The 72,089-nt window shown below is 37.9% G+C and overlaps 1 protein-coding gene across 5 annotated transcripts; it reads left to right on the top strand.

Annotated features, from left to right (window-relative positions):
- The first annotated feature begins 57,098 nt into the window (after positions 1-57,098).
- Positions 57,099-70,809, top strand: LOC147635515 (inactive TPR repeat-containing thioredoxin TTL3-like). 5 transcript variants are annotated; one of them, XR_015266663.1, is made up of 8 exons: positions 57,099-60,140; positions 60,372-60,567; positions 60,707-60,876; positions 62,671-63,004; positions 68,850-69,054; positions 69,157-69,263; positions 69,803-70,377; positions 70,485-70,809. XR_015266663.1 is itself a non-coding variant. In XM_086802822.1 (7 exons), the coding sequence occupies exons 1-7, from the start codon at positions 58,300-58,302 to the stop codon at positions 69,953-69,955; spliced, it is 3,006 nt and encodes a 1,001-aa protein (XP_086658948.1). In that variant the 5' UTR covers positions 57,105-58,299; the 3' UTR covers positions 69,956-70,439. The 5 variants fall into 5 exon arrangements, 3 of the variants coding, with proteins under 3 accessions (XP_086658948.1, XP_086658947.1, XP_086658949.1); XR_015266662.1 differs by having other exon boundaries at positions 57,105-60,140; positions 68,835-69,054; XM_086802822.1 differs by lacking the exon at positions 70,485-70,809 and having other exon boundaries at positions 57,105-60,140; positions 69,803-70,439.
- The last annotated feature ends 1,280 nt before the right edge of the window (positions 70,810-72,089 follow it).

Genomic DNA, 72,089 nt, shown 5'->3' with positions numbered 1-72,089 from the left:
CAGCAGCAAGACAAGGAACTCCCCTCCCCCAATTCTAGAGCTATGCATGGAAGCAAGGGGCTCTTATGTCTCATGAATCCGCATGAGGAGACAAGAGCTCACTCGAAGAGAGATACTACTAGTGCCACTCGCCAATGGAGTTACCTAGCCAAAAGAGGAAGGGCAGTACCAAAGTTAGGAGCAACAGGTATACTACCCTATGGGTGGAAATGGATTTAGGGTGAGAGAAGAAGGCCAAGAGTGCCAGAGAAAATAGGTTTTAAAGACAATTCCATCATCCTAGAGTAAACAAAGCCCCATGACTTTGTAGAGGTAATACAATGAAGAGGGCTAGGGCAAGGTATCCGGAGGTGCGTCCCATACACATGCAATTCCAAAGGGCAGACAAAAGAATTGGAGTGGGCCATGCTTTTGTGAGCAGCAAGAAAAGGTGTATGAGCCAAGATATGCCCAAGACCTCCCAATCCAATTTGTTTCTAGGGGCCATCATAATAGAAGCAAAAGCAAAATGTGGATGGGATAGGTCATAAGAGTCTGATTGCAGGATCCAGAGTTGGGAACATCTCAATGCAAAATTTTTCTAGAACAACAACTATGGGCTTCGCTGGTGCAGCATCCACCGTGATTGTGAGGTGTTGGCAGCCAACCAATCCATTTATCCGCCTCCTAGATCACTGCATCGACGATGGATCGTTGTGCAACAAACTGAGCCTTCTTGTTTTGTAACAAACTTGTAATAGTTTCTTGAAGAACAGGTAGTACCTATATGGATGTAAGCAACAAAGGCTGTTACTTTGGAGTAGGTAGAGCATTTTGAGGAGCATATTGTTTGCGAATGCATATGTGTGTCATGCATATGTGTGCCATATGTAGAATGATGCATGGTCTTCAATCTCCATTGGTGGCTCCATCAACATACCAAACCAATTGATTGGTTGGGGGCCTCTACCGTGATTAAAGAATCAAGCAATTTGCAAGGTAAAGGAGTTATGGCAAAATTTTCAAAAATTTAGAAATAAGTATTATCTTTTATTATTCTAAAAGAGTAATCCTTATGGTTTCTATCTTCTAAAGTGTCATTTTCATGCATAGAAGATGCATTTTGATTATTTGCATAAAAGAATTTTATTTTTATTATGAAAGTGTTACTTTCTTCATTAAAGATTTTTATGCATAAAATAATGCATAAAAGAATATTTTTTTTATTATAAAAGTGTTACTTTTATCATTATTGATTTCTATGCATAAAAGCATGCATAAAAGAATATTTTTTTAAATTATAAAATTGTTACTCTTATCATTATCGATTTCTATGCATAAAAGTATGCATAAAAGAGTATTTTTTAATTATAAAAGTGTTACTTTTATCATTATTGATTTCTATGCATAAAAGTTTTTTGGGTGGTTTTCTTTATTTCTTCTATTTATCTTCTCCACACATTTGGATGAATTTTATTGGCCCCTCAAAACCTTAATTTGAAATTTTTCGAAAATCTGGACCCCTAGGATAAGGCCTCTTGAACAGATTATACTTGATTTCTAATGCACCTTCTGAAAATCTTTTTGAACTTCTATTTTGGGGAAACTTATTTTAATAAGAAGAGATATTTTTCCATCCAAAAATATTCAAAATTTGAATATTCTCTCTCTAGGTCAAAATAGGTAGAAACAAGATCTTTTATATTTCTGAAGAGGGATTTGATTATAGGGGAAAGATAATGGACATCTTGAGAGGCTAGGGAGGAATCTTACATTCTCTCCCACTTGAAAAACGCGAGATGTCCTCATCTCACAAATTGGGGGTAATCTCACAACAGATCGGCTTCTTTCTCTCAGGTGGCATCTTCAAAAGGATAGAACTTCCATTTGACCACCAATAATTCTCTCAGAATTCTGTTCCTGAGAATCTTTTCTTGAACATCAAGCATTTCTTCAGGTTGGAGTTCCATCTATCCTTGGGTTGAAGAAGTTAAGATTTCATCATCAAGCACATGATTCGGGCTGTACATACTTTTTAAGAAGGTTGACATGAAATACATTATGTACTTTAAGATGAGGAGGCAGAAGAAGCTCGTAGGCTAATTCACCTACTTTCTTTGTAATGAGATATGGTCCACAATATATGGGGGATAACTTCTTGTACTTCCCAAGAGATAGAGAACTTGTTTTGGGGCGTACTCGAATAAAGACCATATTTGCTTCTTTGAGTTCTCTGTCAATCCTCTTCTTATCTGCATACTGCTTCTGTCTATCCTGGGCAGCTTTTATATCATTGCGAATTGCCTGCATCTGCTGCTCCATGTCATCAACATCTGTCTGGACATCTCGACCCTAATCAATGGGTCAGACCAAGTTAACGGAGCTAAGCAATCCAGTAGCACTTCTTGCGCGGGGCAAGGTCCCACACTCGGGGCCTCGCCCACCACGGATATCCAGACAAGAGACTAATCCATCGGTTTTTCCAAAACCGAACGCGGAAAAACTTTCTTTGCCCGGAAAGCACGAGCGATTCCACCAGGATAACTTTTCCCTAACGTAGTCAAAAGCCTTAACTAACTGAGCTCATCTGACTGAACCTGTAAGTCCCATAGTCAGATCAGGGAAAAAGATTGTACTTGGATCATAGAGACCAACGCTTTTTTCCTCATTGAGAGGCACAGCCGTCGATTCTTTTCCATAGAACAATTTTTGTTTGGGATTTACTTCATCTATCAAACTAAACAGAAATTGAGTCTCGATTTACGGATCCATCAGTCCAGCCAACCGCCCAACCATTGTAGTAATGGTGTCCAATTAGGAATTTGGTTAGGTTTTGTCCCGGGTACCAGGGAAAAGAGTTCCCAGGCTCCCTAGCCGGATTTTCAAGTAAATTTAACTCCAGTCACACCACTTACACACCCAATATGAAATTGCCTTTTTTTTCTTAGCATCAGCTATCTTTAAAACAATCCTTTAATGAAACCATTGAGTCACTGATCACAATCCTCAAAATCTCTGGTTGAATCCTTATTTCCAATCATTCCTTCATCGGAGTATCTATGGCATCATTGGCAACCAGAACGCTCACTGCCTGTTCACTCATCAGGGGCCTTTTCGATAGTTCCTAGCTCATAGTACCCGGCAGATAATCACTTATAAAACTCAAGATGCAATCCTCGTTTGAAGATTAGCAAGATCAACTAACAGATCCATATAAGAGAGCTATGGACTCATCAGTTGTTGAGGACCAGCAAGGTTAATCAACCAGATCCATACTCGGTTTCAGAAAACAACTCTTACTCCTTGTTCTAATATCTTCCATGACACACGTGTGGGTATCTTCGGTGACCCAGAGCCCAATCACCGTATGGTCATCACCCTCTAGGATTCTTATCAGGTCACCTAGCGCTTCATTTATAGGCCACTTCCTTGGTCCCTCATCCACCGTACCGGAAGCTCACCATTTAAATCGAACCGAGGCCGGTAGGCCGACCTTGCTATGCAAGACGTCCTCCATTGACTCTCCATCACCAGTTGCAACTTTATCAGTTAGGTCTCCATGACCTTAATCACAAGACGGTCAAAATGCTTCCCCAGCATTCTTGACATAAAACAGTCATTTACAAACAGGTCACAAATACACTTTCTATATTGAACTCTCGTCGTTCCACATTATCCCTCATCAATCCACATTACTTATTCCACATTCCATTCATATGTGTACTCATTCTCATCCAATCACATCATTTTCCATCTCATCACCTCAGACTCATTCAATCACATATCATATATTCACATCCCAATTCACATGTCATCACATCTCATCCATTCACTCATATCGACGACACATCATTTCACATACACATTCGCATTCATTATTCTACATACACATCCACATTCGTACATCCACAGCATACATCCAATTCCACATCCGCATTCATACATACACATCCATATCCACATCCATACATCCACATCCACATTCATACATCCATATCTATATCCACATCCATACATCCATTTCCACATCCACATCCACATGCATACATCCATTTTCACATCCACATTCATATATCCACATCCACATTCCATATCTACATCTATACATCCAGATCCATATCCACATCCATACACATTCACATTCACATCCATACATCCATATCCACATTCCACATTCATATATCCATATCCACATTCCACATTCATACATCCACATACACATTCACATTCATACATCCATTTTCACATCCTCATTCATACATCCACATCCACATACATACATCCATACATCCACATCCACATCCATACATCCACATCTGCATCCACATCCATACATCCACATCTACATCCATACATCCATTTTCACATCCACATCCACATCCGCATCTACATCCATACATCCACATCCACATCCACATTCACATCCATACATCTATATCCACATTCCACATTCATACATCCATATCCACATCTACATTCATACATCCACATCCACATTCACATCCATACATCCATATCCACATTCCACATCTACATCCATACCCACATCCATTCATCCACATTCACATTCACATCCATACATCCATTTACATCTATCTGATTCCTATCACATCTATTTATAGAATGTAAGACTAATTTTTTGATATAAAGATTCTTTACGCACCTAATTAGGCATAAAGACAACTTTAGTAGGAATAACACTTTTATAAAACTCCTTTTATGCATCTAATTAGGCATAAGTTCAATTTTAAGTAAAATAACACTTTCGAATTAAAAATAAACCTTTTATGCATTTTACTATGCATAAATTTTATTTTAATGAGAATAACACTTTCAAAATAAAAATAAATCTTTTATGCAATTTACTGTGCATAAATTCCATTTTAATGAGAATAACACTTTCAAATTAAAAATAAATCTTTTATGCATCTAACTATGCATAAATTTAATTTCAATGAAAATAATACTTTCAAAATAAAAATAAATCTTTTATGCATAAATTCAATATTGAATAAGAATAACTCTTTTGAATTAAAAATAAAATTCTTTATGCATCTTTCTATGCATAAAATCAAACTTGATGAAAATAACTCTTTTGAATTAAAAATAAAATTCTTTATGCATCTTTCTATGTATAAAATCAAAATTGATAAGAATAACACTTTTGGATTAAAATAAATTCTTCATGCATCTTTCCATGCATAAATCCAATTTAGTAGGAATTACACTTTTAGAATAAAAGAATTTCTCTTATTCATCTAATTTATGCATAAAATCCATTTATGATGAAAATCACACTTTTAATATAAAAAAATATCTTTCATGCATATGTTTATGCATACAAAGCATTTATGATGAAAATCACTCTTTTAATATAAAAGAATTTCTTTTATGCATCTATTTATGCATAAAAATCATTTTTGATGAAAATCGTAAAAAATATCTTTTATGCATACAAATCATTTATGATGAAAATCTCTCTTTTAATATAAAAGAATTTCTTTTATGCATCTATTTATGCATAAAAATCATCTATGATGAAAATCACACTTTCACTATATATAAAAAATATCTTTTATGTATATGTTTATGCATACAAATCATTTATGATGAAAATCACTCTTTTAATATAAAAGAATTTCTTTTATGCATCTATTTATGCATAAAAATCATTTATGATGAAAATCACACTTTTAACATAGAAAAATATCTTTTATGCATATGTTTATGCATACAAATCATTTATAATGAAAATCACTCTTTTAATATAAAAGAATTTCTTTTTTGCATCTATTTATGCATAAAAATTATTTATGATGAAAATCACACTTTTAATATTTAAAAAAATATCTTTTATGCATATGTTTATGCATACAAATCATTTATGATGAAAATCACTCTTTTAATATAAAAAAAATCTTTTATGCATCTATTTATGCATAAAAATCACTTATGATGAAAAAACACTTTTATAATCAAAATAACAATTTCAATATACTTCCTTCTATGCATGGGATTTAATTCTAAAGAAAGTAACATTTTTTCAATAAAATATTTTTAGTATGCATTTTCTTATACCTAGGATGAAAATTAACACTTTAAGAATACATATACGATGGGAATTACTCTTTTTGAGTAAAAAAGATAAAACTTATTTTTCACAATTTTAGAAAATTTCGCCATAACCTCCTTTGTATGGCTGACCATTTTTCTTTAATTCTCTAAAATTAATTGGAAGTTCACCAAGAGTATATAAATCATTCTAATGTAAACATTTTCTACTTATCAAAGCGAAACATTATGAAAAACTTGATTTTATCATTCATCTAGGATAAAGAATGGTTGGATTTACTGAAGAAGAGAGGGGAATGCCTTTTTTCAATGAGGCATAACATCATAATCATTTTAGAGAAGACAAAAACCATAAAAACCATAAAATGAAATAGAAAAGAGAAGAATCTCTAACTTACAAGGAGAATTTGAGAGTTTTCCTTTGGCTTGATGGTTTGAAGGATCTACTCTTGTTTGAAACAAGAGTGGCCACCAATCTTTAGAAGAGGGAAGGTCAAAAACTAATGAATTATGAGTAAATTCACAGTTTTTGGCTCTTGGGAGAAGTAGGATAACAGTGCAAAAAACACTATTAAGCTTCAACAAAGGGAGAGACTTCTGTTTATAGGAAAAAGTGAGCCTCTAACCAAGCAAGAATTTTCCAGATCAGTTTGGTCAATTTTTGACCATTTTTAGGTCAGTTTAGCTCACTTTTTGGATCTAGTTGAAACAAGAGAGAGGAGAGATAAAAATATCTCATTATTTGGGAGTTTAAAACTCTCCCCCACATGTAAAATAGGTGCCTCCTTCATGAGGGGAATTCCCCATACTGAGGTGTCAAAAATGCATCATTTCTTCTAAATATCTCTCTTTTTAAACTAATAACCTTGTCCTTAGTCAACTCTTCATCTTATGTGAGTATTTACTCATTTTTGGGGGGGGATTTTCTTTATTTCTTCAATTTATGTCCTCCACACATTTGGATGAATCTTATTGGCCCCCCATAGGAACCTTAATTTAAAATTTCAAAAAAATCTTGACCCTCAAAGGATAAGGCCTCTTGAACAGATTATACTTGATTTCTAATGCACCTTCTGAAAATCTTTTTGAACTTCTGTTTCGGGGGAACTTGTTTTAATAAGAAGAGATATTTTTTCATCCAAAAATATTTAAAAACTGAATTACCACTCTCTAGAAGATTTTCTCTCTCTAGGCCAAAACTGGTAGAAACAAGATCTTTTATATTTCTGAAGAGGGATTTGACTACAGGGGAAGATATTGGACATCCTGAGAGGCTGGGGAGGAATCTTACATTCTACCCCAATTAAAAACGCGAGATGTCCTCATCTCGTAGTAGGTGGAGTATGATCTCTTTCATCTTCTTCTTCTTCTTCAATCACTTCCAGCGTTACTACCTTGGAAGTGGACGACCGATTTGGGAACAACTCTCTTTGACTTCCTCTATTCTGAGGTGGAGGTCTTGCATTACCTTGGATTGAAACTGCATGTTGGATAGAGGGTCTACCTCTGGGATTTCCCTGATTTTGGCAGATAGAACCTTGATTACTCCGGAAGGGGCTGGAGTCTGGAATCTTGATCCCTGGTTTTTTGCCCTGAAAACCTTGATCCAAAAGGAGTTGGGCAATCCATGCTGCGGTGTCCAAACCCTTGACAGTTATAGCATTTCACTTTCTTATTCAAGGGTGGAACTTCTGAAGTTGAAATCCAGGGGATTGAGTTTCGGGAAAAGGACATTTCTTCCATTCTGGAACTTCCCATATCTTGGGTTTGACCCTGATATCTCTTAGGTGGAGGAAGGTTGGAATCACCTTCTGGGAATAAAAACCTTTTGAAAGGTGATGGTGCTGGATTTGGTGGGACTTTGACATCAAAGGCCTTGGCGAAATCCTTCGCCATCCGAATTGCTTCAGCCATGGAAACTGGCTTGGCATTCATTAGGAACTCAATGGAGTCTTTTTGGGCCCTTTAATTTGCCATGAGGTTATGGAAACGTTTAACTTTTTGACAAATAGGAGCCCACCATATAAGCAAAAACCATTGGTGATTAAGAGAGGTGTAAGAGTGGTCAAAGGATGCACTTTTCCCCCCAAAAAGGGAGAGGGGCAATTTTACAATTTTCGGACCTCCATAACTTCTACATACAAGCTCCGATTTGAGCGGAGATTACAGATCCGTGATCTAGACATCAAGAGCTTTCCATAGATATGTTACATGATATGGTTTTATTCGCTAGATTTTAAATTCCATTTTCCCTCCAAAATTCAAATTCGAATAAAGTAGCCGTTTTGAAGCTTCTAATTAGAAAACGTTTCTCGTCGGACCTCGCCCATCGTACCAAAAGCGCACCATTTTTCAACCATACCAAGGTTGGTCAAGACCTGGGCAGGCTTTGCCGCGTGAGCCATCCTTTGAACACTCCCCATCAGCTGATTGCAACTAAACTTCCCTTAGAAAAACATATACCAAATGCTCCCTCCAGCATCCTGGCATAGGATAGTCCTTTAGGAAAACACGGTTTCTATGCAAGTTTGTAGTTTGATTTTCTTTTGAATACAAGGAGTATTTCTTGAATCAGTATCCCCAAAACTTCTTGATCGAAATTCAGAATTTCATACCAGAATTCCTCGAATTCTATAACCTTGATCCACAGATCAATTCAAAGGGTCTCAAACTAAGTTTCAAATTTGGCGGGTGTTTTGAATGTATTTTTCTAAACTGGTCACACCTTCTTTCCTCGACACTGGCGAAAAAGTTGGTCTTGGTCATAGCTTGATTCAAGGTTCGAGTCGGATAAGATTTTTCCTAACTTATCTTTCTCGAAAAGGTTTGATAATTCAATTACTATTTTGCTAAACTTTTGTCTTTCAATATTCACTTAACTGATTTCTAATTTAGTTACGAATTCGAATGAGGAACAAATTAATCATTTATCTGAATATTTCAATCTCGATAGATTTCTTGAATTTTCTTTTACAATCTGTGTGAATGTAAAACGATAGAAATTTCTCTCTTAAAGTATTTAATTATTCATTTATCAAATACTCATAGAATTTAGACATAGAATTTAAGAGAATTCTAATTCTGATATAAAAATTCTTTATGCGTCTATTTATGCATAAAAATCAACTTCAATGCAAATAACACTTTTATAAAAAAATCCTTTTATGCATCTATTTTTTATGCATAAAATCAAATTTAATAGGAATAACACTTTTAAAATAAAAAGAATTTCTTTATGCATAAAAATCAATTTTTATAAGAATAACGCTTTTATAATTAAAAATTTTCCTTATGCATCTTTCTATGCATAGAAATCAAATTTAATAAGAATAACACTTTTGTAATAAAAAAATTCCTTTATGCATCTTTCTATGCATAGAAATCAAATTTAATAAGAATAACACTTTTGTAATTAAAAAAATTCCTTTATGCATCTTTCTATGTACGAAAATGAAATTTAATAAGAATAACATTTTTATAACAAAAGAATTGTATGTTGTCCATGTGTGGCTGAATGATCATGGGACATCTTGTGTAGACTTGGCACCATGCAAAGTCTACCATATGTACACTTATGTAAAATTGGCACCATGCTAAGTCTACTTATGTAGACTTGGCATGGTGCCAAGTTATGTAGACTTATGTAAAATTATGTAGACTTGGAACCATGCCAAGGAGGGTGTGTGAGTTAATTGGTGGAACTTTTGGATTGAAGGATATAATGTAGCTCAATGGATGCATGAATAACCTTGAATGGGTTTGGAAGCTACACTAAGATCATAGGTCTTTTTGTATAATCCAATATCGATGGGTGATGTTGTCGATTTGGTCCATATGAATTGGTTATAAGGTGGTTGATATAGGTTGATGATACTATCTATAGACTAGTTTGGATATGTTTTTAGCCATATAGATATTAACATCTTAGATCTATCTTCACTGCATTACTACATTCTTCACTATATATTAAGATTAACATCTTAAATCTATCTTCACTACATTAATGCATTCTTCATTGCATTTTTATGCACCCTATTAATAGAAGTGGATTTGAAGAGAGTGTGAGTGCATAACCAAAGAAAGTGAGACATATGGTGGGTGAAAGATGGAGGAAGACATACTTAGAGCATAGTGTTAACACTAATAAAGATAATCAAGATATGAACTAAGGCTAATCATATGCTCAAATTTTTGCATTAAGAACGTGAGTTTGTTACATCCATTTGTAGCTCTCATAGAGCTCTCGTTCACATGCTCCATGCACACTTGTGCCATCTATGTGTTCATAAATGTCCACATGCCTTGTGCACCCTTGCACTTTCCATGTGCCTATTTTTTGACCATTGAATACCTTTTATATGCATCCATTCACATCCTTTAATAATCTTAGCCTTCATCCATTCTTATTTCATATTATCATAGGCTCCATATACCTTATTCCCACATACATGTTCTCCATACATGACATAATGGGCACCATATTTCAACACCCCCCCTTGGTGCCCAAATGGGTCTCATCCCAAGAAGGTAATATGACATACATAGACAAGACATTTTCCCCCCTTAATGAAGACACATACATACATCACTTAGCCTAAATCATCGATGGGCTACAGGTGATTACATCAACATGACATGACATCATGGACATGAGCATATATAGCATCACGTCCACATACGTATATGGGCACATCTTCATCAAGGGTTGCCCAATCCCAAGGTTGACATCAACATAAGACATGATATAAAACACCATCAAATTGCTTTATTGCTTCTCCTTTAACCAAAAATTCTTCTCAAGATGGCCTACCTTGCCACATGCATCACATATAAGTTTGGGCTTGTTTTGATGATGACATTGGGCCATTATATACCCCATCCTTTCACAATGGTTATATTTCATATTGGATTTGTTAAAGAATGCACTCTCCCTACTACTGTTTGTTGAGCTTTGTTGTGTACCTTATCTTCTTCAAACAAAAAGGATTCAACACCTTCAAGAGTAAGATTTGGAAGATTAGTAAAAGTTGTTACCACCGAAGAAAACTCTTTAGTCATGCTTTTGATTAAGAACATAATTGCATCTTTCTCATCCAGCCCACAGGTCCCTTGATACCTACAAGCTGCATCTCATAATGCTCTTCATCTTACCTATATGCTTCACAAATGAGTCTTTCAACTCTGTATCAAGGCCATAAAACTATATTTTTAGATTTATTTTTGAATTCTTTGCCCTAGCTCCAAATACTTTCTCTAGCTCATCCCAGGCTTCTTTGGCATTCTCTTTGTTGCTGATGTAATGAATGATATTGTCCCCAAGACTTAACCCAATGATGGCCATGGCTTTTCTATCTTTATTTACCCATGCTTTGACCTTTGACTCACTCCCTTGATTGAGTTTATCTCTAGTTACTACCCCCCAAATCTCCTTCTGTGTTAGTAGATACATGACTTTTGTTTGCCATGTATGGAATCCTTCAACACTAAATTTATCCATCAGGATTTGGGTAGCCATGGCTCAATGAGGAAGGTCTTACTAAGATTTTAACTATATCTCAATAGTTTCTAATACTCTTACAATCACTTGAACAAATTTAGCTCAGATTTGGGTGCTAAACAAGATTGAGATTACTAATCACTCACTAATCTCAAGGAAAAAATATAAATAACTTTGAGTGATCAATTGAGATAGTTATACTCCCATTTAAGCTAAATTCTTTGAGAGAGTGAAATAGCAATGTGAATGAAGGTAATGTTAGGCTACTGAAACCTGGGATTAATCAAGGATTAATGAACTTAACAAAACCTTAATGAAATGGAAGGTGCATGCCTAGATCTCTATATACACAACTCAATTGCAAATTATTATGCCTCGAGCGGATTTGCACCATGCAAAAACCCCCGGTATGACTCCTTTTTCAAGCAGATTGCAAAGAGCTAGAATCTATATTTTCCCCAAATTTAAGTGGCATCTTCAAGTCAACAAATTCACACGACTATTAGGTGAATCTCCTCGAATCCTTCGAGTTATGATTGCATCCTAGAGTGATGAGGATTCTCGTAGAAGATCTTGGGCAATGGCATGGTGTGTTGACAATGCCAAGCCTTCAAAGCCTTCATAACGATATTGTCTTCTTGTAAGTGTTCTGCTGGTGTCATTGGTACTACACCGCCATTGTGCAGGTTGCTGGTTTCTTTGCCATTTCCTTTCATGGTGACTATCTTTGTCATATGACCTATGACTAGCGAGGTATCCAGAAGTGAGTTTTTCATGCCTTGATGTCGTGTGGTGAGAAAAAAAAATGTCTTCCTGCTGTGGCGGCTTGTCCCTTTGTTGTAAGGATACTCCCTCGCATCGTTTGATGGTTGGCCTTCATTGCCGAAGCTTGTTTAAGATCTTGGATGGCCTCCATATGTGGTGGGCTTCTTTTTAGAGTGATGGTAACTTTGTCTTGGGTGAAAAATAGAAGAAGGAGCTATAGGCTCTGGGATGATGGAAGTCTGGGGTACTTCATGGAAGCTGGGTGTAGATACAAGTGGTACTTTAGTTATAGGTTTTGGGGTGGGGTTTTCTAGGGTTGGGAGGTGGCTCTTGGGGACATAGATGGTATTCCTCATGAATGTGTGCAAAATAGGTGGAAGGGAAGAGAATGTAGAGAATGGTTGGAGGCGAGGGATTATGGCTTACGAGATGGAAAGGGTTATTGTATGCAAGTAAAAAAGGATAGTTGTATTAGTTGTATCCTATGGAGGTTTAAAAAATTTTACCTTGTAGCATTGGCGCAGAGTGTGTCGATTCTTAATGGGATTGCATCCTATCGGTAAGCACTTGAGGTGAATCTTTCATGATTCTTCTGTGATGAGGAGTGATGTGATTGAAGTCATGGATGCCTAGGTAGTGGATTAGTGGGGTTGTTGCATTGGCATTGGTGCATGGTAGGGACACAGTCGATAGCCATTAACTTGTTTTTGAAACTGCTCACTGCCGTTGAGTGTGCCAAGAAGGAAAGTGCCATCATAGAATTTTTCGACAATCTAGAATGATCCTCTCCACCGAAGCTTTAATTTTTTGAGATGGGGGCCCATTCGAGACTAGAATAAGAGAACTGGATCTTCTTCTTTGAATACCTGGAACTTGGAGTGACAGTCAACCCATTTCTTCCTTCTTTGTGGATGACCTTGGTGACAAAAAAACTTTTGAGGCATGCTTCATCTAGTGCCAAGATTAGGATTCTTCTGGGCTTAATTTTTTAGCAATGGCAATGTCAAGACTTGGTACTAGGAATTCCACTAGGACAACTGCTTCTGTGCCATATACTAATTTGAATGGAGTCATTCCAATAGAGATTTTGTGTGCTGTGTGGAAAGCCCATAAAGCTAAATATAGTTTTTCATCTCAATCATTGTGATTTTCATTGACCACTTTTGTGAGAATCTTCTTGAGAATTTTGTTGGTCGATTCAGCTTGACCATTGTCTTGGGGATAGTAGACTATGGAACACTTATTGGATGATGAGGTGTTAGGTGACCAGCTGCTTGATGACATCATTAACAAAGTGTTTGACCTGGTCACTAATCAACTCAATCGAACGAGTGATGATCATCTCATAGAGGAATTTGGTAGTTGATTATGTTGTGTTATCCTGGAGAGCACGAGTTTCCACCCACTTGGTGCTGTAATCATGGCTACTAGGATATACTTGTGGACCGATAAAACGGGATAGAGGCTTAAATAGCCCAAGAAAGTCAAGGCCCCATTTTTGGAATGGTTTGAATGGAAGTACCGAATTATGTGGCATCCTATCCTTATCTATTGGCTGGCCGAGACGTTGATAGACATCACATTGCTTGGCCCATCTGTGGGAATCACCAAGTACTGTGGGCCACCAAAGTCCTACTTGGAGGATTTTCCTTTTGGTGACTTCTTTGGTGAAGTGTACTCCGCTAATCCCTTTGTAAGATTCCTCCCTCTAGCTTTTGAGGTGTACAGGTGTAAGAACCCCCCTTCTGATCTTGTAATTATTCCCCTCTTTGAAATAAAAGAAAGATTCTGTTTTGCCCTAAAGAGAGAAAATGTCTAGAGAGAGGTAATCCAAAATTAAGATATTTTTGGATATAAAAATCCTCCTAGTGTCTAAAATGGATCTACCTCTAGGATTTCTCTGATTTTGGTGGAAAGAGACCTGATAACTCTAGAAGAAAGGAGCTAGAGTCTGGAATCTTGATCCCTGATTTTCTCGTCCTGAAAACCTTGTTCCAAAAGGAGTTGGGCAATCCATACTGCGATGTCCAGATCCTTGACAATTATAGCATTTCACTCCCTTGTTCAAGGGTGGAACTTTTGAAGTTGAATTCCAAGGGATTGAGTTATGGGAAAAGGACATTTCTTCCATTCTGGAACTTTCCATATCCTGGGCTTGACCCTTATATCTCTTAGACGGTGGAAGGCAGGAATCAACTTCTGGAGCTAAAAACCTTTTGAAAGGTGATGGTGCTAGCTTTGGCGCGGGACCTTGACATCAAAGGCCTTGGCAAAATCCTTCGTCATCTGCACTGCTTCGGCCATGGAAACTGGCTTGACGTTCTTCACTAGGATATTCAAAGATTCGTTCAGTCCCCAAATAAACCTCGCCATCAGCTGTTCTTCATCCAGTGGTGGCGATTATTTGAGGAGGAGAGCAAACGCTTGGTGATATACTTTAATAGTTCTGCTCCCCTGGGTTACCTCTAAGAATTTGTTCATCTTTGTTTCCAAAAAGCCGGGAGGACAGAATCTCTTCCTTAGGTAAATTTTGAGATCATTCCAAGTTTGAGTGTTTCGTTGTCTTGCAGTGGTTTCTCCATGCTACTCTCGCTGTTTCTACTATCTTCAGAGCCTTGCAAGAGCCATTTTTCTCTTCTCATTGTACTCGATGACATCGAAGTACTCTTCCACTGCTTTGATCCACTTCTCCATAGTCTCGCCCATGTTTTCTCCTTCACCCTTGAAAGATCCAGGCTGCGATCTATGATGAAGAGTTTTACGAACATCCAAGTCGAGCTCTTCCTCATCGAGCTGGGGGTTATCATTCCTACCACGACGACCTCGATCCATGATCCTATCAATACGAAAATTCTTGTTAAGTCCTTTTATTTAAAATTCAAATCAAACTTTAGATCCAACTGATTCTGGGGCTCTTTAGATTGGTCAGCTCTCCACAAAATCATTGGATAAATATTCCTTATATAGAACTCATTATCAGATAACAATTCATTCAGAACATATCATTCATATTTTTAACACAATAATGGTCCATCATATCAAAATTTCCATCTGAACATTCCTCCATGGAAGTTTTAGTTATGCAAGTTTTTAATTTGTCATCCCTTAACTGGATCCACTAGGTCAAGTGTTAACAGTAGCAATCTGTCAGCACAATCCACTAATCTCATAGTAATTTGTTGAAGTCATTATTGTCATTCTAGTTACAAACATCATCATAGGGATTCGTCCCATTCATCCTCATTGTGGCTTTGTTCAACTGATCGCTTTTCAACCAAAATTTAAGAATCATCTTTTTTCAATCACAATCCAAATCAACTCATCAATTCTCAACCATAATTTTAAAATCATATCAACCACATTCGAATTCATCATCTGGATAGCATTTTTACTCTTAATTTCAAGGTCTTAGATTTACTCGTATATACTGCTAGTAAAGAGCTGCAGTTATACCCTCGGTATATACGGGTAGTCACAGTCCTTGGAATTATAAGGTAAATACCATCATGACTAGGCCTCAAGCAAGTCAGGGATTTCCATACAATTCTGGTACTTCTTCTGAAGATCCACTTTCAATTTTATGAATCTTCATTCTGAATATCAATTTGTATGAATTTTATCACACAATTACAACCTTTTACTGTTACTTCACAAATTTTTGACATTTTTAGCTTTTCATTTGATCCACTTTAGTCAATTCTCTCTGATACTAGCTGAAAGATCATTGCCCACTCCGTGCAACAGGATTCGGGGGTGTTAGTAGTGGAAGTAGCACTTCTTGCACGGGACAGGATCCCTCACTCAGGGCCTCACCCACGGATATCCGAACAAGAGACTAATCCCTTGGTTCTTCAAAAACCGAACCCGGAAAAGCTTCCCCCTACCGGAAAGCACAGGCGATTCCTCCAGGATATTTGTACTCTAACATAGTCAGGGTCTGATAGCCTCCAATTTTGACATCAAATAGGCTAAGAAGATGCAACTTTTCTCAAATAAGAATGATGTTATCCCATGTTTATTTTGTATCCAAGCCTAGACATACACTTGTTACCGTATGATTTGTAAGCATGTCCAACTTTGTAAATGCTTGGCAATTTAGCGGGTCCGCACTTGTAAAGCCAAAGCATGGAAACTCTCTCTAGCTATTTCGTAAGGTTAAAAGCCATGGTCTATCTATGCACAAAAATGAAAGCTGAGCCTAAGGTTTCAAAAAGCTTATGTAAAAAACTTTTCAAATTCAATAAAGAAAGAAAGAGAAAGGAGTCGTGTGATTTGGGAGGTTTGGGAAGTTGGAAGTTGGTTACAACCTCTCTCTACCTTTATCTACCAATCACACGTTTCTTTTCAAACTCTCTCAATTGGCACAAACTCTTACTTTCTTGTTTCTTGTTTTCTTCCATCTCTCTTGTGCTTCAACGCCCTATCCATGGAGGAAGAGAGTGAAGAAGAAGAAGATGGTGAGGATGATTTCATGCTTATCCTTTGTGTGCCATAACCTAGGTCTAGTTTCTTTTTGTGTGTGCATGGCTGTAGCTTCATAGAGAGAGAGAGTGTGTGTGTTATTGAGAACCTTCTTGCAGTTTTTATGGCTATGGAGCACTCCAATGCATATATTTTGCATGCTCGAGCAAGGCTTATTCATTTGGTGCGTTCGCCGGGAGGGGCTAGCCATGAAATTTGCCAGATATGTGAGCTGATTTTCTATGGCAAAAGAAGAAGGAGTAGAAGCGAGGGGAGAGCAACAAGAAAGCCTGCAGAAGGGAGAGAAGAAGAAGCGCATTCAGACTGCATATTGGCACGCCAGCAACATGTCTATAGTGGAAGCCAATATATAAAGAAGGTAGAGGCTCAGACAAGATATGGGGGCTGCAAGGACTACCGCAATGTAAGAGAAGAAGCGGGAGGGACAAAAGGCCTGGCTCGTGCATTTTACGGATCCATCAGTCCAACCTAACCCCATCTAGTCCCATGGGTTAGCCAACCGCCCAACCACTGTAGTGATGGATCCAATTAGGAATTTGGTTAGGTTTTTGTCCCGGGTACTAGGGAAAAGAGTAAATTCCCACTTAAGATGAAGAGTTGACTAAGTACAAGGTTTATTGGTAAAAAAACTATGAATATTACTAAAAAAATGAAATATTTTAGGTATAATGATTCAATTTTGACACCTTGGTAAGGAGAAGGGGGCCCTTCAAGGAGGCGCCTATTTCACATGTGTGGTGGATTTTTAAACTCAAAAATATTGTGATATTTTTATCTCTCCTCTTTTCTAGATCTAACCAAATCAAAAGGGAGCCAAACTAGGTCCAAATCTTGTCCAAATTCAGCCAAACTGAACCTGGAAAATTCTAGAAACTAGTTGGACTTGCTAAGAGGCCTCCCTCACCTACAAATAGATCCTTAGCCCTTTGTAAAAATATATGAGAACTATACCATGTCAGTATTATACTGAAATAATGATATTTTCTATTATCCTCTTAAAAAAATCCTCTACAAATTAGAGAGATTGGAGTTTCTCTCTCTCTTCAATCTTCCTTGGAGTCTTCATCAACATACCAAACCAAGAATAATGAACATATGTCTATGTGATGTATAATACATTCTTTACTTGGAATTACCAAAAAGTACTTTTTCTTCTCCAAAAATTTAACTAACTTCATCCCAATCATTGCACCTCATCCAATCATTAAATTAGAGCATATATTTGATGTTAAGATAAGTAAGTATATGGAGTCCATGGCCATACAAGAGGATTATTCAAATAAACGATTTCTCTAGATTTAAATAGAAAACCAACGATCAAAACAGTCAAATTTTAGATGGTAGTGAGTGCTATAGTTTATAACTTTACTATATTTTGATCTAACAGTTCGATTTAAAGTTATCGTCTTTGCAAAAACACAATTTTTAGTTCATGATAGATTTTGAGCCATGAAAATGACAATAGCTATCGTTTTGAAAAATTGATGAAAATTTGGATTCTAGAATTCACTTTGTTCATAGTTGGTCCATAATGAATGATAATTTCACTTTTATTGGACAAAAATTTTATTTTGTTGAGATTAAAAAAAAATTCATCGAAAAATCTCGTCTCGATGGAAAAATTCGGTCAAAAATTTTTGTTGACCAACAAAAAATTCGTCAAAAAAGAATTTTGTCAATAGAAAAAATTTCGTCCGAAATTTCCGTCATCGAAAAAAAAAAATCCATCGACGAAAAAAGTTCGGTCCGATGAAAATTTAGATACTAGAATCCAATTTGGATACTAGAATCCAAGTGGATTCTTGTATCCAAATTTTTTCGACAACGGAATTTTTTGACATGATTGTTTTTCGGACGACGAAATTTTTTGACAGAAAGTTTTACCGTCGACATAATTTTTTGATGGACTAGAAATTTCATCTAATAAAAGTGAAATTTTCATTCATTATGGTCCAAAATTTCTCTTTTTTGGACAAAAAATTCAATGTCACGATAGAAACGTTAGTCTTTGTCAACAAAGTGGATTCTGGAATCCAAATTTCCATCAATTTTTTAAAACCACAACTGTTGTCATTTTCATGTGCCTAAAAATCTAACTGCTATAAATTGAGAACTGTGTTTTTACAAAGATTATAACTCTAAATCAAACTATTAGATCAAAATAAAGTAAATTGATAAACTATAGCACTCACTACCGTCTAAAATTTGACCGTTTGCATCATTGGATTTTTATCTAAATCTATAGATATTTTTGCTTTCAATAAACCTCTTCTATGGCCATGTACTCTATATAGCTACCTGTCTTAAAATAAAAATATGCTTAAATTCAACCATTGGATCAACTTTGTATACAAAGAAAATTTATTTTCTTACACAATGCACTAACCCCATGTAAGAGTTTCATTATATTATATCGGGTCTAAATGTAATGTCACTTTTATCACTTATCAGTTTATTGATAACATGCTATGTACAACATGTAATGTAGAAATGTGTATTGGTACAAAACTTCTCCGTGCTCAAGGAAAAGTATAATCTAGATATGCTTAAACAAAGCAAAAAAGGAAAGAAAAGTGAAATTTGTCGACATGTGGACATGCTTACTTTACATGATATAGAAATTGTTGTGTATGGATTTGAGTTAAGAAACTTCTTAACACTTGCACCAAAAAATAATTGATATTTTTAAGCAAAAGGTCCAATGACTCTCCTAGTTGATTGGAAGAGTTTCTTCTCTTTTGTAATTCTTTTTTTAATTAAACATTTTTGGGTTTAGAGTAAAATGTAAGTAATGTTTTATGCATTTTTTTTCACAAAAGTGGTGTTTTTTTTTAAATGTTTGACATGAAAGTGTGTCTTTTGTCTCCATAAATTTGAAAAAAGGTATATTTTGGGTTTTTTTTCCAAAAATGGAGTTGAGTTGTGTTTGCATAATTTTGTTGTCATTTTTCATTCTCATTTTTCATGACTCGATGTTTACCCATGTCCACTTCGATTGGGTAGTCCACATCTAGGTGCTGGGACTTCATGTGAAGGTTGTGACTAGGACACTCCACTCTCTTCTATGGCACCTAGTCCATGACCTCGTTAGATAGGAGGTCTGCCTCTTCTCATCGTTTTAGTGGGAGTCATCATTGTAGTGGGGGTGGATGATGCGGATGTGAATGGATGAATGTAAAAGGTAGTCAAAAAATAGGCACATGGAAAGTACAAGGGTGCACAAGGCATGTGGGCATTTATGAACACATGGATGGCACAAGTGTGCATGGAGCATGTGGATGAGAGCTCTATGAGATCTATAAATTGATATAGCAATCTCATTTTCTTAATACACAAATGTTAGCATGTGATTATAATTCTTAATTCATATCTTAACTATCTTCAAATTTAGAATTATTACTATACTCTAAGCATGTGTTTCTCCATCTTCCATCCACCATAGAGTTAGTCGTAGGCTAAGGGCGATCGCGGACTAATGACCGTAGAGCAGTAGTCGGGCAATCGCCTTTCCAAAACTACAAGTCAGCATCGCTAACCGTCAATGCTAGCCATATGGTAGCTAAATGTCTTTATTACCTAGTGACGCCTCCTTATCGTTAGCTGCCGGCACATCTTATTGTCTAGAAGAAATCATAGAACTGACAAATGCAGCAAGCAAGAAGTATATGAGGATGAGTCGTCCTGAGCCTTGCAGAGGCTGGCTACCAATTTTTGTATCATAGTTCCTCTTTAATATAAGCATGATTGTTTCTCTGTTTTAACTTCATTGTACATGAGTTGTCTTGTTATATTTATGAGTCTTGATGTCTATTCTCGGTTGTTATTTTCAGTAAAAGTCACCTTGTTAGTATTGTGCTTTTCCACTGTTTATTGAACACATAGTCCAATAGCCGTTCTAGTAATCTGTAAACTGTCTTGTTTCATGTTTTGACACTGCGTTAGTCTAGTGTATGCTGCGCGCATAACCAATGAACTTCAGTAGGTTGCCAAGAAAATAAGCGGATTATCCTCGCCAACGCTTTGGCAACCATGATGCTTGTTGCCGCTTCCTATTGCTATCATTTTGCTTGCTGTCTCATTGCCGTTGCGTTTGAAGCTCTTTCCTTTGTTTTCAAACCTAGCCCTCATGTCAGCACGTCAATGATGCTACTTGGAGAGTAACCATGCACGACAAATCTTCTTTACTAATCCTCGTAATAACTAGCCCACCGAATCAGAACTAGAAGAACCCGCCTCCCACATAGAGGAAGAACCACTCACCCCTCATACTCAAGAATCTGACCGAGAATAATCTGCATCTCACTCAGAAGTAGAACCACCCACTTCCCCCAACCCAACATCATCACCACCCCCACATCCTCAGTCCACTCACCAGAACATCATGTAGCAACCAGCTGTCTCACTGCTGCTATGAAGTATCCCAAATTCTTCGGCAAATCCTCAGATGATGTAGATGCCCACATCCTAATGTTTTACATAGCTTGGCATGTCAATGTTCCTGGCCTAGTGGACCAGAATCTCAAAAAGGCTGCTTTCATTCTCACACTTCATAAGCGTTTCTCTCTCAGGGTGGCTCAATACGAGTATGCCCACTTCCCCACTTATGATGCCATCCGAGATGCATTCCTTCAACGCTTCAGAGAGGATAAGAAATATGTGCATGTCTTTGATAAGCTATCCAGAATGAACCAGAAGAAAATGACAGTGGAAGATTAAGCTACAAAGTTCTACAAACTTCTCCGCAGATTAGATGCAGGTAATTGCCCCATAGAGGAAATTCTAAATTCTTATTTCATAAAGGCCCTCACAAGAAAATCAAACGCTCCATGGGCCAGAGTAGACCTGACTACCATTACCATGGAATAGCTAGTAGACTCAGCTCTCAAAGCAAAGTGGGTATTAGTAGGTCTGGTTAAAAGTAAGGAGAAATCCAAAAGTAAAAGGAAGTCCAAGAAGTCCTCATGCGGATCTTTGGACAAGGAAAATGATTCTGATGATTTCACGATTAGTGAAGAATCAGAGGAGGAGGAGGAAGAGCATAAGACCAAGGCCAAGAGCAAGAAGGCAGGGAAGAAAACAAAAGAATTGGGTATAGCCAATTCAGTTGGCCATTGAAGGTGCGAAGTCCACTTCTATCATCCGGTCAGATATCTGGTGTGCAAAGTGTTGTAATCCAGGACATGGAGCTGAAGTTTGTGGCTTAAACGACCTCTAGCGTGCCATTTGTAGAACTTCCACACATGCAACTGAAGGCTGTCGCTACAATGGCAGGAGATCCCCTCCGCAAACAACTGGTGATGCAACCTCAGGTAGTAGCTATAGTCCACCAACCAACCCAACCAATGGTCGTGCCAGACCCATTTTGTAGACCTCAGTTCCGCCAATGCGGAAATTTTTTGCCCAGAGATGCGACTGGTCCCCTAGGGCCTATCTTTACATGCTTTTATTGTTGCTGAGGCCAAGGCCACCGGAAGTCAGAATGTGAACTATAGAAAAAGCATAAAGCAAAACTAGAGGGAGCCCAGGCTTCCGCATTTGGTCCACCTGCAGTAAATACGGTGAAAATCCAAGCTCTAGATGAGCGAGCAGAAAACCAGCTAACCACAAAAGCAACCGAAGCATCAGCCATGTTAGTAACAAGATCCATGCAGAGATCCATGCAGTCCAATATTCAAGAGGTGGCATATAAACCAACCGCAGATAAGAAGGGCAAGCAAAAAAGGAGTCACATAGCAAGAAAAACACAAAGTCCGCATGAAATTCTTTGCTTGGGTAGAGGAGCAGCAGGCCAAAGAGGCGCTGTGAAAACCAGAGCAGCAAGCCAAAGAGGCAATGCAATAAAAAGATGTGGAAAAGCTCAAGCGAATCTGTCGACTGGAATCACAGTACAGTGTTCAAGAAATGAACGCAGAAGAAGAAAGCAACACCTGGCCAATGACGAGTGTGGAGACACCATGGCCAGAAGAAGGTGCAGAAGTAAAAAAGCGGGTAGATTGCCCAAGTAGGCTCACAAAAGCCGACCAAAAGCCATATGATCTGTGGGCACATCTGTGGAACAATTACTCACACTGGTTCCAAGTTTTAGAGAGATGCCACCCCTATAGCCACCAAAAGCTTTAACTCTAGAGAGATCATTAGAGGACCTACAAAACAAATATTAAACAAAGTAATTCGTAATACAAAACCCTAAAATCTTAGCGCATAGATACAAAACCCTAAAATCTTAATGCATAGATACAAAACCCTAAAGAATACAAGCAAAAGAAAGTTTACCTCTATATTGTCTAGCTAAAAGAGATGCTTATGCATAGAGCTTAATCTATACATAATGGGTTTTCTTCTATTATGTTTCTTATTATTAATTAATCATTAGGTTAAGAAACATAAGCCATTTGGTGATGAAGAGAAAGAGTCACATAAAGAGGAAGGGGAAGGGGAAGAAGAAGGGGAATATAAAGAGTATAAATGCATGTAAGGGAAGCTAGCTTGATGGAAGGGAGGAGTCAATGCAAGAACTCAAGGAAATTAGTGGAGGAATTTTTTTGGGGGAGAGAAAGATAGGCGTCAACAACGCCGCACACTCGAAAAGTTAATTTTCTCAACATCGCTATAAGCATCGCTAAGAATGACACTTAGTAATGCTTTAACAACGCTTATTATAGCAACGCTAGGTAAATTCCAGAGAGCAAGCCTATATAGGCATGTATCCTTAATGGACACTGCTAAATTTAGTGCATGTATTCATATTCAGTTTTTTAATTCCATACCTTTTGTGCCCGGTACAAGTGTCTTCTACTAGTTTGAATAGTGATGGATCACTATTAATTAGAGGTCCAGAGTGGTTGCAAAGAATAATCCCTTGTTCATGTGCAAGATGCAAGATTGTTTGTGTACATGAACGTTGAGTGACACTGGAGCATATTAGAAAATGGGGATCATTTGATCCAATGCCAATCAACTTGAAATTGCAAGCATTTTCCTTGGTTAGTATATAAACTTATGCCTTGAAATGTAAACTCGTGGTTTGCCATATGTAATATTGAGTGTCATTTTTAAATATGGTTCATTAGAATGAGGAGGGCATGGACATTCATGAACAAGTACTACACAATATGCCTCATTATTCTATCATTGGGGAAAACTTGAGGAAGGAGGAGCACTTGGAAAGTGGAGCATGTTCAGTACATTTGGAAGACCCAAGATTTCCTCCACATGAGATAGAGGAAGAGGATGTCATGGAGGAGATGATCACTCACTTTTTTCAAAAAGCAAGGGTGAGGAAGACACACCTATCTTTGAAACACATGAAAGAGAGGATGTGTTACATAAACAGGCTAACACACCATTGTACGACGGTGCAACGTACTCAACTTTGCGGGCATGCTTGGAAATCCTCAACTTGCAACAACAACATATGGATGGAGCGATAATAATGTGAATAGCCTACTCCGGTTATTAAAGAATATGCTTCCAACAAAAAATTTGATGCCCGTAAACAAGAAGAAGTGATGCTCAAAGAATACTTTCCAAGCTTGGTATGGATTACACTCAAATTCATGCATGTCGTATATGATTGTGTACTATTCAGGGGTGCCTTTGCCAATGTCATGCAATGTCCAATTTGTGGAGAGGATCGTTTTACAAAAAGGATTTATAGGGTGCAAAAATTTCGCAAAAGGTATTTCACTTTCCTACTATACCTCGCATTCAACATATGTTCCGATGTCAATCATCGCGCTGAGTTAATGACATGGCATGTGAACCATCGCTCAATCGATGGCATGATGAGGATTCCCGTCGACTCACCCCGACGACATGGGCTCACATTGAGGATGGATGGTTAGAGTTTAAAGATGAGCCCCATAATTTATGGCTTGGATTGGGTATAGATGGGGTGAACCCATTTGGATTGAAGTCTACATCATGGTCCACATGGCCCATTATTGTTGTGAATTACAATATTCCTCCCTGGATGTCCATCAAAGAAGGGTCATGTGATGCTTGTGCTTCTTGTGCCTGGGAAGCTCAAGGTAAAGAATATGGATGTATACCTTGCACCCTTGATTGATGAGCTCAAGCAATTATGGACAGGCATAAGGGTTCATGATGTTTCTCATCCAATTTCATGCCACAATGCAATGGTCAAGGGTATCTCGATATGTCGACTATGCATGATTTTTTGAGCTATACAGAATGCTCATGTACGTCATACTCATAAATTAATTCTTATCTAAACATGCAAAAATGATTCATTTATAACTCTAATGTATTATAATGTCAATTAGCTTTCAATTCTTACATTATGCCAATTTCGTACGTCTCACAAACTGCAGGATATAATGCATGTCCAATTTGTGGTCCATCACTTGTTTTCAAACAAGCACATGCACTAAAGAAAGTGGTGTATGCTAAAAATTCGGCAAGAAATTCTAAAATTCCAGGGTGAATGATTATAGAGTTAGACATAATGAATAACTCCTAGACTTAACAAGATCATGGCTAGCGAGATATTCTGTCTGAGTCTCTGACATTGATTGGTATTGACGTTAATACTTCACCCTCCAGAGAACCACATATACTGATGTCGCTCTACTGGATCAGGAAAGTATAGATCCTCAAAGTGACGAGCGAGTCTCACTCTGCTTTCTCGGGTTGTAGCAGAGTTGATGAGATTTTCGAAGACAAAGGCGATCATATCCTGACTCTGGGAGAGTCCAGGAATGCTAGACAGATTTGGGGTATCCATCTGAAAATCCATTTCAATTTATGAGTTTTCAATTTATGAATTCATTTCAAACATAATCTTAGCAAGTGAAAACATTATTTCCCCGATTTACTTTAAAATTTTAGGCAATTTCTACTGCTATTTCATAAGTTTACAACAGCGCTAATACCAATTGTGAGACCCCTCTACCCCCTCCGCGTACCGGATTCCTGGTTGTTAGTAGCGGAAGTAAACTCCTCTTGCACGGGGTAGGGTTTCCCACTCGGGCCCTCACCCACGAATGTTCGGACACACTCCAAAACCGAAATCAGGAAAATTTGCCTTGCCCGAAAAACGGGGACGATTTCACCTTTTTTTATTTTCTTAACAAATTTTCTAACGGGTCAAAAGAATTAAACTATCCTTCACCTGATTAAACCAGATAGAAGGAAAACTATTACAAACTTAACTTGAAGGAATCGACACTTTTTTCCTAACCGAATCAGGCACAGCCGTTGATTTAATCATTTTGAGAAGTCTTCAGGTTTTTATTTAACTACTCGAATTCTAAGCGTATTCTTATTATTTTAATTTCATTATATTAATACTCCACTGATTCCAGCCTATCCGGCCCATGGGTTAGCCACCACCCAACCACTGGAATCGGTAGAACCAGACAATTACTCACCCACCCATAATTGAATGCCTTTCTTAACTTTTGCTTTCAAATACAGATACGCACACACTTCTCTTTAAAACTTTAACTTATAAAACAATCCATTGACAAACAATTATTGATTATAGATATCATAACTCAAAATGTCCATCGAGTTCCTTGTTTCTCAAAAAAAATTGTATCACTCTGGACTCTCCGTTGAGACCAGCTGGTCAACAAAACGAGATCCAGTAACAGAGTACAATAATCCTTTCGTCCATCATACATATCTTCCATGACATATGCATGGGTGTCCTAGGCACCGCGAGCCCGTGCATCGCCTGGTGAGAACCCTCCAAGATCCTCCTTAGGTGTCCTGGCACTTCACTCAGGGACCGCTTCGTCGGCCCGTGTCCATCGTATCGAAAGCACACCATTTTAACCGTATCGAGGTTGGTTCAAGACCTGGGCAGGCTTTACCACGTGAGCTGTCCTTTGACCACTCCCACACCAGCTGTTACAACCGAACTTCCCTTAGAAAAACACATAAAAAATGCTTCCTCTAGCATTCTAGCGTAAGACAGTCCTTTAAGAAAACAGGGTTTCTATGCAAGTTTTCAGTTTGATTTTCATTTGAATACAAGGAGTATTTCTTGAATCGGTATCCCCAAAACTTCTTAAAAAATTTTCATTATGTATCTTTCTATGCATAGAAATTAAATTCAATAATTAATATCAGTGATATCCATGCATATTTATAGGTGAATATGTACATGGAGTAATTTAGAATATTTCTTTGAGTGCACAAACGGTGGGATTTACTCTTTTGAAATAACATAAAAATAAACTTTCTTTTCCACAAAATTCTGGAAAATTTTACCATAACCTCCTTTGTACTGCTGACCATTTCTCATTTTTATCATTCTAATTTCAACTTAAAGTAACCCAATATAGATGTATAGGACTCTAATCTACTCAATTTTTAGAAATCAAGAGAGTAAACAATAAGAAAAGTTTAATTAATCATTTAACTAATCTTTCTAGGATTAAGAAAGGCTGAATTATAAAGAAGAGAAGGGGGTAGCCTTTTCATCAAGGCATAGCATTAGAATTTACTTCAGTCAACTATAAAACAAAAAAATCAAGAAAACCATAGATTTAAAATTAAAAAGTAAGAAAATTTTAGCTTACATGGAGTTGTAAGCTTTCCTTTGGCTTGAGGGATTGAGGGTTCTACTCTTGTTTAAAGCAAGAGTGGCCACCAATTACTTTGGAGAGGATTAAGCCAAAAACGATTGAATTATCATGAAAATTCAATGTAAATGGCTCTGGGTAGGAGTAGAGTAACAGTGCATAAACACTATTAAGCTTTTACAAAGGGGGAGGCTTCTATTTATAGTAAAAAGTGAGCCTCAAACCAAGCAAACTGATTCTAGAACTTTCCATATTAGTTTGGTCAATTTTTGACCATTTTTGGATCAGTTCAGCTTACTTTTTGGAACTAGACTTGAAATAGGAAAGAGGAGAGATGAAATATCTCATTAAATTGATTTAAAATTAAGGGGGTAATGATGAGAAAAAAGGCACCTCCTTCATGAGGGGAGATCCCCACTCTGAGGTGTTAAAAATTCAGTTTTTTAATGTTTTCTTTGGTCCTTAGTCCACTCTTCATCTTATGTGAGCATTTACTCATTTTTGGGGGGTTTTTCTTTTATTCTTCAATTTATCTCCTCCATACATTTTGATTAATCTTTTTGGTCCGTCAGAACCTTAATCTAAAATTTTCAAAAAATTTGGACCCTTAGGCTAAGTTCTTTTGAGCAGATTATAATTGATTTCTAATGCACCTTAGGAATTTCTTTTTAAACTTCTATTTTGGGGGAGTTTATTTTAATAAGAAAGGATATTTTTCCATTCAAAGATATCTAAAAACTAAATTATCTCTCTCTATAATATTTTCTCTCTCTAGACTAAAACAGGTAAAAACAAGATCTTTTACAGGGGAAGAAACTGGGCTTGGGAGGAATCTTACATTATCAGAAATTTATAATAAAAAACAAGAAAGAGCATTTACGTATTGTATTTTCATTCCTTAAGCTTCATTTATGAAGATTTTTAATCAAAGAATTTGGTTTTATAGATGAAAGTTCCATGCTTATCTGGTATTCCCGATCTCACCCAGCCACACAGGATATAACTGCTTTCGCCTTTGACCATATGGTCTCTTCCACCCTATGACTCGAATGAGTTGAGCAAGACTCGCAAGCCATTTCGAGGATTTATATTTCCAAGACCCAGCGGAGAGACAGTACCACAAGTGGTTTGTAGGGCAGTATGTCCACACCTCTTGCGACCAGCGTGTGATGCTGAGGGAGAATATCTCGTTTTGAGGCTAAAAGTGATTCATGGTGTTATTCTATAGTATCACCCCACGCCTTGAGATTTCAGACTTTCCTGCCATATCTATAGATTTCTTAGCCGCTTTATTCCAAAGAATAAGATAGTAGCTCCTTTAGCCCAGTACTCTAAATTAAGTGTTTATCAAGCTTTTCTTAGGAGTTGTAATGAATAATTAAGAAAAGTTTACATTTATGCTTATCTAGGATGCTTTTTATGTTTATCTCTCTCCCCAAAAGAATGGTCATTCCTATGACCAATTCTCTATTCAAATGATGCTTGAAAAACTAATTTTTAAGGTTTATGCATAATTAAATAATTAAGAAAAGAGAAAATTATGGTAATTTTATTGAAATAATAAAAGAGAAATTCCCATGACATTTGGAATTCAATCATTTAAATGGGAAAAGTGGAATTCTTACCATATTGGAATTAATGGATATTTTATTTAAATTTAAAGAGAAATTTTAGATAAATTTATTTTATGCATGTCGTTAATAGGACATGTTCATGCATAGGCCTAGTTAGTTGCCAATGGAATTTGGCTACATGCCAATTAGTCCAGGTAGAAATTTTGGTAGCATGCCAATTAGTCCACATGGAAATTTTGGCTACATGCCAATCAGTCCATGTAGAAATTTTGGACTTCAAAATTTGTTGCAAGTTAATACTATGAAGATGGTGCTATGGGGCATGAAAAATAATTTGTTTATATCCACTTATGTAAAATGTGTGATGGCCATTAGGCCTTAACTTTCGGGTTGTGCATCAGGGTTACCCACTCGGATTCCAAGTCATGGTTGGCTTGTTTTACCAGTGGTTAGCATCTAGATGCCAATCTTTATTAGCATGTGAATAGGCTCTTAGCGTGATTACCTATAAATTAATGACAATTTCTTTTGATGGTAGTAGTTGATGACATTAACAAACCTCCATGTATGCCATTGATTGCTACTTCTTACTATAATAACCCTTTCACAGTCCATACTATACCCAAAAGAATAGAGTTGTGGTTCCATAAAAGATAAACATGGACAAGTTATGAAAAGGATCCTTATCTCTTTGGCTAGCCTCTTGCAAAAATATATATCAATGTTGCTTACCCATCATTCAAGATTCATATACATGTGGCATCTTTTAAAATGCTGGTAGGTATGCCACAACCTAAATTTTATGCATCTCTTTCAAGAATACAAAGCTTAGGTTCCCAAATCTCTCATTCCACATCTACTTAGGAGCAAAAGTCAAAAGTTTGTAGAGGCTTCTATCCTCAGTTCCTCTCCTAGAGAGACAATGTTGCCAGCATCCAAGTTGATTGCACCATCTAGATCAAAGTGGATGTTAACCTCATTTTGGGATCAACAAAGTGCTCTCGACCACTAAGAGAGTTAGCAATAAGTGTCATGAAAAGGCACTATAAACATTACAATCTTTATACGAAAATGTAACCACATCCATGCTACCTATTCACTTATTTAAGTTTTGGGCACCCAAATGTTAATAAGTGCCGATTGTTTATAAGTCATTTTTCTCATAATGCAAAGACACAATCCCCCTTTGTGCTATTTGAGCTCTTATGTACTCCTTGCTCTTTTCTCTTATATGAGAGAGAGAGAGAGAGAGAGAGAGAGAGAGAGGTAAGAGGATTAGCATATTTTTCTTAGTACATGTGCATCCCTATGCCTTGTGAGAGAGAGTGTAGAGTGAGCGAGGTGTGTCCCTGCAAGGTCGTGTAACAGCTTCTTGGTGAGGCCACTCATGGAGCTTCAAGAATATAGAGATCTCAAGCTTGGAACTAAGGTAAGGATCCATGAAAGTTGTTGGCCTATTTCCTTCCCTAAGGAATGGTTCAATGTTATTTAGGGGGAAAAAACAGGCCATAACATTTTTAGCATGCTGCCAAAGAAACAATCTTACTTCTTCCCTCTTTTATGAGCATTCAGCTCCTTCCTTACATGTTTACATTCATTGTTTCCTATTTTTTTGAAGTTTGTGAGAAGAAAAGAGTGGACAAGGTTTTTGTTATGAGAAGAGAAGAGGGTGGTAGATATGTTATTTTTTATTATTTTTGGTTTAGAGATTAAGTTATGAATACTTGGGTAACCTAGAGGAAAGCAAACCCATCATTTTCTATTGGTGTAAGCATCATTGTGTCTCTATTATGTAATAAAAAACCTAAGTGCTAGCCTTATTTTCATAAAAAAATGTTAAATCATAAAAAATATTATAGTTTTAATCTTATTGATATTACCATTTCTTAAACCTAGTTGACAAGGATCAAACTACACCTTTTAAGTGGGAAATACCAAGATCTAGAACCCCAAAGTCAAATCAAGCACTAAAAACTGGTTTTCATGCTAATTGAGATAATTTTACATGAAAAACTTGTTAGATAGCTGGTCGTACTACACTATGGGGTCTAGGCCATAGGAACTTTTGTCCCACTCGGTTTTTCCCCCCGGCCATCATCCAGGTGTGAATGGGCACCTTAAGGTTAGCTAGTATATGTGTAACCTTATTCATAGTTTAGGGTTGCTTGCTCTTTGATACTCTCTTTATACTGGTTGAGAGCTTCATCTCTCTCCTTTGAGCTTGCTAATCTCTCTCACACTCTACACCCTTGTGTTCTTATCTTTGAGCATTGTGTGTGTGTGAGTCCAGCTCTCCATTCTACATAAGCTAATAGTTTTCCATAGCTTATTTTCTAGTTTTCTCTACACTGTGTTCAAATTTTCTCTACATTGGTTTTATCTACACTATATTCAAGCTTTCTATAGCTTTTTTTTTTTGGTTCTCCCATTAGGTGATTGCAGTTTCTTATCCTTCACAGTGGTTGTGCGCAATATCGGAGACAATGCTTTTCAGCTGTGAAAATGGATATGCAAGGTCGGCTATTATCGCATACTATTAATGGGTTTCGGTTGTGGCCCTATCATGCAAAAGATTTGCGGCCATTAATGAAGAAGTGGCGACAAACTGGGTGGCTTTTGAGGTGCCAGGTCATAGCGAGTCCCCGGTTTGAGAACAATTATTAAGCATTCAATTTCGGGCTAATACACACCAGTTATGGTCGGGATGGAGTAATTATGATGCCAAAGAGGGTGTAGCTCTGCTACTATGATGGGGCGCTGCATGCAAAACAAACACGAAAAGCAGTTTGCACATTCACTTGCTTTGCCAAGCTTTTGCACTTCGCCTTCTTGCTTTCCAGCTTCTCCCTTGCAACCTCCAACAGTCTCCATGTGCAATCGCAGGTTCCTTCCAACACGTTTATGGTGATGGCACCTATCCAGTTCATCCCTGTGAAGCAGTTTTGCGAGCTCCAGTGGATGACCAGTTGGTGGCATGGTTGCACCAGATGCTCCTCTGGGAGTTCTCGATGCTGGATTGGGCATCAATCCCTATCCATCCCCTAGTTGTTTCACTTAAACAGGAGTTAACTGTGGGGGATGAGGTGCAATTCCGAGGAGAGTGCCGTTTACTGATCGAGGAGAGGGTGCACCACACCCTGTTCCTACCTTTGGATGGCACCACCACAGTGGCACACACCCCTTCGGGAGAGGAGATGGAGAGTCTTTGGAGCCAAACAGGGGTTTGAATACAAATTGATGGGTTGCTCCTCAGAACACCAACGCCAGGGTCACTGGTTCTTGGAGGCAATTTGGATGCAGGCAAAGACTTATATAATCTCTGTGAAGGTCAAAGGGTGCTTGGATACAGCTGAGTCCAGGCCGATGGCATGGGCCAAAGTTTTGAAGCTGAGGATCCGATAGGAAGCAGCTCAGGTGGCGGCGCAGATCACCAAAAACGCTTCTTCTTTTATCATTGGACTTTTATCCATCTATAGAAGTCCATTCTAGCAAGAAATTAATGAAAAGGGGCCTTTCATGTTATAATATGTGTGTTATGCTTCTTCTTCTTTTTTAAAAAAATCTTTAAGGGTGAGCCTTAGAGTACTTTAGGAGTCTTGAACTAGAACCTCATTTGTACCTTTTAAAGTTTCATCTTAAATGAAGAGGGTAGTTAAGAATTAAGCTTCATATAAGGTATATAACCTAGAAAATTGAAGAGGGTAGTTAAGAACTAAGTTCCATCTTAAATAAAGAGGGTAGCTAAGAACTAAGTACCTTATAAGGTATATAATCTAGGAAAATGCATTAATAGGGATGTGTCATAGAAGTGAAAAAACTTTCTCAAGTATAGTAAGACCCATCAAGAAGAAGTCTAAGATAAAATCTAGTAGAAGGAGAGAAGGTAAAATATGTGAAGGAACCTTAGTATAACTAAGGTGTTTTAATGAAAATGAACCTTAGTATTGCTAAGTATTGCACAAAAAATTAAGTTTATTATCTTGTTGCATAATAAGGATAGAATTACTTAATGCAAGAAAGGTTAAAGAAAAAAGCCTTAGTGCTTGCACATTCTCTACTATCAAGAAGAGAAGAAGTGCAAGAGTAAGGAATAGCCCTCTCTATATGCAAGAGCTATAAGAAAAAAGGATGTACAAGGTAGGTGAGAACCTATAGGAGATTAAAAGACCAAGATAAAGGTTTAAGTAGCTTACAAGTTATACACCTATGGGTTTCATGTTTAGTACTTTATAGCTCATTTTTGTGGCCACACACATGAGCTAGACATGCACTTTAAATTGTGAGTCTTCTACATCCTTTTTATAAAGACAAGGGAAAGGTTGTGTGTGATGCTTTATACTAACCAAAATCACGCAAACCTTACAAATGCATGCTTTTATAAAAAGCCAGCTTGCCATATAAGGTATAATGTATCCTAAGCATTGTCAAAGACTTAAGATGTATACCATATAATGTATGTAATGTAAAAACATCACTAAAAATATATTTTTAAAGTCTTGTCAAGTACAGTGTTGTATTATTGAGGATGCACTTAGGAGCTTTACAAGAACTTTGTTGGCACTTCTATAGTTTGTAACTATTGACAAATGGGGAAATAATGCGAAAATGATCATTATGTATTAAGCAATATTATAGTTCTTATATTGCCTCATGTCCCTAGAAATGTTTGGTGAATCAAGCGTTAGATATATAAAGAGTTATCTCAACACTAAACCTTCTCGAGTAGAGGCATACCAAAGGGTGACAACCATAAAGGGTGGGGGGGGAAGGGTTATCTTCCTTTTATACATGATTCCTGTAAAGAAACATAAATTTTTTCTGCAAGAATGTGTGTGTGTGTGTGTGTGTGTGTGTGTGTGTGTGTGTGTGTGTGTGTGTTCTCCTTCATCCTAGCAAGAAAATGCAATGAAAATTATCATTCAATAGAGAGAGACAACAAGGATCGATTCTATAGACAAACAAAGAATAGAACCCTCAATGCTGTGTGTGTGTGTGTGTGTGTGTGCGCGTGTGCGTGTGCATGTGCGTAGAGAGAGAGAGAGAGAGAGAGAGAGAGAGATTGTCTTCTCCCTCATCCTAGCAAAAGAAAGCAATGAAAGCTATCATTTATAGAGAGACACAAGGATATATACTATAGAGAGACAAAGAATGGCACCATAATTGATGTGTGTGTGTGTGTGTGTGTGTGTGTGTGTGTGTGTGTGTGTGAGAGAGAGAGAGAGAGAGATTGTCGTCTCCCTCATCCTAGCAAGAGAAAGCAATGAAAGTTGTCATTTATAGACCGACACAAGGATCAATACTATAGAGAGACTAAAAGATCCATGTACACACCCGATATGAAATTGCCTTTCTCACAGATTCAGCTGTCTTTAAAACAATCTTTTAATGAAACTATAATATCACTGATCATGATCCTCCAAAATATCTGGTTGAATCCTAATTTCTAATTTTTTCTTCATCGATGTATCTATGGCATCATTGGCAACCAGAACGCTCACCACCTGTCCACTCAGGGGCCTTTTCGATAGTTCCTAGCTCATAGTACTCAGTAATATATTCACTTATAAAAATCAAAATGGAATCTCCGTTGAAGATCAGCAAGATCAACTAACAGATCCATATAAAAGAGCCATGGACTCATCCGTTAGGACCAGCAAGGTCAATCAACCAGATCCATGCCTGAATTCAAAAAACAACTCTTACTCCTTGTTCCAATATCTTCCACGACGTACCTGTGGGTATCTTCGGCGACCTAGAGCCTGAGCACCGTATGGTCAGCACCCTCTAGGATCCTTCGCAGGTCACCTAGCGCTTCACTCATAGGCCGCTTCCTTGGTCCCTCATCCACCGTACCAGAAGCTCACCATTTAAACCAAGGCTGGTCAAGACCTTGCTATGCGAGACTTCCTTTATTGACTCTTCGTCAGCTGTTACAACTTTAACAATTAGGTCTCCACGACCTCATTCACAAGATGGTCAAAATGCTTCCCCAGCATTTTTGACATAAAACAGTCATTTAAAAACAGGTCATAAATATAGTTTCTATAACAACTCTCATCTTTCCACATTGTTCCACATCAATCCTCATTTTTTCATATGTATTCCCATTCTCATCACATCATTTTCCATCTCATCACATCTTTCCTCATTTATCTGCAGCATCAGATCTCATCCACTCGCATCTGCCCATATCCACATCTCATCACATCATATTCATTCACATCACATATCACATCTATCCCAATTTACATCACATCTCATTCACTCACATCCCGATTCATATGACATCACATCTCATTCATTCACATCCCAATTCACATCACATCATATCTATTCACGTCCATCACATTCATTTACATCACATCCATTTACATCCATCACATCACATTCATTTATATCCATCACATTCATTCATTCATATCCACCACATTCATTCTCATAACCATCCCATCACATACATTCTATCCACATTATATCACATCACTTCTATCCACATCATATCTCATTCATACACATCTCATCTCATTCATCCACATCCATCCAATTGTTCACAAGTACGACTACTCACATCTATCCATACATTCATATCTATCCATACATTCATATCTATCACTCCACATCCACATATATTCATGTCACATCACATCGCTTTACATCACATCACATTCTTTAACATACACATCCACATCCATTCTTTCACATACACATTCACATCCATTCTTCACATACACATCCACATCCATTCTTCACATACACATCCACATCCATTCTTCACATACACATTCACATCCATTCTTCACATACACATCCATATCCATTCTTCACATACACATTCACATCCATTCTTCACATACACCGTCAAATCCATTTTCACACACACTCTCACATCCATTCACATCCCATATCATTCATTTACATCCCGATTCCCATGACATCACATCTCATTCATTCACATCCCGTTTCACATCTCATCCATTCATTCATTCTTCTCACATCTATCCTGATTCACATGTCATCACATCTCATTCATTCACATCCCGATTCACATCTCATCCATTCATTCACATCTATCTGATTCACATCGCATCTCATCACATCTCATCACATCTATTCACATCTCATCCATTCATTCACATCTATCTGATTCACATCGCATCTCATCACATCTATTCACATCACATATCATCACATCTATTCACATCACATCTCATTTCTATGCAAGTTTTCAGTTTGATTTTCTTTTGAATACAAGGAGTATTTCTTGAATCAGTATCCCCAAAACTTCTTGATCGGAATTCTGAATTTCATACCAGAATTCCTCGAATTCTATACCCTTGATCCACAGATCAATGCGAAGGTCTCAAACTTAGTTTCAGATTTGGCAAGAGTTTTGAGTGTATTTTTCTAAACTGGTCACACCTTCTTTCCTCGAAATTGACGAAAGAGTTTGGTCTTGGTCATAGTCTGATTCAAGGTTTGAGTCGGATAAGATTTTTCCTGATCTATCTTTCTCGAAAAGGTTTAATAATTCAGTTACTATTTTACTGAATTTCTTTCTTTGAATATTCACTTAACTGATTTCTAAATACGAATTCCAATGAGGAATAGATTAATCATTTATCTGAATATTTCGATCTCGATAGATTTCCTGAATTCTCTTTTTACAATCCGTGTGAATGTAAAACGATAGAAATTTCTCTCTTAGAGTATTTAATTATTCATTTATCAAATACTCATAGAATTTAAACATAGAATTTAAGAGAATTCTAATTTTGATATAAAAATTCTTTATGCATCTATTTATACATAAAATCAGTGGTGGGAATAACACTTTTATTTAAAAAATCCTTTTATGCATAAAAATCAACTTCAATGGGAATAACACTTTTATAAAAAATCCTTTTATGCATCTATTTATGCATAAAATCAAATTTAATAGGAATAACACTTTTATTAAAAAAATCCTTTTATGCATCTATTTATGCATAAAATCAAATTTAATAAGAATAACACTTTTAAAATAAAAAGAATTTCTTTATGCATCCATTTATGCATAAAAATTAATTTTTATAAGAATAACATTTTTATAATTAAAAAAATTCCTTTATACATCTTTCTATGCATAAAAATCAAAATTTAATAAGAATAACACTTTCGTAATTAAAAAAATTCCTTTATGCATCTTTTTGTGCATAAAAATCAAATTTAATAAGAATAACACTTTTGTAATAAAAAAATTCCTTTATATATCTTTCTATGCATAAAAATCAAATTTAATAAGAATAACACTTTTGTAATAAAAAATTTTTCTTTATGCATCTTTTTATGCATAGAAATCAAATTTAATAAGAATAACACTTTTATAATTAAAAAAATTCCATTATGCATCTTTCTATGCATAGAAATCAAATGATAAGAATAACACTTTTGTAATAAAAAAATCCTTTATGCATCTTTCTATACATAAAAATCAAATTTAATAATTAATATCATTGATAATTATGCATATTCATAGGTGAATATGTACATGGAGTAATTAGAATATTTCTTTTAGATGCAAAAATGGTGGGAATTACTCTTTTGGAATAACATAAAAACAAACTTTCTTTTTCACAAAATTTTGGAAAATTTTGCCATAACCTCCTTTGTATGGCTCACCATTTCTCATTTTCATCATTCTTTATTTAACTTAAATTAACCCAAATTAGATTTATAGAACTCTAATCTACACAATTTTCTAGATTCAAGAGAGTAAACAATAAGAAGAGTTTAATAATCCCTTAGTTAATCTTTCTAGGATTGAGAAAGGTTGGAATGTAAAGAGGAGAAGGGGGTGGCCTTTTTATCAAAGGCATAGCTTTTGAATTTAATTCAACATTTGCAAAACATAAAAATTAAGAAAACCATAGATTTTTCATTAAACAAGTAAGAAAATTAGCCTACATGGAGCTTGTAAGCTCTCCTTTGGCTTGAGGGATTGAGGGTTCTACTCTTGTTTGAAGCAAGAGTGGCCACCAATTCACTTTGGAGAGGATTAGGCCAAAAACAATTGAATTATTAAAAAATTCAATGTAGATGGCTCAGGGCAGGAAAAACAGTGCATAAACACTATTAAGCTTTTACAAAGGGGTAGGCTTCTATTTATAGGAAAAAGTGAGCCTCTAACCAAGCAAACTGATTCTAGAATTTTCCAGATCAGTATGGTCAATTTTTGACCATTTTTGGGTCAGTTCAGCTTACTTTTTGGATCTAGTTTTGAAACAAGAGAGAGGAGAGATAAAAATATCTCATTTTATTGATTAAGAATTGGGGGTAATGATGAGAAAAAGACACCTACTTCATGAGGGGAGATCCCCACACTGAGGTGTCAAAATTCAGTTTTTTCATTGTTTTCTTTGGTCCTTAGTCCACTCTTCATCTTATGTGAGCATTTACTCATTTTTGGGAGGGGGGTTCTTTTATTCTTCAATTTATCTCCTCCCTCCATTTGGATTAATCTTATTGGTCCATAGGAACCTAAATTGGACCATAATCTAAAATTTTTTTAAAATCTAGACCCTTAGGCTAAGGTCCTTATACCTATTTTCAATTAATTCCAATTGCACATTGGAAAGTTCTTTTTGAATTTCTGTTTCAAAGGAAACCATTTTAGACACTAGGAGGATTTTTATATCCAAAAATATCTCAATTTTGAATTACCTCCCTCTAGACATTTTCTCTCTCCAAGCCAAAACAGGGTAAAACAAGATCTTTCTTTTATTTCAGAGAGGGGAATAATTATAAGATCATAAGGGGAGGTTCTTATACCTGCACACCTCAAAAAGCTGGAGGGAGGAATCTTACAGAGACAAAGAATGGCACCCTCATTGGTGTGTGTGTGTGTGTGTGTGTGTGTGTGTGTGTCACAGAGAGAGAGAGAGAGAGAGAGAGAGAGAGAGAGAATGAGAGAGAGGGAGAGCGGGAGAGAGAGAATATGAAAGCCTTTCCCCTACCTAGGCTTGCTTCACACGCACAGGCATGCTCCCCTTTGTTTCACTAGAGAGAGAGAGAGAGAGAGAGAGAGAGACTCTTCATGGACTATGGACAAGTGTCTAGTTTTCAAAAGAAAATAATTCTCTTCTACAATTGGGCTCATTAAGGTTTTTCCACATATCATCAAGCATACTTCACATATTCTTCAATTAATTCTTATTGAAATGGACAAAGAAGGTTGTCAGGCAAATATATTAGTAACTTTCAACTTCCTATGTCATACCAAAAAGGTTTGACTTTAGAATAAGATAACACGACCTTTAGGATGATTATAAAACAATGTTGAGAGACCAATACTCTAACTTTAAAAATCAAATGATGCCATGATTATGGAGTCCATCATATGCCTTTAAAAGAAAGTCAAACTTGTAGTAGCATCATCTTTTAAAAGGCATTGAGGGCATACAAAATAAAAAGTTGAGATTTCTTTAAAAAATTAAGCCTCATAGTTTGAAGATAAATTTTAAACTAGAGATTACATGAACTTAGATATATATTACAAAGCTATGATGAGATTCTTGTAAACCACATTTACAGTTTGAGATTTGAGTTAAGTACAATTCATGCCTATAAGTGCATCTTCTTTTAAAATATATTTTGAGTTTCTAATTTGAGTTGGGTATATTGATTACACCTTCTCTCACATTTTCTCATGCTGTTACACTCCTCAAAATATGCTAAATGCATAGGAACACTAAACATGTTATCCTTTTCTTAGTTTGGTAATCATCTCAAGGTGGATAAGTTTATTTTTAATTTTTGGGTCTCTCCACTTTGAGAATCCAAACATTGTGAGCACATGCTTTTTGAATATGAAATCAATATTTCATAAGTTTCAATCATGGGAATGATCTAAACATTGTTCTTTTTATGAAGAACCACAATAGGAGGCATTAAAACCTCAATTCTAACTCACATCTATGCATGTACCAAACATGGTATACTTTAGATTGGATAAAGTTTTTTGTTACCTTTCTCAACACAAGTATAATAATCATATATGAGCCTTAGATCTAGCACATGAATGTTTTCATCTAGTGCAAATAAAACTTTTGTTTACTTTGCCACTTGCTCAAGTATAAAATTATTTTACTCGAAGCTCTCAAGTTATTTTTATTTATTAATTAATATGTCGCAAAATAAAAGAAGTTCTCTTTTGAATTCTTGAGAACAACTCACACAAATTGTTTATTGCTTCATACATATAATAAATCACACAAATTGTGCATTGCTTCATATGTATTTCGTGGTTTTTATGGCCTTATGTTTGAGAATATTCTAAATATGTATATAACAAGAATGTGACAAAATAATGAATGAATGAATGAATGAGAGAGAGAGAGGGGGGGGGGGTTGGGGTGGCTAGGTAGGAGGGAGAGGAGGGGAGATGTACAAATTTGTACTTGTTTTTGAAGTAGATGTGTATATTGGTTGTGATTTTCTTATCTCATGAGATGTATTATCATCATACAAAGTGGTTACACTTCTATGCCATTCTATTACATCAACCCTAACATAAGAGTCATGACTAACTTATTTTGTTTTGTGGTTGTTGTAGGATTATTGTCCTTTCATCATTGCTTTATTTTCTTTGTAAGCTTACTACACATTGTGAAGAATGATATGAGGCCAGAGGCCAGATGTAGCTTCTATGCATCATCTATGACCTAAGAAAAAGATGGAAACAATGCATTATTAGTCTTGTTAGTGATTTATAAATAAGGAACAACCTACTCAATGGGTGTTGGCATTATCCACCCACCTTGTAAAGGTTCAAATCCCAAAAACACACACACACACACACACACACACAAAAACACACAAAACATCTATTTTTTAAAAATGTTTCATTAAGAGTCTAGTTTAATCTACTAAGTAGCATTAAACAACTTATTTTTTAAAAATGTTTCATTAAGAGTTTAGTTTAATCTACTAAGTAGCATTAAACAACTTATTAGTGTTTTCCTATGGAACGACTCTTTTGTGTGTGCATCAGTGCATGGCAATCTCAAGACAGCGCATACCTCTTGAGTCTAGACTGTCGAGCTTGTCGCTTGAGTCTAGACGATGTATACTAGATAGCGCCTGCATGTTTAGGGTAACATAATGATCTCTTTGATCCAAGCTGAATCATGCTTAGTCAATTCGACACATAGATTTATTCTCCTTTCAAGTACTATTTTTTGTGGGCACCGCCCAGGATCAGATCTACATGCTTTTCTGCAAAGGGAGTCATGGGCTCTCTCTCTCTCTCTCTCTCTCTCTCTCTCTCTCTCTCTCTCTCTCTCTCTCTCTCTCTCTCTCTCTCGTTTAATTTAGTTAGTATTTGATCGATTAGTTATGGAGAGATAAGGGCCCTCCACCCCCCATTAATAAGTATTTGATAGATTAGCTATGGAGAGAGAAGGTCCCTCCACCCTCTCTCTCTCTCTCTCTCTCTCTCTCTCTCTCTCTCTCTCTCTCTCTCTCTCTCTCTCTCTCTCTCTCTCTCTCTCTCTCTCGTTTACTTTAGTTAGTATTTGATTGATGAAATTACTATTTGATTATTATTCATGTGGTACTTATAGCTTGATCCCTCAGTGGTAGAGTTGAGAATTTGATGTAGGCTAGACTCATATTATATCGTGTAAGCAAGTAAAGTATACACATTCGCACCATGAGAGTTTGTGGATCAGTGGTGGAGAGAACGAGAGTATATTGAGCACCATATTATTTTTGGGAGTGCATGCCCACGATGATGACAGGCTTATTTAGTGGACATCAGTATTGCCCATTCTATTATATGTAGTGCATGCCCACGATGACAGGCTTATGTCGTGGACAATAGTGGTGCCCATTCTATTATATGTAGATGACGGTGTTCTCATCTCACACTTACAAACACATTTGGATGCACTCTAAAGGTTTTGTGATGAGAGACCTCACGATCAACCTTGGTAAAACCAAGTTCATGGCCTTCAACACATCATACTACCTAATATAGGGGAACCCATGTAGAGATTGTTTCATCCTATATGTACCTCCATGTTACTTTTATAGGCATGATCTATGCCACAAGACTAGCTACCAATGTATATTTTAACAAGAGGATATGCATGCCCTCACCACCTAGACAGGCAGAGTTTTCTATGCCTATTTTTAGGAACCCTGCACATGTTGGTGGCTATTTGATACCTTGGTGTGCCAAAACCAACAACAATGTATGGGGGGCCCTCCTAGGGATCCGAATCTTAGTAACAATGGAGCTAAAGGAGCTTAAGGACAACATTATCTAATAGATCTATTGATGAAGATTTTCCCACCATGATCCCATTGAGTAGAAGATTAAATTTAGCTTCAAAGCAGAGCACATAAATTATTGGAGGATACAAGCCTCCCACCAAACCCCATCTTGGAGAGAATCTTAATGAATCCATGTTGCCTTTTAGCCATAGAATATTGGAGCGGTGGAGTCATCCTGGTAGTAGCCGCCCACTGACTCCTCCCTCCTTGATTCCATGTCTCTAGATTTGAAGGCTTTGTCACTTGATATGTCTCTCAATGGAGTTAGCTTGGTCCATGGTGGTGATATCCAACAACTAGCTTTCTGCTCCTTTAAGCTAAGACATCTTCATGAGTATTGTCTAGGAATCTCACCTATGGGCTTTAGGGTCATTTATGATGTTGCCCTCCTCATCTCTATTTTAAGTCCTCTTACAACTAAGGGCTCTAGTGGAAAACTTGGAGGGGGCTTGAAAAACTTAAAAAAGAGTTCCTTGGACAACAACCTTTCAGTTTGGGCTCTTTTTGTCCTCAAGTATATCTAGTTGATTTTTGCACCTTCTCCTCTTTTTGTCCTCAAGTATATCTAGTTGATTTTTGCACCTACTCCTCTTGGTTTCAACACATATTTTTATATTTTCCTCGATAAAGAGACGCACTCTTTCTAAATTTTTGCTTTTGTTGTTCTCTCCGAGCTATGAATCCCTAGGCTTTCCTATCCTTCTTATTACCTTTTGCATCCTCCCAACTATAGGTCTAGGGTTGTAGGGTCTAAGCTAAGCTATGATGGATAAAAAGATCCATGGTGTATGTGTAGAGAGAGAGAGAGAGAGAGAGAGAGCTCAAGAAAGAGTATTGCACGACTCAATGATGTAAAAAGTTCACTCACCAAGTACAATGTTTTTATAGGCTTGCAACCTTATCTTTTGACCCATACAAATATCACACTCTAGTGTATGCTACATGACACACTCATCTTATCCACTTTTATAAGTGTTGTGTTATTGTTTTAGTAGTGTGTGTACAGACTACTAGAATAATAACCCTTTTTGGGACTAGACACATACACATAGGTACACAAGCACAAACAGGGGTTCACGCGCATGAGGACACACACACACGCGCACACACGAGACTCTGAAACCAAAGAAACCCCACTTCGGAGTGGTGAGATGCTTGAGAAAACCTTCAATAGCCATTGTGATTTGGGCTCTAAACTACAACACATGATACAAAAGAACATAGTGTGCAAACTTCTGTGAAACCTACATTTCAAGCCTGATAGAACAGCTTGCCGCACATGGTAGCCACCATCTTACCAAGACACCCCCCCTCTCTAAGAACAGTATGATGACATGGAATTATTGAGCCTTTTATAAGATTCAAGGCTTATGACAAAGATGGAACATACATAAAAGATTGGCACACCCTCACATTTATTTACAAATAATTTTGGGGTACCACCCAAGCCGAGAACCCATGAACTTCAACATTAAATAGATAATAGATAATTTTTAGATTGTTTAAAAACCTCTTGATGATGTGCCAATGAAGATTTGTCCTTTTTCATCATTGTCGACAAATTGATTAACACTTGGGTCATCATTTTAGTCTCAAGGGCTAGCAGAGGACCTATAATTACACAAATTAGGAGTTTAGAGGAAAAACCCCAAATTTTTGTTGATTCATTGGCCCTAATTTTGTAATGAAGTATTTTTAGGATGCACATGTACATGAGGGATGGGGCTATGCACTTGGGGTCTAGGGCACATTTACACATGTGGGGAATCGGACATATAGGCCTTGGGACTATAAAAGGCACCAGCCCTCGGATTCTTGTACCCTTTTTAACCTTTTGGCCATTATACACTTTATCTTCTTAGAGCTATCAGCTTCTTGCATAAGCTTTCATGGCTTTCTTCATGAACCTATTGCACCTCTAGGTATTGAGGATCAATCTGAGTCTAGTTGAGGACTCCATTCCTTGAGTCTAATTGAGAACTCCAGTCCTTGAGCCTAGTTGAGGATTTCATTCCTTGAGTCTAGTTGAGGACTCCAGCCCTTGAGGACTCCAGCCCTTGAGGATTTCATTCCTTGAGTCTAGTTGAGGACTCCAGCCCTTGAGTTTAATTGAGGAATCCAACCATTGAGTTCTACCCTATCCCTAGATCCCTCCTTGTAATTTTGATGCATGAGGTTTAATTTTGAAAAAGGCCCAAAATTTTGTGGTAGCAGGAGCTTCAATCTGATGATTTTCATCATATTTTGGAAAATTTTCCAAATTTTGTATGATTACAAACTCTTCAATTTGGCCAATCTTACCCCAAATTTCTAAAACCCTCCAAAGTATTGTAAATGCATGAATTTGATAGATTTCACCTTATCTACTAATTTTTAATATCGTGGCACACTACAGGTATAGCCGGAGCATATGGGCAGCAAAGATCTTAGGGAGGAGCTATCGGGGTGGCGAGTTCTACTGGTGTGCAAAGGTGGTGGTTGATGTGTAGAAACTACTCCTCATCATCATGAGGTTCCTAATGGCATGATAGCCAAAGGTAGAGGCAAAGTTGAGATGAGGAGACACACACACACATGAGACTCTGAATCCCAACACTAACAAACTTGCTCCATGCACACTAATATCTCATGATCTCATGACCTCATGAACCAGCATGTCAATAACTTTACTAGTCTTCGCCTTGAAAAGATGGTTTATCAAAAGACTATTGTTGATGATCAAACTTATTCTGGACATCCAAACAAACAGTTTTTCCAATCTTTGAGGCTATCCAATCCCCCACCTCACCATAGAATGATTAGACAATGTGGAATTGCTATCTACCTAAATTTTCAAAGTGCAAGGGATTGAATCTACCTCTTTTTTACTAATGTAGACACTATCATTTCTAGATGAGTTGTTTCGATATTACAGGCTAAAATAGCCATGTCCCTAGTCAGAGTTCCAATGACCCAGGTCCCTAGCCAGAGTTCCAATCAACTAGATCTTCAAACAGATCTCTCACCCTTTCTATCTATGTGCTTCTCAACCATATTGAAGTCCCCCAAACAATCCAAGGAATTATAAGGATAGAACTTCCTCCCTTTGTATCTTCATGCTTCTCAGCCATATTCAAGTCCCCCCCCAAGGAACTTGAGATCCTACGTTATCTACCCATTTCAATAAAGTCTTCCTCTATTCAAATGTATTCTATATCCATTAGTATATCAAGAACAATGGCTCTACCACTAAGATGATTGGCAATGATTGAGTGCATCAGATCATGACCCCATAGTAACCTTTCTCGAGCCACCATAAAAACCAACTCCATTACTTGAATGTTTATTTCCTCCTATTATTAAATAACTACTTAATTTTCATGTATTATAATATTATAAATATATAATACTAGTTTTTTAAAATGCACAAAAGCTACTATACATACCTAGCCCTAAGATATATGCATGAATGTATGCATATGCATACACGTATACGGTAACAAAAATTATAAATATATTATGTGTACACACACACACATATAGTAACATGCATTATAAATACAATATATTATTGTCAAATAACTACTTAATTTTCATGTAGTATAATATTATAAATATATAATACTAGTTGTAACATTATTACTAGAATCTTTATAGTTATTCAATTTATGTTATGCTTATTCTCTCTCTCTCTCTCTCTCTCTCTCTCTCTCTCTCTCTCTCTCTCTCTCTCTCTCTCTCTCTCTCTCTCTCTCTCTCCTGTGCTGCCACAACAAAGGGTAGCTTATCCCTTTGTAATGCTTCTTAAAAAACATATATATGTATATATATTTAATACTTATAGTCTTTTCCAACATTGCACTATATAAATATGGTTTCCTTTCAAAGTAGGAAAGTTATCTTTGCATGAAACATTACACTTTGCATGAAATGATTACAACCATAACACTATATAAATATGGTTATTCTTTCCAAGAAGTAAAGTTATCTTCGTAGCAATAAAAAGCTTTTGGGAAACTACATGCACCTATAAGTGATGTTGGTTAGCTTTCATAAGACTCAAAGGGCTATGATGCATGACTATATAAATAAAAAAGTTGGCAGACTTTGAGAACATGAGCAACAAGAAAAATATTCAAATTTCATGTGTGTATATCCTCAAATAGTTTAAAATTGTTGATAAATTTACTATATTGCTTAAGTATACCTATGATGCAAGAAACTCATTAGGTAGCCATGAAGGAAAATCGATCTAATCCATTATTGACATTATTTTGAATTTCATGTCAGAGGATGATTACAAAAAACACGATGCTTGATACAAAAAGGATACTAATTCTATCATGAGAAGAAGAAAAGAAATTAAATAATCTATTTCCAATGGCTTGAAGATTGCTACTTTCTAGATTTTAAATCTTGTAAAAGGTTGATGATTCTTGAGAATTTCTAATAATATATTTAAAAAGCACAGGTTTCCTAGAAAATGACATTAAAGTTGAATGGGCATCTGAGCAAGGAGTGTATACAAAGATACAGTCATAAAAAATGGTATGTCCCAATATCTATAATCAAAAGTTTCATCTTTAAGGTTGCTTTGAGATTTTATAGATTTAGCTATCAACATGTTTCCTAAAACTAAAAGTGGATGTGAGAATGCATAACTTATGGCATAATTTTTGAGTGGATTGACTTGAAAGTTGAAGTGTTGATTGGTGGAAGGCCTTGACGGGATACAACTCTAGAGTTGTAAAGTTGAAAGGGAGTTCTTGACACCAAAAATGTAAAGAAGTAAAAGTACTTAAACTTCACCTTATGAATATCATTCTTGTGCTCTTTAAAACTTTGAAACAACCATTTATTAAATCATTTAGTGCAACCTTTATCACATGAAAAGTTACTTTTTATTACATAAAAAGCTACTTTTGACATGCTTCCACACACACACACACACATACACACACACACACACAAACACACACACACACACAAAGCTAGACGAATCTATTAAAGAAAAATGTAAAAATCAGGCTAATGTCAACATTGTGAAAAAATATGATTTTGATAACTATATATTAGGATATGAAGAAATGTGTTGCCTTTTATGTGGAAGTTGGAAAAAAACATCCCTTTAAGGTTTCAATAAGAACATTCCCATAAAATATATGTCTAGTTTAATCTATTAATAAAATTACCTTACTTCTTTGTTCAATAAAAAATACAATACTAGCATTTTTGTGAAAGGATATTGCTAGATTAGGATGTACCAACAACTTATATATAAAGGATTTAATGTTTAGTAGGTTCTGTATTGGAAAATAATTCAAGAAAGTGACTAATTTTCACCCTTCGCTCTCTCTAGATATTTGAAATCACAACCCAAAGTTAAATATATTGAAGTTGATTTTACCTATAAAAGTTTAGTTTTGCATGTTTTGTATGTGTGTGTGTGTGTGTGTGTGTGTGTGTGTGTGTGTGTGAGAGAGAGAGAGAGAGAGAGAGAGAGAGAGAGAGAGAGAGAACTTAGTATCTCATTTTTGCTAAATTTATAACATTAGTTTTTATCTATCTAAGAGATTGTGTCTCAAGAAAGCCTTTATATCACCCACTTTAAAAAATCTAAAAAAACTAAAAGCCTTTATATCACCCACTAAAAAAACTAAAAGACTAAAAGCATTTATATCACCCAACCACTAAAAAAATCTTACTCCGAGTATTTTTCTTAAGAGGATGTACACATTCTATTCTCTATACAATTTAGAGATTAAGGAGTTTGGAAGCAAGGATAGTGAAAGGCTTGATGTTGAGAGGAGGGAGGGAGGGAGTGGAATGTAGAAAGGAAAGAGGGTGAAAACAAAGTAGAGGCTTGATGGCTTTCTTTCTCTTTGTGGGGGGGAAGGGGTGGTTATAGAGGGTGGGCTATAGTAAGAAAGTTCAAGCCATGGAAAAGGGGTGAAAACAAAGTAGAGGCTTGGTGGCTTTCTTTCTCTTTGTGGGGAAGGGGGTGGTAATAGAGGGTGGGATATAGTAAGAAAGTTCAAGTGATGAAAAAGGCAAAACTGCAAGAAATGTGATGAGGTATGGAGGCTAAGAGGTGGCGATGTGGTGGAGGGTCTTGTGTGGAAATCTACAATTGGAACCATACTAGTAAAAGAAATAACACAATAAAGTGCTTAATATCAAGGAAGAATTAACACCAAGGTGGTTCCAAAAATAAATATACATTCTATCCACACACCAAAAAATTACTCTTTTTGGCCACTCACATTAATAATCTAAACATATGACTTTCCCTGACATGATGTAAATAATCCTCCTTTTTGGTTCTAATAAAAACATTTTCTTGCAAATAATAAAACAATATCTATGTTTTTCTATTTATAACATGTAACCTCTTACATGAAAAGGTAGGCAAAATTTTACTAAACTTTCTTGCATAGTTTGAATAGTAGTCTTGTAAATGTAGTTTAAAAATTACAAAACTTGCTTGTATATCTTGAACACTTATAAAGGAAAACACATTTTTATGAGCTTTAGAGTTTTTTTTTATAAAGTTTATTTCTCTTTAAGTATATTGTTTCAAAGAAGTCCTACTTAGGGAAATATTGTCAAGAGAAAGGATATTAGCTGAAAAAATATCAACAAAAAAGATTCAAATTTTTAACTTCACTTTGAAAATGCCATAAATCAATTTTTGAAGCACACTACAAACGTAATGAAAAATGTATTCTTTATGTATTTATGTATTTAGTCCATTGAAATGTACCTTGTATCAATTGAAGACTGTAACAAGACCTTTGCTCCAAGTATAATGTAAAACCATCAAAACTCACAAGAACATACAACAAATCATGTAACCATAACTCATATAAAAATATTCAAAAAAACAAAGACAAACTTATTGTTTTCAATCTCCATATGAGCTCCCCTCCTAATGTGTGTGGCTCCTTCTCCCATACGTAGTATTTTAATCATATTCATAAAATTAGCCCTTAGAGCTATAAATAGCATCTTTTCCAAGTTTGGGCTTTATTTAAAATAAAGTAAAAATTTTCCAATGTTCTAAGGTATCAACAAGAGTAAAAACTTTGCTCAACAATTATGTTCATGCGTGCCTAGTCATAATAAATCAATTTGTGCACATATGTACATTATAATAATGCTAGGCTATACAAATAACATATAAATTAAATATTCACATGTCGTCACATGGTTACAAAATGTTATACTAAATATTGAGATCTTAGTCTTCACACAACCGCTCAATCTGCCATATATTCAACACCTCAATCAGTACCCTCGCACAGCATAACCTAAAACTCACAAACGTAATCCACATTAATTAAGCAATCAATTAAAGTCACATGAATCAATCCCAAATGAGATCATGAGAAATAGGCATAACACAATAAAAATATAGTAGCAAATAACAAAATGTCAGCATAAACACCAGCCATGCATGGAAATCCATCACAAGTGATTATTTAACCAGCATTAAAATAATATATATGTCGATTGACACAGTTCAAATGGGCATGGCAATATATATACCAAATTGACACAATCCACCCAAGAATGGAAATCGATTCACAAGTGATCATTTAGCCAATATCAAAATAATAAATGTGCTGATAGTTCAATGGGCATGGCATGCCTATCTAGAACTAAAAATATAATGTCCCCAATAAACACATGCATGGATAATTCATTAACAAAGACACTTTTTTTAACACATCTCCTTCAAGATAAGGCTATCACAACATTTTTATGCTATTTCAGTAATTTTAAAAATAGTAAATTTAGTAGATACATGATTTTTTGCCAAAAAATTTATGTGCTCATGCACTCATAGTATAAAAGTGTATTTAATGAATAACAATTGGCTAAACTCTTGTAAGATAAATTTTGTGTTTTATAAATCCTTTGCTAGAGAGAGAGAGAGAGAGAGAGAGAGAGAGAGAGAGAGAGAGAGAGAGAGAGAGAGAGAGAGAGAGAGATTGTCATTGACAAGGACGATCACTTGCATGGGGGATGACCTTGCTACATGGAGCAAGGAGGGACATGGACATAATCAAGATGGCTTGAGCCCAAATATATTAAGTTTTAGATTCTTTGTGCCTAAGAAAGGTTTAGATTATTTGTGCATATATATGTCATATATATTAAGGGTTTAGATTATTTGTGCATATACATGGCATATATATTAAGGGTTTAGATTATTTGTGCATATACATGTCATATATATTAAGGGTTTAGATTATTTGTGCATATACATGGCATATATATTAAGGGTTTAGATTATTTGTGCATATACATGGCATATATATTAAGGGTTTAGATTATTTGTGCATATACATGGTAATGAAAACTATGTGCTAAAAAAAACTATAACACCACAATAAATGACATTTTTCAACACTTATAGTAGTAATACTTTAATAAGGAAAAAGGAAAATTGTTGTGTATGCTTATAAAAATGCTTATCTTAGTACAATTTCAACCTATAAAAAAAAGGCAAATCGGGATGTTTGCTCTAATCAACCCCATGTTCGTAATTCCATTTAAATCATAATTATATTAAAACTATACAAAAATATTACACATAATTGAGACACAAAGGCTAGTCTATTTTGCTTTTAAAAACCCAAATACAAAAATACAACTTGGCCTATTGATGCATTTACAAGATTTTTTAATCCAAAAAATATCCACAAACATGATTTTGAGTTTAAAAAATATCAACACAAGGCCATCGGTCATCCTTGCAATAATTATCATCATTATAAATGCCCTTGAAGAGTTGTCCTCATGATTATCACCATTATTATGGTGTCCTTTGTCTTCCTACATTGCAAAACCTAATGTGAATTATTAAAAAAATGCATGTGGCTCATTAGATCTAAAGTATAAGGGATTCTACATAAGTCCTCACGCATTAAACCTAATGCATATGGTCCCTAAAATAAAAGCTCATACTACATAAGATCTAATGTATACGGTCTCTACAATAAGAGCATATACCTATGATCTAGGGTATATGTTTAAGACCTCGTGCATATGTCTCTACAATAAGAGCTTATGCATAAGCTCTTATGCATTAGGCCTAACGCATAAGACTTTGTATAAGCTCTTATGCATTGACCTTTGCATTATGCATAAGGCTTAAACATAAGCCCTTATGTATAAACCTGCATAAGGGCTTATGTTTAAGCCCTTATGCATAAACCTAATGCATAAGGGATTTTGTACAAGCTCTTATGCATTATTCCTTATCTAATGCATTAGTTAAAATAAATAAAAACCCCATTAAAGCACATCAAGGGAGGGTTTCATTCAACAAATATGATGAAACGTCAGATAATGAATGTAGAGGCCGGCTTGATATGGAGGGAAAAGTAATCACGCATGCTCCAAAATGGATCTAAGTGGGCTTGTCCTTCCTAAGAGTGAGACAAATAGATATTGGAGTGTGGGGAAAAGCTCCTTAAGGGTGTCATGAGAACTAGATGGTCCTTATGATTGGAAAGTACTTGGAAACAGTTGGAAATTGGTCATAGGTACCTTGTTATTACCAAAAGCGAGTGAAATTGGTCATAGGTACCTTGTTATTACCAAAAGCGAGTGAAATTGGTATTAAAGGATGGTGAACATGTTCTTAAGGGTGTCCAAGTGTCGTTGGGGTAAAAACAAGTACTCGCAAATGCTTAAAAATTTAAGTCAAAAATGAGTATTAGAGGATTAAAAATAGGGTTTTAAGGGTGTCTAGAGGTTTGGGTAGTGCTTGGGCTTGGAAAGGTAGTCCTTATGCTAAAAAAAGGACCTTAAGTGGCATAGTGAGTCAAATGGGAATATAAGGGTCAATATTGGGTACTTGAGTGTGTCTTAAGGTCCTTGGTCTTGGATATCAAGGTATTGACAAATGCTTCAAAATGGGTCATAGGTGTACTCAAATAGATATTGGAGGGTGGGCAATAGACTCTTAAGCTTATCGGCGGTAAGGTCTAGATAGTCCTTGGGGTTGGAAAAGTACTCACAATTACTCAAATTAAATATGTCTAAGGTGTACTTTTCCTTAGCCAAAGTTAGTCAAATGGGCATTTAAGGTTGAGAAATGGATTCTTAATGGTACTATCATGGGGTCTAAGCAATCCTTTGGGTTTTAAAGTAATCATGAATGTTAAGAAATTGTTCTTAGGTGAAATTTGTCATTAGAGGCTGGAACATAGATGCAGTCCTTGGGGGTGGGAAAAATGCTCAAAATTGGATCATATGTAAGTTCATATTTACTCATAATCAGTCACATGGGTTCTCAAGGTGGAATATATACTTTTAAGGGTTTCTTGGGGACTAGGTAGTCCTTGGGTGCTCAAAATTAGATCTTATGTAAGATTACCTTTGCTCATAATCAGTCACATGGGTTTCAAAGGGTGGAAAATATATCTTTAAGGTTTTCTTGGGGTCTACGTAGTCCTTAGGGTAAAAAAAACTACTCATGGGTGCTTTGGAATGGATTTTAGCTGGGAATGAACCTTTCCAAACATGAGTTAGGTCCTTTGAGAAGACAAGTACTTGTAGACACTTGTGAATGGGTCTTAGGTGGACTTGTTATGGTTACTAAAATTTACTCTAAATTTGTGTTTTTGGGTACTTATTTATGCTACACATAAGAGAAATTGCCACATTCTTTATTTTTTCGCAAAGTACATAATTTTTCACAAGAAGCATTATAATAGAGTATTATAGTAATAGTTTATAGTAGTACACATTTTAGCACCTAAATTAATGCTTATAGTAGTGCTTATATATTAATGTTTATATCAGTGTTTTGTAAAGCATTGCATTGCAAACTTTCATGATTATTGTAGTGTAAAGGAACATAAGTTTAATTCAAGATAAATTTCAATGCACGATATTAAGGATGCATTCATATAATGTTAGGATTACCTTTTTATGATACACCAATATTAACGTATGGATATAATACACTTACACATAAGAGAAATTGCCACATTCTTTAATTTTTTACAAAGTACATAATTTTTTACAAGAAGTATTATAATAGAGTATTATAGTAACAGTTTATAGTAATACATATTTCAGCACCTATATCAATGCTTATAGTAGTGCTTATATATTAATGTTTATATCAGTGTTTTGTAAAGCATTGCACTGCAAACTTGCATGATTATTGTAGTGTAAAGGAACATAAGTTTTATTTAAGATAAATTTCAATGCACGATATTAAAGATGCATTCATATGATGTTGTTAGGATTACCTTTTTATGATACATCGATATTAACGTGTGGATATAATATGCTTGTTGTGTGAGGACTTATTTCTTTTCCTCGACGAGATTATAGTTTTTGTCCCAAGATGGATATACTTAAATTGTAATGAAAATTTTAAGCAATAAGTGTTCTAAGATGGATGTATAATCCACAATTTAGAAATGACATTGTGTGATATGGCATGCCTACAATAATCATGAAAAATTCTACAACATCATGTTTTTGCACATAACTTATTTGACATGTTAGAATTAAGTATGATTTAGCTCAAGTTACAAGTCCTCTTTGTTAACGAGCCAAAAATAATAGTTTTGCATGCTTTTTTTTTGAGGATTTGTTATAGATAATCTTAGACGTGGTGCCTCAACTCAAGAGTCGGTCTATAATTTATATCCAAAGTCTTGGTCCTTTGGGGGTATGCCTCCCCATGCTAAGGAATATATACAGGGAGAGTGTGGTGGTGTAAGATACATTTTTCTTCTGGAATTGTGGTTGTGTTGGAATCACTGTGATGCATTTGAAATACAAAGGTCTCTTATGGGATGTGAATTAAGGAGGCAACAAGCATGCCAGGCTTAGTTGTTGCATGCCTCAACCCCTTTGTGCACAAAGATGGATCATGGTAGGATACCTGGGATACCTGCAATGTGGAGTGAAAATGCTAGGAAATGTGAGAGAAGTGAAATTTTGTCGGCTTTACACAATTATGTAGAACTCCAATAAGATTGCTGTCTCCCACGGGTACACATAAATAACCAAGAGTAGGAAGCCCTTGGATGCAAAGAGAACAATCAACTTTTGAGAAAATGAAAGCGGCCATATGTAAAGTTACCAAAATTTGATAAAGATATTTAAATTCATGTATATGTATGAGATAAAGCATTGGGGGAGCACCTATGCAAAAAATGGACTCCTTGTAGCTTATGAATCCATGAAATGCCAATGTAAAATGGACACTTTGTAGCTTACGAATCCATGAAGTTTTAAAATATAGAACAAAGACCGGGGGAGTGCCATAAAATAGACATCTCATAGCTTATGAATCCATGAAGTTTACAAAGATTAACAACAGATGAAATGGAAAAGTTGTCAATCACGTATTGGTGAAACTAGAAACATTATGTGCAAGGAAAACATATAAAAGGTGTACAAAGATAGCTTCTCTCTTAAAATTTTTTAATACACAACCCAAACTAACAATAAATTGAGGTTGATGGTATTTTTTTCATGCACAACCCAAATTGACAAACGAAATGAGGTCGATGGTAGGATTTCTGACTTGGAATAGTGCCCAAACTAGGGAGATGCGAATGCCATTAGTGTGGCAAATAGCAAGTTTTGGATACTTTTTATGATGCAACAATGCTGAGAATAATCACATACTTGCAAATTGGTAAGATAACAATGCTGAGAATAATCACATACTTGCAAATTGGTAAGATAACAATTGGCTTGTTTAAGCAAAAAATTGGCTCTTATTGTATACATGTGGCGAAGATCAAACAGCAAGTTTTGGATACATTTTATGATGCAACAACGTAGAGAATAATCACATACTTGCAAATTGGTAAGATAACAATTGGCTTGTTTGAGTAAAAAAATTAGCTCTTATTGTATACAGATGGCGAAGATAAAAAAGATGTTATTGTGGGAAATGCATGACTACAAGCTAGTCAGGGACACAAGATAGAAAATGTTGTTGAAATATTTACGAAAACACTTCTTTTAGCCAATGGTTTGCCAAGTGTGGCATAAATTGTTTAAGTAACTATAATAACTCATTTCACAATGTAATGGGATTCACACCATTTGAGTCGGCTTTAGGAAAAGAGGTACACAACTTGCACATGCAAACAATACAGAGGTAGCAAAGAATTCAGGTGGCAAAGAGACTCTTGAAGAGGAGCAAATTAAAAATGGCAGAAATAACAAACAAGAAGAAGAGGCATGAAAAATTTCACAAAGGAGACTTAGTCTTAGTCAGTGTATAACCTAGCTCCCTAAATTTAATTACTGCTAGTGTGGTCACCACAAAGTCATTTGCTTCTATAATGGGGTAGCATACAAGATTGATCTTCCATTGCATGTCTAATCTCATAATGCCTTTCTTGTGAGCTAGTTGAAAAGGCTCAAACTTAATGAATGTTATGGGGGAACACTTTTGGGAGCCACAAACGATGTAAGGAATGGCCTATTGTATAAGCCAAAGGTTATTCTTGGTTGGAACCACACGTTTAAGCCCAAATTCTATTTCAAATGGAATTCTCACCTCATGTTGGCATGCACTTAGATATACACGAGGATAAGTATGTGGGGAGTGAGAGCAGTGGACTGATGATGACCTAGCCCGATTTTATCCTACTAACATTATATACATTTTGCTACTAGCCTTACATTTCTTTGAAGTAGGAGATTTTGAGACTAATGGCAAGAAAATCAACACAAAAATTAAAATGTAGACATTTCTGAATGAAGAAACGTTGTTAACAAAAAAAGCTCATAACTTTGTTTAAAAAAGTGAAAGCCTAACTAAGGTAAATCAATACAATTTTTGGGTGCATGCTAAGACTAAGCAAGGAATAACACTCAAGCTTCATATGGCTTTACAACTTGAATATTTATTATTTGCAGACCATGGTGTAAGCCCTCTCTAACAAATACCACATGGCAAAGAAGAATGGCTTGAATAGTGCACCTAATTGATAAAAAAAGACTCTCTTAACAAATACCACACGGTAAAGAAGAATGGCTTGAATATGTATCTAATTGATAAAAACAAATGGACAAAGAACTCCATACTTCATATTGCTCAAGCGAGAACATGCATTAAAGTATGGATCCTCCATGTCCAAGGGGCTCAAGCTACGTTTCATACAACTCTAAGCGAAAACACCTACATGTGGCCCTCTGAGGTTTGTTGGGGTCCGCTTCCCTAGTTCACACAACTAAGATATAAGGAGAACAATATTGTGTCATTATGTTTACCCAATGGTGCGAGTTTAAGTCTCGTATGAGGTATATGTCCGGACTTTCAAGGTAGGAAGCTTTTTTAATTTTCTTGCCTAGTGAATCCAGACCTGTAGATCATGCAAGGTAGAGGGGCCAATAAAATGAGAGGTTCCATTAAAAACGACACATGCTATACTCCATCAATGCAAAAGAAGGCATATATTCTAGGAGTTTTAAGCATGTTTCCATTTTTGATTTGCTTTAAAAGTGACACAGAGTTGGACCTTGTGAGGTTTTGAAATCACCTTCACATGTGAGTGGGACAATTTTTGTAGCCAGAGTATCTTTTCTAATGTGTTGGCCTTTGTCTATTTACTTGGACAAGTAAATGAGGAACTCGTGACTTGAAACAACAAAAATAACAAAAAGGCCATTGGCCCAAATGGCCAGCGGGCGCCCAAATGCAAGAGATTTTACTCGCTAAATGTGAAGCCATGGGCCATGGGCGGGTGTGCCGCCGCCATGCTGGCGCTAGAGCCACGGTGGAGGTCTGGTGGGGCATGGAGGCGGCGGCAGGAGCTGACAGGCGTCAAAAGGACACGTGGAGGCTGGCAGAAGGAAAAGGAGGAGCGTAACATGGCCGGCATTCGCCCGGCCATATGACTTAACGCCGGGATCCGGCAAACCGCTGCACATGGGCAGAGTTGAGGGGAACAGCTGGCGGTCACATGCAAATGGGCATGCAGATGGGATGGGTGCACCACTGCACCATGCAGGATGGGCTGTAGGGTGATGTCATGTATGCATGGTGTTGTATGGGGCGGGAAACCGGTTTGACCGGCGTTTGGTCGGTTTTGGAGGTCTGCGGGAGGAGCAGAGGTAGAGGACCTTTTGAGCTCGTGGCTATGGTGGCCAGCTCTGAGGGGAGCTGGCCAGGGGAAGGAAAGAAAATAAACAACGTTTTCTTTTCCATCTCTCCCGCCGTCTTCCCTCTTCGGCAAAACCCACTTTTTCTCTTCTTTTAAACCCCTCCCTCCGTCACATCGCCATAGCCATGGCCATGCACTAGCTTGGCTTTCCTTTGCGTTTTTGGTTCCTTCAATTTTTGCAAGCGTCCTTTGCTTTTTTGTTGCCCTTTGAACTTTCCAAACCCTCCTTCCACCTGGCTTCATGATTGGGCCAACTCCCACCTCCTCCCTCTGACACTACCCCCCCCACACACAGTACAAACACACACTCACCCCTTCCCTGCAGCTTTCCTGTCAAGCAGCGTTTAAATCTCCACTGCTCGAGTCTCTAGCAAGCTACTCTTGACTTGCTAGTTAGTCGATCCCATCCCTTCCTCCCCCCCCCCCCCCCCCCCCCCGCCAAACCCCCAATCGCTCTTCTTAACCGGCTCCATTGCTGTGCACAATGCAGCTTCCCAACTCCCTTCTCTGCTGCTATTCCCCTCTCTCGATGACGAGGGGTCTTCTTGCATCTCACCAGTTTTCTTTTCCGCAGCCTCTTGGCATGCCCAGCTTGCCCATCTTCAACAAGCTTGTTTTCTACAATTTGGGCAAGTTCAGAAAGCCACTGCTCATCAGTGATGGGCTGGTTTGACAACCCGCATTGCTAATTTGGCCCCGTTTATCTTCTCATCTCTACGGTTACTCTCCCCTGCATTTGGCCCCGTTTATCTTCTCATCTCTACGGTTACTCTCCCCTCTCCCCTGCACATGTGGTGGTAAGGCACATTGGGCTGCAAGCTACCTCTTTCTTACAGCTCCATGGACCTGGGTTTAGAGCACACATAACTATAGAGGCTAAGTCTAGGCTTATTGCTAGAATTCTTTTCAGTCACTAAGACATGGCTCAATGCCATGCAGACGGGAGAAAGCACCCCAGTGCCATGGATATGTATGTAGGTGTTCTCCACAGCAAACTCTACAGTCCCAACAGGGATGTAGACAAGTACCCACATTGGTCCAGGTACAATGCCACTTCTGGTGGCTATGACCGCCCATCAGAGAGTTTCCGGAAGGAGCCCACCTCAGATAGTAGACCCTCTCTTTTAGGGGGGAGTTTCCGTGAGGACACACCCAAGAATGTTGCTTTGCCGAAAGTAGATCCAAGCCATGAACCAAAGTCCTTGAGAAATGGGAGCTACACTGCTGCTGCTGGCCCTGATGATGTGCCTCAGAAGAACTTTAAGGGTGGTGGAGAGCTTCTTCCTCAGTCAGTGGATCTGCCCCATGGCAGCAGCTATTCCTACCACGGAAATGGAAAAAACATGGAAAAGGAGAGCAAATTGTTGCCCACATCAAAAGATGCCACTATTTCAAAAAAGGTAAGCAATGTGATCAACCCTTTGAGAAAAGAAACAGAAGGCTCCATCATCAATGCAAGAGGACTTGAATCCTCCAGTTCTCAACCCATTGATGGGGAAGCCAAGTCTCCGTCCTCAGATGCTGCATTGGTGCCTAGCAGTGGCGCTGCTACTGAAACCCCTCGAACTCAGAGAAAATTAGGAGAGTTGGCTGTTGCTAAAAACTGCAATGGCATGCTAAAAAGTCAGAACTCTAATGAGCAGGTTAATAATTGCATTAGAATCCACAAGTCAGCTGAGCAGACAAATAAGGGGAGATTGAATGGAGCCAACTTGGAATGTGGCACTAGGCTTTATAAGTCAGGAGAGCAGATTGCTGCTAAGTGCAGGTTAAATGTGGGCAACTTGAAAGAGCCCCCAAATGGAGGTCTTATTGTGGGTAGTCTGAAAGTAGGGGGATACAGCTCTGCTGATTCCTCATCCTGCATTGGTGGTAGCAGCCCGACAGCTTTTAAGGACGGTGGAAGGTGGTCCTCTGTGGGTAGCCATGGATCTGCAGACTCTTCATTTTCCATTGGAGGGAGCCCCACTGCTAAAGATGGAGGCAGGAGATCCTCATTTTCCAATGGTGGGAGCTCTGACGGAGGAAGCCCCATGGCCAAAGATGTATGGAGAAGATCTTCTACCGGTGGCTATGGTTCTGCAGATTCTTCAGGTTCCAGTGTTGGAAGTCCCACTGCCAAAGATGGAGGGAGACGGCTTTCCACTGGTAGTATCTTGAACGGTAAAGACTGTCCCACTACTGCGAGCTTAAGAGGTATGGGCAATATATTCGGTGGTGGCAACAGCCATGCAAAGATTTCAGCCAGCAAGGCCAGCTGCAATGACCCCCTCACGTCGGGGGATTACCCCACAAAGAAGTCAGATGATATGGTGCTCCCCAACTGCAATGCGAATGTGAGAGGATTCTCTACACCTAGAGTCTGTGTGGAAGGTTCTTTGAATGGCAATTTGGGTAACTTGTGCTCTGGTAACCGGAATTCCAATGCGTCCAATGGCAACATTTTTAGCCATGGAGGTGTTTTGAAAACGAATAGAAAACTGGGAGAAGGCAATGGAAATGGGTGTGAGTTGGATGATCCGGAGGACATTAAAAACGCGGGCAATGAGCAGTACAAGAAGGGACATTTCGCAGAAGCTGTGGCCTTGTACGACAAGTCCATTGCTATGTGTCCAAACCATGCCCCTTACAGGAGTAATAGAGCAGCAGCTCTCACTGGATTGGGCAGGTTGGGAGAAGCTGTGCATGAATGTGAAGAGGCTATCAGGCTAGATCCTCAATACTCCCGGGCTCACCAGAGGTCAGCACATCTCTATCTCAGGTAAGACAAATGCCGTTTTTCTCCTCTTGTTCCCCTTATTGCCCATATGGGTTGCTTTGTAGGTGAATTTGGAGTGTACATGATTGCTTGTTACAGCTGTTCGCAGCAGTTGCTTGGAGTAGCTTTCCAGTTTCTAATCTAGGGTTGTTTGGGGTACTGGCTTCTGAACTGGTAGCGTCCTGGTGCCGAGCTGTTGGGGGATTTGCTGAATATGGATTGTCTCGTGTGCAGACTAGGTCTTATTGAGAGTGCCAAGAGACACTTCCAAGCTGCCGGGCAGCAGGCCGATGCTAGAGATGTGCAATCCCTTCAGGCTGTTGAGAGGCACATCTCAAGGTGCATCGAGGCAAGAAAAGTGGGTGATTGGAGATGTGTGTTGCAGGAGAGCAATGCTGCAGTTGGTGCTGGTGCTGATTCTGCACCTCAGGTATTGTGGCTTTGCACTCTGTATACAGACCCAGGTATTGGTAGTTTTTGACTTGTGAACATTAAACTCGCAATTGATTAGCCTTGAAAAGAGACTTGCCTTTGGATTTTGGATAAAGTTGGATCAGTCCTGTATTCAGGTTCTTGGCTACAAATCTGAGGCCTTGCTGAAGCTGCACAGACCAGAGGAAGCAGAAGCAGTGTGTGCAGAAGCCCAAAAGCTGGAGAGCTCCTTACGCAAGCCAGGGGTGGCACCATCTGACTCCTTTTTGCATATGTTGCGAGCCCATATCGAGATGTCTCTTGGAAGGTAAGTTAAATAGAGGTAGAAGTGGGTTGAAATACAAAAGAACGTCAGTTTGCCTAAGTCAATATTTTACTTGTTGTTTGACCATCGCTTCCTTCATCAAATTGAGTCCCAACCATGGCATGGTGATGCAATTTGAGCATCGATTAACTAGGATTAATGAAGAAATTAGAAGGCATTATGGGAGAGATTATGCAGGAGATGAAAGATGACTAAAAACGTAATCAAAGATTAGCATAAAGCGGGAATGTGCAAGCTCCAAGAATACATATAGACTTCCTTTACATGCACTCCACTTTTTACATTCACGACATCACTTGCATGTGTTTATTTTAAGAAAACTACCACTTCTAGATTTAACCTAGATCCTTATCCTAAACCTATTTCTTAAACCCATGATGAGGATTGCTAATCTATGAGCCTACGCAATGATAAAAGTGACCTTCTAATCCTAGCAATCCCTTCACTCATCGAGTCAGGGTGGAAGTTCATCACTGCTTGTTAACCTGCAAGTGACTCATAAGAGATTTCAACTTAATAATTTAGCCTCCCGCTTGGGGTTGTTGGCTTTAATTAAAGACACTCCATATATATGGAATCTAGAAGGCACTAGATTTTCACATTTTTCACATACATCACCTAAGGTTTATGATCCCAGCCTTAATTCTTTTGTTCCAAGGTTTACTCTCAACAGTTTAATTAATTAATCGAAAACAAAATTTGACCATAGAGTTCTCACTGAAGGAAAAGACCATAGAGTTCTTACTTAAGGAAAATTTGGCATTTTTCACCTTTGCACCAAAGATGGCTTCAATATCTTGCCATACATTTGATGCAGTTTTACTTAAATCGACATGATGGATAAAATCACTTCCAAGAGCTTTCTCATTCTTTAAATCCCAAGCAACCATTTTGCATTCATTAACCGAGGTGTGGAATCCTGGGCCATTAAATTTTTCAACTAGACTTGCCTTGTTATCCGTAGTGCAAACGTCAAAGATTAACACATAACCACTGAAATAGGGCTGTACATGACCCAACAAAACACTTCAACATGTGACCGAAACCTAGCAAACATTTCAGCGCGTGACTAGCCCCTTAGAAAAATGCATGTAAACCTGGTTTGACCTTAATACCAGTAAAAAAAAAAAAAACTCAATTGTCGATTTGATTTTTGGCCGCTGCGATCTGGGAGCGCCATGATTGCTTGTGACGGAGAGTTCAACCGGTGGTTGCGTATGCCCCTGGAAGGGAATATATATTTTTTGATTTGAAGACACTGAATCGACTCTCTGAGCTCGTGGCAAAGCTAAATATAATCTAGGACGTATTCTGATACCATTGATGTAATTTGAGCATGGATTAACCAGGATCAATGAAGAAATTAGAAGGAATTATGGGAGAGATTATGCAAGAGATGAAAGATGATTAAAAATTTAATCAAAGATTAGCATAAAGAGAAAATGTGCAAGTTCCACGAATGAACATTACTTTATTCAATGTGAGTATATGAACCCAAGCAAAGGTCTTTCTTTCCATGCAGTTGCACAACATCCCTTGCATGTGTTTATTTTAAGAAAATCCTAGAACCTTGTTATTCAATCCATGATGAGGATTGCTAATCTATGAGCTTATACAATGATCAAATTGACCTTCTAATCATAACAGATGGCAGTTGGCTTTGTGTGAAGTGATTGTATATATGGTTTTTTTTGTATTGCAGAGTAGAATAATCTAGGGGAGAATAGCTTTGATTTTATTGCAAGCAGTAGCATTTAAAACATTATGGTTGTGCAGGTTCGAGGGTGCAATAGTAGCTGCGGAGTCTGCTGCAAAGATTGATCCTCGCAATCCAGAAGCAGTTGGGTTGCTAAGGAAGGCTCGGGCAGTGAGTCAAACACGGACATCAGGGAATGAGTTGTTCAATGCAGGGAGGTTCTTCGAGGCTTGTGCTGTGTATGGTGAAGGGCTAGAAAGTGATCCAACCAATGCAGTCCTGCTTTGTAATAGGGCCGCTTGCAGATCGAAGCTTGGCCAATGGGAGAAGGCGATAGAAGATTGCGATGCTGCATTGATTGCACAACCCAGTTACATCAAAGCTCTCATGAGGAGGGCCAATTGCAGCACAAAGGTTAGCATCTCCATGAGCTTTTTATCACAGTGATCCTTCTTATATGATGAAGTGTTTGCATTCTAGCATTGATTAATGTTGGAGTTGAAAGTGTGAAGTCCAGGGATTCAGGTGTCACAGATGACCTTGTGGAGGTGTAGCGTGTTTATATATATATATATATATGTATGTATGTATGTAGAGGCAGCTAGCTAGTTGGTGAAATTGTTTTACTCAATAGCTAGACCTCACTTTGCAGAACAAATCTAATGCCTGGGAAAATGTGGCTAGTGGTTTTTACATGTGGAAGCTCAGAGGAACCTTTTACTTGTTTATGCGGAGATATCAAAAGAGAATTTGAGAGAGAGAGAGAGAGAGAGAGAGAGAGAGAGAGAGAGAGAGCACAGAATTGGGTCCCAGTAACCCTGAGAAGGCCCCCCACCCATAGGTGTATTTGCTTCTATTGCCGCAGGGGACGCCAGGGCTGAATACCCTGTTTGTGCTGACTGATGATTTGCAGATTGCAGGAGAAGGGGGGGCGAATGCTGGCCACCTTGTGCTGCATCTGCTGGACAGCTTTGTGCTTGTTTTTCACTCCCACAGTCTGCCTGTTTTGAACTTCAATGCTGGGCTGGACTGAACTAGACCTCTTTTGTGCTTGCATTTGGGAATTATGGCCTGCTAGAAGTCACCAGCAGTATCAACACCTTTGTGTGCACGGTATGAGATGGTCTAGGCTGAAAATGACCTTTATACAGGGGGGAGGAGCTGGTCGACTAGGTCATAGGCTGGTTGTGGGCTGAAAAATCCCTTTTTGCATATGGCATGGGCGCCCCACACATGGCGCCTTGGTGCTTGCGTTGGAGTATTAAGGGCTGCCACAAGCCAGCCCTTTGACACCCGACCAAATGGCCTAGTAAGTGCTTTGGATGCCATGAACGACTTTACATCCACACAAGAGGGTTGAGGACGGGATGGGCACGGCTTTGTCTTGTACAGGGACGTGCATGACTTTGATCACTCATTGGATGTACACCGGACAAGGCCCGGGCTCAAGGCTGCATGAGCATGTGCCAAGCACCGTGCAGGGCATCCGTCACCACGTGACGAGAGAGTTTCGATTCAATCTCTGAGTTTGTCTAAAGCATGATCGGCGAAAAACCGAGCAAGAGGTAATGTGCCACATGGCGGCCAACAGACTATTGTTGGCCACCACCACCCTCCCAAGAGAGAGATTTGACACCACACTCCCAAGAGAGATTTGACATAATCTACTATGCATTGATATGAATGTAAATTACAATAAATGGAAAAGCAAACCCCTAGAATGGGACGCTTTCTTGATGATGATGTGGATGGTTCTTGTGCTCATGGTATGTCGCGGGAGCCCTTAAGTTTGTTGGTTGTCCACTCTCTTCGAGCAATGCCTAAACTACCCACTCTCTCCAAGCACATGCCTAAACTCAACATGAAAGGCTCTCAATGTTAAATATTATTAGTGATTAATGTAGGAATAGACAAGTGCAAGGTAGGTTGTGTGAACTAGTGTGTGTAAGTTTAGGCTTTAAATAAAGTGGTTCCAATGTTTGTGAGCACAATTGCTAGTGTGTGTAAGTTCCTTGTTGGGAACAACCTCTTAAAAGGATCTTATGTAAGCAATGATGTGTGGCAAAGTGACATCTAGCATCATAGTTTGTTGACATGTGGCATATGTGGTGGTAGCATATGTATTCACCTTGTATAAAAGGGGGTCTCTCCTATAAAAAGACCATTATGATAATGATTAAGTATGTCTAATCTTTTGGTTTGTCTCGTGCCCTCTTGCTAATCACTCTTGTTCAACCTGGTGATTAAACCCTAATACCCAACATCTGGTATCAGAGCCATCTTTGCGCACACCAATTTGCCTCTGCCAATTTTCGCCACCATTTGCCACTGCCCTAGAGCCAGTTGGCTCCCCGCCCAGAGCTGACTGCTTGCTTGCCCCGCTGTTTGCGACGGAGCTAGTGGACAGTGCACCGCTGACGTCTAACTAGCCAAAGTGTGCCACCCGTTTTGTTGGCGGCACTAGTACAGAGAGACACCACCACCAACGGCTCCACCGAGCACTGGCTGAATTTGCAGCAGCTCTGCCTAGTTTTGACTGACCTCGTGATAGACCCGGCTGCTCCACCCAGTACCGACGGACCACACGACAGCACTCCACGCTCCTTGGCAGCGCCAATTTGCCTCGTCATTAGCTGCCCAAGATCTTGTTCATCATTGAGGTATTGGTTTTTTTGTTTTGGGGCTTTCTCACAAAGAGTTCTATTTGGATTGGCATCCATACTCACTCCAGTTCTTGTGCACATACCTTGGAGCTTTGTTTTGCTCATTCAAGTATACATATTGTTTTTTGGTATACTTAGGTGATCACATCTTTTAACTCGTCATATCATGGTGTTGTGTGTGCACGCTCCCGTTTTCTCGTGTTTCATGGCTTTGATCTTTGAGTGCAATAAAGTTCTCATCCAAGAAGGGCTTTCTTGTCCATTGCACCTCATTTTGCTTTGGGAAATCTCTCTCTGTGAGGATGTTGCAAAGAGCACCACTTTTTGACCTTTCTAGGTTTAGTGGATTCATGATAGCCGAAGATCGTCATGACGGTCCCAACTACTCATTGTGGAGCTTCATGATGAAGAGTCTTTTGATAGCCAAGGGGTTGTGGGAGTTTGTTACGAGGCAAGAGCCTCATTTTGCAAAGCGGCACGTATCGGGGGTAGCGACTGTTTATTAAAAACACAGAATTCCGGTAAGTGGTAACACGATGTATAGAGTCAACAGTAGCAACCACTACCTCTTTGGCAACATTAATCACAATAGCAAGGGGGTCCCAAACTACAGCTCAAGTGGTGGCAGGTACTTAGCACAGCCGCCTCCACTTGCTAAAGATCAAAGACAGTGGGATGTTCATGATGCCTACGCAATGACCATGATCGTCGCTCTTCAATCAAGCGATCCATTATTCCTCACATTTGATCCAGTAGCTCAACAAGGGTTGCTTGGGTGGTCTTCGAGACCATGTTCCAGTCTTGTAATGTAATGAAGCAGGAGTCATGTACTAGATGTGAGAGCTAGATAACTTGACCATGAGGTGAGGGTGATTTCATCAAATCACCTTACCAAGATAACAGACCTAAAAGAAAAGCTGCTGAATATACATGAGGTGGTTGATAATTGGAAATTGGTCACCACCATTCTTAATTCCTTACTTGAGTTCTATCAGAGTTTTCACACTTCTTTGAATCTCTCTATGAGAGGAGGAGACAGTCCTATATCCTTTGGGGAGCTGGTTGGATTACTTCTTCATGAGGACCAAACAAGGAAGAACATATCCAGGGGTGATGCAAGCATAGGAGACCAAGCCTTCTTCTCTAGGGACAAAGGCAAAGTGGACTTGTCATAGGGTGACATCAAGAAGAAGAAAGGACAGTGCCATTACTGCCACAAGCTAGGGCACTACATTGAAGAGTGCCAGAAGAGACTTGCAAAGTCGAAAGTTGACGAAGACGTTGCAAACTTGAAACTCTGCTACTTCTAACTCCCACGACAAGAAGGAGCAGGCAGATGAAAAAGCAAACATAGTCCAGGATGAGTGGGCTTTCTAGCCACATTATCACTATGGGGGGGCGGGATGTTAAGTGCTAATAGTGCTTAATGTGGGAATAAACAAGCGCTAGGTGGTTGTGTAAACTAGCACTCTAGTGTGTGTAGTTTAGGCTTTAAATAAAGCGATTCCAATGTGTGTGAACAACCGCTAGTGTATGTAAGTTCTTTGTGTGGGAACTGTGCATGCGGAAGCCACACTCATACGCACGTAGAGAGAGAAGTTGGCGCACAGAGAGAGAGAGAGATTGGCGAACAGCTTTCTTTAGCAATTAATAGGTGAATAATACAATGGGTGGGCATGGGTATATATACCCTCACAAGTGAAATGGCCGACTACCACCCCACTTTGAGATACTATATTTAACACCCTCTCTGTAGCTCATAGTGGGCATAGATGAACAAGCCAAGTTGATGTCGATGCAACCATGGACACCTCAGTACCGGCCGGATACTGAATACACCTCGGAAAATGCACCAAACAACCTGTCTCCTCAAGGAATGCCATCTTGAGCTTCAGCTGCCACATAGAATAATGAATTGCAGACAACTCCACATTCATGATCCTCCATTCGTTGAACTGCGAACACATCACGTTCAAAAAATCCTCTGAACCTTGAACTGTCGACACATGACGCCCAAAATTCTCTGACAATGAACTAGGAACTCATCCCATCCATAGTCTACTACCAATGAACTACGAACACATCACGTCCATAGATTTGTCAAGCTGTTCCATGCCAGATGCATGTGCCTTGAACTCCGACACACGGGTCCAAATCACCAAAACGGGAGCACAGACTGCCCCTCTCTGCCACTCACATGCCTCTCTCTGGCTGAAGCACGTGGTAGCATCCATCCACCAAGCTAGAATGCTGGAGTATGTGCCAGTGAAGTCCTCGCCACACCGGCAGACGCCGTAGCATCCCTCTTAGAATCACTGTCACTGTCATCCTCGTCAGCTTTGCCTTTGCCTTTGTCATTCGTCGAGCCTTGAGCTTTAGCTTTGGATTTGCAATCCCGAGCCAAATGCCCTCGCTTTCCGCACTTATAACAACGGCTCCTGGACTTCTTATTAGATTCCGATGCAGCATGTGCCGATTCTACATCCTTTGGAACGTGAATCTTGCCTTGGGAAATGAGCACTGCTTCCTCCTCAATGAGAAAAGAGCTGAGATCATCAAATTCCAGCTTTTCCTTCGTGACTTGTAAGCGTAATGCCCTCGAGACCATCTCGTATTCCTCAGGCAACTTCGTAAGAACCAAGGCAGCTAACTGGGTACTAGTTAATGCACTATTCATAGCCGATAACTGATCATGGATAACCTTTGCCTTCATTAGAAGTGACTGCATAGAGGTCCCGGTTTCAAACTTGATGGAAAACAACTGGCCGAGAAGGGTTACTGCTCGCATTGTTGAGTCTCGATCAAACATTCCTGCAAGCTTTGACCACATTTCCTTGGCAGTCTTTAAAGTCTGAATGGCAGGGGAAATTTCCTTGGTGAGAGATTCTGCAATCGCCGACATCGCCTATGCAAAGCATACCCATGGCCCCTTTTTTGGGTGGCCAATGGGCTTTCTACCAACCACTAAAAGACCTTAGTACAAACCCCCTCCTAGGTGTGGTGTCATTAATACCAAATACATGGGTTTGTACACAAACGAGAGGTTGATTTAGACAAAGGACCAGGTGTCGGACACCTGACCAAATGGCCTAATAAGTGCCGGGGATGCCATAATATCATTACATCACTCAAGAGGGTTACAAATGAGTGCGTGGCGGTACACTGGTGACTCATCCCCGGACAAGGGCTCACAAAATGTCTGGTGTCCTGCCTTAAGGCCTTGCACTTGTGTAGGTGTAGTATGTCCACAGCATCTTCCAAGTGTAGGATGCACGTGACACTATGTGCATATGGGTAAGGTGGGGACATTGGTTGGCCTGCCTGCATTTTCTCTAACCTCCCTCACCTGTGTATTATCTACGTCTTTCCTTGGTGTATCCATTGCGTCCAGGTTTTCAAGTCACTCTTGTTTTTGACATGTCCCTATGTTAATCTTAACCAAACACATTGATTATTGAAGGTTTACGGGTTGAGGCACCAGCTCTTAAACCGTAAAACAATCTTAAAACGTTGATTGTTGAAGTTTTACGGGTTGAGACACCAGTTCTTAACCTCCTGCCCTGTTGTTGACTACTCTTAAGGATGTATGCTTGCAGCTGGAGCGGTGGGAGGATGCTCTCAGGGACTACGAGGTCTTGAGAAGGGAAATGCCAGGTGATATGGAAGTCGCACGTGGTTTTTTTGATGTACAGGTTGCAATCAAGAAGGCTAGAGGAGAGGAGATCTACAAGATGAAATTTGGTGGAGATGTGGAAGAGGTTTTTGATAAAGATCAGTTGAGAGAGGTGGTCACTTCTCCAGGTGGAGAACTGAACTATTAGCTTTCAGTTCTCTGAATGATAATGTAAGCAAGCATGCTGACTTGTGTGCTTCTCTTGACATTTGGTCTACTGTTGGTGCCAGGATTGTCTGTGGTACAGTTCATCACTAGGTGGGGTGATCGCTGTCGCCAGATCTCTCCCTTTGTAGACCAGCTGTGCAAGCGATATCCTTGTGTACATTTTGTGAAGGTAGCTACATGGTTAACTGTTCGCATTCTTTTTTTAACGTAATGCACTCAAGCAGTTAATGGAAAGGATTACTTTGTGTGAACCAGGAATACTGACATTACTGTTCCTAAGTATGAAATATAGAAAAGACCAGGTGAGGTGGTCAGAGGGTGAAAGATAAAATCCTGAAATATAGAAAAAACCAGGTGAGGTGATCAGAGGGTGAAAGATAAAATCCGTCATCAATGTTGGAGGGTGGCCTTCAGAATTAAATGGTAGGCTTGAGTGTGGTTCCAATGGATTTTGTTGATTGCACCTGATCAGCAAGGCTGTCGTGACCTCGTGCCGTAAGGTCCTGAGTTGAGTCCCACAATGAGCACAACCCTCGTATTTAGTTTCCACTACTTAAGTTAGGAACCCTAAACAGACTGCCGGTGATAAGCTGGAAATCTGTGATATATTGTGCATAATACTCTTAATATGACACCAAGAATGTGTGCTTTTGTTTCCTTGAGTTGGATTTGGGCTGAAGCTGATTGGCACTACATTACGTTTTGCAGGTGGATGTGGATGAAAACCCTCATATCGCTAAGACGGAGAGTGTCAGCTTTGTTCCAACATTCAAGATATACAAGAACGGACAGAAAGTGAAAGAAATATTGGGTCCAAGCCAGCAAGCTCTGGAGTATGCTATTAAGCATTATAGTCTGTAGAGTATACATGAATATGAGAGAGAAAGAGAGAGAGAACGCTTTAACCATGAGGATTCTATCATGGCACTTAAATGACCCCCTTTACCTGAAGCCTGTTCCAATGTTTCTTTTCTAGCCTTAGTATTGCAAGAGAGATTCCATGGCTGATTTCCTTGTTAAAGGAGAAGTGTCCTGGCACTGATTTTTGTCTTCCTCATTAATGGCCAAGTATACAGGCAAATTTATGATGCCTACATGTGTAGCTAGTGACAAACTGCCTCACATCGAGAGAAAAATGGAGATTAGCGGGGGTTAACATACTTGAAACACTTCACCATTGGAGTTCCTTGTTCTTTTGCCATGTGTAACTCTGGGTACTCATCTTTGTCCACGAAATGATAGCTCAAAAGGCAGTGGGAGACTACAATTTCGGACTCTCAGATGTAAGGTCAATGATCAAATTTGTAATTATTGTCAAATTCCATTGTAATAGTATTCTTCTACACAACCATGTGAGCCAGTTGGTAATAAGGGGTCAACTGTAATGCAGGTGCCAGAGATAGAACTCTGCTTGATCCCATATCGTCGATCATGAATATATATGTACGCACACGCACATGCGCACGCGCACGCGCAACTGTCAATGCAGGTGCCAGAGATAGAACTCTGCTCGACCCCATATCGTCTATCACGAATATATATATGTATGTGCGCACACGCACACGCACACGCACACGCGCACAGTATGCTCTCAGGAGACTGATTGAAAAAAAGTGAAGTTTGTGGTAGTTACTGCTTCAAACACACAGCATCCGCCAACTATCGAATTAACTGATCTCTTCTTTTACTATTGAAACATTTTGTTGCTTTGAAAAGTCAAGAAGATTGTTGTAGTAATTTAAGTCAATGCGTTTGCCAGTGGAGTGTCTTCCATGGAATAGTATTTTTTCCATCAGTATGGATAAAAAGGCTTTCATGAAGCTGGTGAAAAACCTGTCTCCAAAGATTGGAGGTATTTCTTACTAGTTTGAAGGTATTTATAACTAAAACCAGCCAAAATTAAGGAAATTTTCAACCTTAAATTCAATTGTAGAATTTGCAAATATTTTCCAAATTTAAGAGGTTTGCCAATTAAAAAAAACATTTTGGTCATGCTTCATTCATAGGTATAAAAGGTAGGTGTAACCAGCAAAAAACAAGTTGTAATTTGCTACATATTGATGTATCAGTATTTAATGAAGAAATTAAACTTTGTTTTGGTATGAAGTCTTTGGATAAAAACAGTAATTTGCTAAACACACACAAGGTGGTGTTAGCAAAGTAGATAAAGTTTGGGATAGATTCAATTCTTTCTAAGTTCTAACTTTTTTTTCTTCTCTAGCAAATTTTGATTGTGCATTAAAGATGAACTTAGCACTCCATTCCTTGAAATCTCTCTCTCTCTCTCTCTCTCTCTCTCTCTCTCTCTCTCTAACACCTCTTAAGGGGACATCCTATTGAAAAAAATAGATGCATGAGAGCTTTTAGTTACACTAAAAGAAGAAGAAGCTTATGTGATTTTTGTGTGGGACATGATTAATTTTTTGGAAGCAAGCAAAGCTAATCAGATGAATTAATTATTGAAATGAACAAGTACAAATTGAATAATTGCCAGAATAATGAACAAGATTGAGAGGACCCAAATTGCAGAAAAGATAAAACACAATATTATTGTGAAGAGGCAAATGCAGCAATTGTGAACGAAGCTCACACCAGGGAGACTTAACTCAATCCCAGTTCACAAAGTCATGAATAAACTCCCATAATTTTTCTAATTGACCATTCTCCATACAATTGATTGGAGCCAATTCTATCTAAGATTACTACACGATTGGGGATGATTGCAGAGTTAATAGCTCGATGTTGGTGCCAATGAGACTTAAAAGGCCAATATCATTATCCTCTACAACTTTTTAATTTTTCTTAGAGCCAGACTCACACCGATTTGGAAAATAAAATGTTATGCAGTTTTATAACAAATTGGAAAATAGGACTTCCCTTCCTTTGATTGAGATGGTGGTAGAATATTTCCATGGCGAATATGTAAACTAATGTAAAACCAATTGGGACATAATTGGACCTTATTCAAATCTCCTAACATATGCCTAATATACTA

Source organism: Cibotium barometz, chromosome 9 (assembly GCF_041138505.1).
Source record: "Cibotium barometz isolate CiBa-2024 chromosome 9, ASM4113850v1, whole genome shotgun sequence".
In the NCBI taxonomy this organism is placed as follows: Eukaryota; Viridiplantae; Streptophyta; class Polypodiopsida; order Cyatheales; family Cibotiaceae; genus Cibotium; species Cibotium barometz.
The sequence above is the reverse complement of the archived record's forward strand: the minus strand, read 5'-3'. Positions and strand labels throughout refer to the sequence as shown.

Bases quoted from the DNA above. Each gene is read 5' to 3' on its own strand.
- LOC147635515 (XM_086802821.1), top strand. From the start codon at position 58,300: ATGGCTCAATGCCATGCAGACGGGAGAAAGCACCCCAGTGCCATGGAT. The intron at 60,877-62,670 runs GTAAGTTAAATA...ATGGTTGTGCAG, and splicing joins ATCGAGATGTCTCTTGGAAG to GTTCGAGGGTGCAATAGTAG. The intron at 69,055-69,156 runs GTGGAGAACTGA...TGTTGGTGCCAG, and splicing joins AGAGGTGGTCACTTCTCCAG to GATTGTCTGTGGTACAGTTC.